At 29.9% G+C, this 70729-nt stretch overlaps 4 protein-coding genes across 5 annotated transcripts; all 4 read left to right on the forward strand.

The window, feature by feature from the left end:
- Positions 1-3402: 3402 nt before the first annotated feature.
- Positions 3403-11967, forward strand: LOC132719587 (cell death abnormality protein 1-like; the record flags this gene model as incomplete). Its single annotated transcript, XM_060703366.1, has 6 exons — positions 3403-3534; positions 5680-5811; positions 8859-8978; positions 9260-9394; positions 9680-9764; positions 10131-11967. Coding segments are annotated over 5 exons (590 nt in total), but the record flags the coding sequence as incomplete, so codon positions are not given.
- A 6843-nt stretch (positions 11968-18810) lies between these two features.
- LOC132719580 (cell death abnormality protein 1-like) lies at positions 18811-25799 on the forward strand. 2 transcript variants are annotated; one of them, XM_060703361.1, is made up of 9 exons: positions 18839-18880; positions 19866-19935; positions 21419-21541; positions 22503-22622; positions 23575-23694; positions 24294-24413; positions 24773-24913; positions 25183-25270; positions 25425-25799. In XM_060703361.1, the coding sequence occupies exons 1-8, from the start codon at positions 18854-18856 to the stop codon at positions 25254-25256; spliced, it is 795 nt and encodes a 264-aa protein (XP_060559344.1). In that variant the 5' UTR covers positions 18839-18853; the 3' UTR covers positions 25257-25270; positions 25425-25799. The 2 variants fall into 2 exon arrangements, with proteins under 2 accessions (XP_060559343.1, XP_060559344.1); XM_060703360.1 differs by lacking the exon at positions 25183-25270 and having other exon boundaries at positions 18811-18880.
- An 11282-nt stretch (positions 25800-37081) lies between these two features.
- LOC132719583 (cell death abnormality protein 1-like) lies at positions 37082-44311 on the forward strand. The gene is made up of 7 exons (XM_060703362.1): positions 37082-37108; positions 40028-40097; positions 40284-40415; positions 40911-41036; positions 42082-42222; positions 42588-42674; positions 43208-44311. Exons 1-6 carry the CDS (start codon positions 37106-37108, stop codon positions 42656-42658), a joined length of 543 nt encoding a protein of 180 aa, XP_060559345.1. The 5' UTR covers positions 37082-37105; the 3' UTR covers positions 42659-42674; positions 43208-44311.
- Positions 44312-51901: 7590 nt separating this feature from the next.
- LOC132719584 (integrin beta-like protein 1) lies at positions 51902-57725 on the forward strand. Its single transcript, XM_060703363.1, has 7 exons — positions 51902-51981; positions 54276-54334; positions 54879-55007; positions 55610-55729; positions 55890-56024; positions 56572-56644; positions 56905-57725. Coding segments are annotated over exons 1-7 (519 nt in total). The 5' UTR covers positions 51902-51979; the 3' UTR covers positions 56906-57725.
- Positions 57726-70729: the final 13004 nt, after the last annotated feature.

Consider the following 70729-nt stretch of genomic DNA (forward strand, 5'->3'; position numbering starts at 1 on the left):
TTTTTAAGCGTTTTTTTCATCCTTTTTTCATTAATAATTTTCTGTCAATTTTTTGATTCTGTGATGATTTGTAACTTTTGATAAAAAATATATCTACATAATAAAATTTAGAATAAATACAATGCTTTATGTTAACAAATACAGATGTTTAAAGTTTGAGATACAAATAATTATGTTGATATTTTTATTTATCAGGGAAATAAGCCTCAGCTGGTAAAAAACTGTTAAGCAATACACTACCATTTTGGCCTTATTTATCTATATTCATATTAATAAAATGCCTAAATATATTTTTGTGTTTCCTTTTGAATATTTATATAAAATTCGATGTTTATTTCTTTTTTGGCTTACCACCCCTGTTCGGCTGATAAGAGTGCCCCCGCCGGGTTTAGATGCTGAAGTGGGGATTTTGGGGGTAAATGCCCCTTGTTTAAAAAAAACACAAACCACGGGACGGAACTTTTTGGCCCCCAAAGGTAAAATTTCCTTTTCCTTTTCCCTTCTTTGGTTTTTAAATAAAAAGCCATGCAGGGAAAGTTGAAAATAAAAATTATATATGCCCGGGAATTTTTTCAACGAAAAAAGCCTTTGATAATTTCTTTTGATATTTTATTTTGTTTTGAAAGGTTTTTTCATCCGTTTTTAAAGGGGTGGAAAACCATTTTGGAAAAATAGATATAAAATAAAAATTGGGCTTGCAAACTTCTTTTGGGGGTTTTTTAAAAAATATCAGTCCATTACTTTTCCTAAGATTTAATATTTTAGTTCCATTCGCGAGTGAATCTCCACTGTAATATTCCTTTACAATAACTTGTGAAGTAAAATTGATCTACTATCAAAATCTATATATTGATACTATCTACAACACATATAATCAGATCTTACAAGAAGAAAAATATACCAAGGTAATAAAACTACGAACTTACCGTCTTGTGCAAATTTAGAGACCAATTTTAATTTTCAACCCATATCAATACATGTATTATCTTATTAACGTTTTTCTTCCTCATTGCGAAGAAAGCAGGCTTTGCAGTATGGACATATTATTATAATTCAAATTCTTCAGTGTGTCAATAAATATTGAATAATAAAAGTATAGACGTTCATGAAATGTTTATACATCATGAAATCAAGACGTTATTTTGAATCTCAATCGTACAGGTGTATTGCTTTACAATCGTTTTTGCAGCATTGAATGATCCAAAAAACATTGTGCCATCATTTATTGAAGAGTTAGAATAGAATAAAGTAAAAATGCCTATTTTATAATAAATATGGATTTAAAAGACGAACATTAAAACAATGATACAATCACAATTGGCACAAAATAAGTATTTGCAAAAACATCAAATAACGTAAAAAAATCATCACAAAAGGTAAAGTTTTGGGACGGACCAGTTGAATTGATTTTATACATTTCCGTAATGCCAAAAAGTCGTGATTGCTTGATATCTAAAGTCATTCTTCCTTATAAAAAACTTTGAAGGTAGCAATCGCATTAAATTTACATCACCATTATCTAAAATCACTCTAGATTGGAGTTTATTTTCATGTTTTTACACAATCATGTTTAATTGGGTACCGGGACCTTGTTTATTACCAAATTTCCTTTTACATTTAACATTCCTTTATTAAACCAAATATTTCACCAAAACCTTCATTTTAATCACCGCAAACATTGTATACATTCATATCAGCTAATTATCAAAATTTCTTCTCTGTATTCCTCTCACTAATTGTGCTCTATTTTGTTATCTTTATCAAATTTTTATATTTCACTTTTTAAAGCCTTTCTTTCCTCCTTTCTCTTAATAATTTCTGTTTATTTATGTTTCTGTGATAATTGGTAATTTTAAAACTATATATATCTACATTATATTTTAAAAAAAAATACAACGATTTGTTATAACAAATACAGAATTTAAATTTAAGTTGAAATATCATTTTGATGATAATTGTATCAAGGAGATAAGCTTAAGCTAAATGCTTGTTTTTTGCCTTACTTTATATATTCACATATACTTAATGCCTAATACCATTTTGTGTTTCCTTTGTATATTGATATTGTGAGGTTAGGTGATTTTTAAATTACATAAGCTTCTTACTTAGTTAACAAAATGATAAAGGTAATTAAGTATTACTAGCACCATGGATAATTACCATAATTATTGTTACATTTTTACTTACATTTATTGAGGTCAATATCACATGTGTACATGTATAATTTAAGAAATCATAACACGAGAGGTGATATTTACATAAATACTTATTGTCATGCCTATTGTTAGAAAAATACCTGTTTCTACTAAGCACATCAATAATTTTATTCATCTTCACTTCTTTGTTATGAAATACGAGTTTATGTTATAAAATTTCTCAATTTTCTAGTCCATGTCCGCCATTTTGTTATACTTCCGGTTTAGTTCTATTTATAATCTCAACTCGAGGTCAGATTCATATAAATGATTTCTGAGGCAAAGTTGATTAATAGATTAACTGTTATGTATTATTTATTGATTTAAATTGTATATTTGTTCTTATAATGAAATATTATGACATATATATTTTCTATTGTAACCTCGAACCACCTAATTTGCATACCAAAATATGTTCGTACTCATTTGCATACCCAAAGCTAATACCAGCGTTCGTATACCAAAAAAATCACTTTGCCTCTGTCCTTACAGTAGAGTAGACGTACAAATTTTGTCTCATTCAAACCTTTCATAAATTCTAATAAAAGTTTCATTCATAACTAAATTTCATCTTGAAAAGGTATCTTGTAATAAGTTATTTTAAACTTGTTACCGGAAGTTCAGTATCGGTAACGATTTTGTTTACAAACTGTCAAATTTCTGACTTAGTCTTTTTGGGCACATTATTCGGTATTTCGTATATTTGACGGCACTTTAAGTTATAGATAATCGATCTGACCTCGAGCTATTATAGTTTTTCACATTTATGCCATTTATTTATGCTGAAATCGTTACAGTATTTATACATTCATGCATTTGGTCTGAATCCAAGCCACGGTTATTTGTTAAGGCCCATTACAAAAATAAATCATAATTTAAACCGAAAGGAATGGCTTTGTCCTGAATTTTAGTTAGTTTTCCATGTGTAATTTTTAATTGGCCGCTACCAGGCTTGTTGTTTACGCTACCAGTAAACTGTTTAATTACTTATTTACGTTAATACTGATTAACTTTAGCAATTTATTTGAATAATTGCTGATGTAGTACCCTTGCACATTGAAGTAAAAAGTACCCATTAAAACAACCTGACTATAAATTCTGAGCAAACTTGGTTAAGAGAGAAAAACAGGTGATAGTCGAGAGAAAAGTCATACACACGATACAGGGGCGCTACAATATATACATCAGACATTGATTCTACTTTAAGGTCTTAATGACGGGTGTTCAGCTGATAACGAGTGCACAGACGTTGAAAATGCTGAATGTGGTACTGGCGGTAAATGCACTTGTAAAGATACACACAAACCACATGCCACAGACGGAACTTGTGAACCTAAAGGTAAGTTTCCTTTTCCTTTCCATTCTATTTGGTGTTTTAGTAGGAGCCATGCAGGAATGTTGAATAGATAAAATATGATATATGCAGGAATTTTCTCAACGAAAATAGCCTTTGATAATTTCATTTCGATATTTTATTGTATGTGAAAAGATACCATCATTCGTTTTAAAGGAGACACAGGCAAAATGTTCATGTCTTCTTTTAGATTTTTTTATTCATTATCCTGTAAATGGCCTCAAAGTTATTACATTAGGCATTCAAAAGAACAAAACTTTTCTCCTTATAAGGAATGAAATAGTGGTTACCTAACTTGATCCACGTGGGTCTGTCTGGTTAGAGCGTTACGATCTCACAATAGTTGTCACAGTTAACTCTGTAAACGTTAAAGAATATCTGAAATGTTATTGAATGACTTCTAAAACAGCAGGTGTCAAGTGCTGTGTGGCAGCTGTAAAAAGTTGCCCCGTACTTCACTTCAAAGTTGTTATATTTTTCTGGTCCTTTGGGATCATTGATGCCAGCACTATTAAGTGTTGAGAATTGAGTACCGTTCAAGCCGGTGCTAGGGGGCGTGTGGAATGTTCATTATTCCTCATGTACAGACTCAATCAAACCGAGTCTGCAATTCTCTTGTTATTTTGTTGTGATGAATGCTTCCGAGGGATCACTTTGTTTCCAGATTTTTTCTAAAAGACTTGTTTTAACCGTACAATATCCCAAATATCTGTAATTGTAACGAAACTTCCAAATCACATTACCTGTTTTAAATCTACTCTACGATTTTGTCGGTGTCTAAATTTATTCAACATATATTGATGTATTTACGCTTCAAACCCAAAATATATAGATTATATACAGAAATTCATCCTGGGACTTTAAAAAGTGCCATTTTATGGTGATTTGAGCATATAAGATGATTTTGATATTTTTGTCATTAATTTGCCTAAGTACCCGTTTAAGGGATTGAAAACCGTTTCCAAAAGTAGATATAAAATGGAAACTTGTCTTCCAACTTCATTCTTGGTTTACGAAACTATGCACTCCATACTTCCTAAGACCATATGTTAGTGCCAAACCCGGGTGAATTTCCACTGTAGTATTCCTCAACAATAAAATTTGAAATAAAATTGATCTACTACCAAAATTGTATATTGAACCCATCTACAACACACATTTTCAGATCTAACAATAATAAGAACATGAATGAAAAATATACTATGTTCATAAAATAATGAATTTAAAAATATAAATACATGTATTATCTTATTTACGTCTTTCTTCCTCATTGAGAAGAAAACAGGCTTTGCAGTACGGACATATTATTATAATTAAAATTCTTAGTGTGTCAATAAATATGAATAATAAAGTAAAGACGTTCATGAAATGTTAATACATCATGAAATCAAGACGTCATTTTGAATCTCAACCGTACAGTGTATTGCTTTACAGTCGTTTGTTGCGGCATTGTATTATCCGAAACAAATGTTTCACTTTTTATTCAAGAGTAAGAATAGAAAAAAATGCCATTTTCAAAATAAATGTGAAATCAAGAAAGGCAAATAAAACAATAATTGTGACAACATTTGACACTAAGAATATGCAAGAACATTATATAACGTAAAAATCATCACAAATGTGTGTTTTGCACAAGTTTATTTTGGTTTCTTTCATTTCGTCATGTCATATTCGTGCTTGCTTGAATGATATCTTAAGGCATTCTTCCTTATAGAAACTTTGAAGGCAGCATTTACTTAAATTTATATCACCATTATTTAAAATTGCTCTGATAAGTATTTTCATGCTTTTACACAAACATTAAAATGGTACCGACCTGTTTATTACATTATTCATAATCATAAACATGACATTAATATCACCATTTAGTTCGTCAAACTGTTTTGTTATCTTCATTAATTTCTATTTTTCACTCTTTGAAGCGTTTCTTTCCTTCTTTCTCATAATAACTTTATTATTTGTTTTTCTATGATAATTGGTAACCTCAAAACTAAATAGATCTACATAATAAAATCTTAAAAACATAATGATTTATGTGAACAAGTACGAATGTTTTAAATATGAGTTTAAATATCATTGATGGTTCTATCAAGTAGATAAGACTCAGTTAGGCATTGTTACTATTTTAAGGTCTTAATGACGGGTGTTCAGCTGATAGCGAGTGCGCCACCGTTGAAAATGCTGAATGTGGTACTGGCGGCAAATGCACTTGTAAAGATACACACAAACCACATGCCACAGACGGAACTTGTGAACCTAAAGGTACGTTTCGTTTTCTTTTTCTATTTTTCGCTAAATTTAACAAGTGTATATGTTCCTATACATTATATTCACATCGAATATGTAATTTTAATGTTTAAGCAATGAATGTCCGGCTGACACAAATTGTATGGCGTCGCTTATTCTATATGTGGTTCTGGATTTTAATAGTAGTGTACTTGTAAATGCACTCCTAAATCACATGAAACAGAAGAAACTTCCATTCTTCTTTTTTCTTCTTATTTACTTTATAATGACACAACGTATTACTTTTTATCGTAAATCAAACAGCAATGTCTCGGACTTTAAAAGTTCAAAGCAACCATGATTGTTCAATTTGTTGACATCACCGAATTTAGCTGAAACACTACTGGCGGGGGAAGGGGGACATATTTCCTTCAACACGCTATTTCAAAAAAGACATTTTGACTTCATCGACAATACATACACCACAATTACATCCATCTATTGCTAGTTTGTTAACTTACACATTTTAAAAAACAATATGGCATTCGCGGCAGAGTTTCTCAGAATTGACTTTAAGATAAAACTTTATTATCCTGTTTAAAATGACGAATTTCGAAAGATTTGAAAAAATAAATGACAAAAAAAGACAATTTATTAAGCTTAAATCCTGCTACATGAGTATACGTATGTTTTCTTAGCTCAATAAGAAGACAAACATTAATTCAAGAGTCAAAAGTCTGTTCCTCGCGGGCAATGGAAAAAATCTATATGTGTTTGGTCATTGCGGTAAACTTTATATACATATAGTTAACGTTTTTTTATTGCTAAAATACTATGTGAACTTATTGATTTGTGTTTTATTACGTTTTGACCTTGACCTTTTTACTATTTCATATGCTCATCTATTTGTTATACATACTTTATGCGCATTGGTATACCGCCCGGATGTATTATAGTGAAATAAACTCTTAAACTCTTGTTTAAGCCAAATGAATATTTAACAACAGTAACAAAAATAGAAACAACAACAACACTACGACAACTATCAGACAAGTTATTTCCTCTTATAGAAATTGGGCAATTTAGAATTAATTTGAATTCTCTATTTCTATATACAGAATCCATATTTACAAAAATACCGATTTTCGTATTTTAGTTATATATGTATACGGCTTTGTTATAAATCAAAGGGCTGCAGCTCTATGGTATTTTCTGATTTTTGCAATCTAAATCATACTGACTATCTGTATGTACTTTCCTGTATAAGTTTATTTTTATATACTATAATTCATCTTACACAGCGACAGCGTTTTGATTTTCTTCTATAACAGTTTGAGATTGATACATATGGAATGTTGCATGAAAAAAAAAATAGAATAACCTCGACTAGGATTTGAACCATAGGCCTCTCACACCCTCAACGAGACCGCTTACCTCTGCACCACGGCGAAGTTATACATATATACCTTGAATAAAAACGAATACATTATGTAATTCTAAATTGAGAATTTCCATTTCGTGTTTGTAATCCTTATTAATTTCGAGGTATTTTGTTCACGATAAACCTGTTGTTTAACACTGATGAAAATAATATAGCGAAAATCTTCTCGCCAAAACAGTCCGACATGTATATATTCCACTACCCGACAGTCAGATTTATTTGTGTACTACGCTCTGGAGTATTCGGTAATCGACATAGCTAAAAATAGCATTTTCATTGATTAAAATGATATTCATGATAATCCGAAGCTTTACGGAAATAGTCGAACATTTTTCATTGGGTAAAAAAGATATTCATCCGCGAAATTTGTGATTGTAACCTCATATTTCTGTTGACTAATCTAAACTTTTAATGCACTGTAATTCGTTAAATGCCTTCATTAAAAATTATTCTTTCTTTTAAATTGCTGGTTCTTAAGCAGTTTTGAGTGAGAACTACTTTGCGTTGTTAGGACTGTGAGGAAATTTTGTGTTAGACCGTGGATGTTAGCTATGTATTTACTGATCTTACGATCAGAAAATACAAAAATCGTTATTTTAGTGGAATATGGACTTCGTACAAAAGTCTCTGTATGTCACGTGTGTACGGATCACCGTATATTAGTCTTATACAGAGTATTTTACCCGTACATTAATGATAAACAGAGCTTCATAAACTTCCTTATATTGCTCACAGCTGAATACTCTTCCAAAATGAAGTTCTGCATTAGACGTAGACTCTTATACCTTAAGAAGTTGTATGTTCATGTCTTAAAAGAACGTAATCTGTGTACATAGTGTCTTAAACAGAAGTACGATAATCGAACATTTAAAGCTTTAAAATATATACAGAATTATGTTATCATAAATATAATCAAAATAGTGTTAACTTAAGGTAAACTGCATAATATTGCGAAAGTATTGATAGTGGATCAAAGATGAATAGGTTAAAAAAAATATTTTAATTTTAAATCAAACGAATTCCAAACTTCTGATACAATGTACTTTATTTCACAAATGTAATAATTTAGTCCTGTTTATGAATTTGTTTATGTTTTGATACATTCGAAATATTGAAAAATGAATTATTCTGTGCAATAGTAAAATATAACTTGTTTCTAGAATTTCTTTACTTAGCATTTCTTTTTACCGTACTTAAACTTGCAAATTAAACACGGCGAGGGTCCCCCTAACGCTTTGTATGTTGTACACAATTCTCAAAGCATGGTGTTTTCAGATGAAATTATCTAATTTACACCTATTTGTTTTATTTTAGTAAACAAAAGACAAGTTGTTATCATTTGAATATTATTTTATATTAATTTTCTTGCTAATTAGATCAGCTTAAATAATCATAACACGTTTATGCAGACACTGTAATTCTAACATAACACCTTTTACTTATAAATTTTAAAAAAACTTCTACGTTAGGCGCTTCATTGAAATTTCAGTGCATATTGTGTATCTCTGAATTTAATCTAAATTTTGTACTTGCGCTACAAAAAAATGGCAAAATCAATGCCAAATTACCTAACTTATACGTGTACTGTACATTAAAATACCAGGTAATATTATTTATCTGAATGGAATATATCCTTTTTCAGTTGTAGGAAGTACTTGTAGCGGAAGTGAGGCATGTCCCGGTGACGAGAATACAATATGTAACAATAATAAATGTGAATGTAAAGAGGACTTTGCAGAAAAGAATGACGTTTGCACATTGAGTAATATCATATAACACAGTTGATTTATAAAACTTTAAGTTTATAAAGCTTATAGCAATAACCTTATATCCTTAACTAAAACAGGTCATTTTAACATCTTGATATTTGATTTTAAAATGTACTTTTTAATACAAACTATATATCTATTTGTCTTTTCAGAATTTGTCTCTATCTATAAGTAATGCTTTATTTGCAAAGTCAGTAAACGTAACACATAGCATACATCTTATCTAATTGTTAGTTTTCCAGAATTTGTATCTTGAAATAATGTGCTATTTCAGCTGTCAGTGGAAAAGATTGCTCAGATACATCAAAATGTGAAATTGACAATGCTGTCTGTGACACAGAAACTAGTAAATGTAAATGCGACGCTGACTTCACGATGAACGTTGACAAATGTGACCCGAAGAATGCTGGTAAACTATTTTACATTTAAACATGTGAAATCAATTTCGGAACACATTATGAGGAAACTGATTAATATCGTTAAATCTAGAATACATGACAAATAATTTGCGTTTCAAAATATTGAAAAATATTCTGTCTGGTTAAGAACTGATTGATATACCCCTACATAACTTCAGTTACATAATTGGACACATCAAATAATTAACAGCACCTTTAACATGCCAATCAAGAACATTTTATTGATTTCATTATGATATCAGAAACAATTCGTTGTATTCTTATTTATATTTTAGCTGCGATGACTGGGTTCGGAGCAATTGTGTTTTTGCTGTCGGTTCTATCAGCATGTCTTATGATGTTCTAAAGGACAAGGATTTTGTAAGTGTAGTCTTATTATATTATCATCAGTGCCTAATTATTTATGAGTTCATTTAGCATAACCAAAGCAGAAATAAATTCATTAGCTATGAATGTAAATATGAATCTGTACTCGATTTTTTATGTTATAATAAGGTACATCTCGCAGTTGTCTTTCTTTCCCTTTAATACTTATAACCACCATAAGTATCTTAACCCCGTTACGACAGTGTTTTACGAAATGCACTTCATTTCATAATTCCAGTTCTGTAGCCCCTTTATTCTCGCAAGTACGTACAAATAAAGAAATACACACATGCGAGAGAATGCTCGTGCAAATATCTAGAGGTTAATCACATTAATATCAAATATTTATATCCATTTCAGGTTGGTTTCAAATGGATTTGTATCCGTCACGTCCAGCGTTTGCTTTAATTTGCTCGTGTGAAATCTATAATTCAAGAATTCATTTATTTTCCTTAATTAAAAAGCATCATACAATTTCTATGTTTCATAATTCATTGTTACTTTATTATTAATATCAACTTAAATAGAGAGACATTTACTTTCGATTTTGCTTAAGTCTGTGTTATGGGGCGTGGACAGTCGTTCGCAGTACTGTCCATGAATAGCCTCAATCTAACCGAGCCTGCAATATATTTTTGATTTCGGTGTTCTGGACTTTCTTTAGGGATTCTATTTCTCTCTATTTTACCCATATATATTTTCTATGAAATTTATTCATTGGTAATGACGATCCTTACAACACACAACAGAAAGGCTTAAAAATGCGTTTTTTATTTTCAAATGAGGAATTTTAAAGATTAAAGCTGCATTAAATAAATATCATAAGAAAAGAAATAGCAACATTCCTTAAATGTGCTTCATATCGACTCATGCCTTTAGTTTGGTGCCCAGACCACCAAAATGGTATTTTAAGCCTAAAATTCGCAACCTCATTGTGGAAAAATCGGACGTACAATTTTTGTATGCGTGAGAAACTCGCCTTTGAGTCATCCGTACATCAATAGAAAAAGAACAAACACTTTAGGTAGCAGTCCGAATTTAACGGAAAATTTCTGCATTATATTACGGATGTTTTCATACAAATTCAATTTTTTATGTGATAATTACTTTCTTGTTAACGACAGAGCTAATGCACCGTGAAACTCAAACGGTAAAATTTTATTTGCACAAGGATATCTCATATTTGCTGTGATTTGCATGGTTACAATTGATTTACCACTGTGACGTAGCGCATACACAAGCTAATTAGACTAGTCTTTATTTGTATGTTAAAATATACGACCTTTAGTGTTACCGTGGGGTTTTCCTTTTAAAATCATAACTTATGAACAACTTTAACGAGATTAACAACAACAGCAACAAACAGAAACACATAATTTTAGCACATTATAACAATATTGTTAAGATGGTAGTTCACATTTTGAATCATTATATGTATTCATTGTTTTCTTTGATATTTGTATCTTTTTAAACAGTTTCTCATTTTCTGTTCATCTGTGTTTCAAAATATTCAGATTAAGAAGTAAATTTTACAACTGTTTAGTTCTTAAATGAGGGTTAATGTTTACTATATGAAAATATTTTGGTTGATCGTTCTACTTTTATTTCATTAAAAGTGGTATGTTGAAATCGAAAAGGTAATTAGTCGGTATAGAGTATTATCCGGGAAGAATTTATTATAAAAAGTTAATGAGTGTTTTGATTAATTGTATCCTCGTTTGAAATAAAATTATTCATACACGTTTGTTTAATGCACACACTTATCAAATAGAATTGTATCATTGTGTGTAAACTTGAAGCTAAACTTGTGGACTTATTTAAGACAGTTTAATGACTAGTCACAACGAGAATATATGAGATTGGAGATATCATCAGTATATGACTTCACACATGTTACATTACCGTTTAATATTCCCGATGAACGCCATGTGATTATGGATAAACGTTTCTGCTCATTTAAGAATCTATATAAGTACACATTGTGACATTTTAGAATATCGTGTATTCAATAAGATCTTAAATACAGAAACATAAACACAAAATCCCTTGTTTCTTTAAAATGTTGTACTTCAAAACTTTTAGCCATTTTTAATGAAAAGTTATTTGGTATTATTATTTATAATCTGCTAAAAATGATTTATCTGTTATGATAGTATTTTTTTAAAAAAGTATTCCTATAATAAACAGTTGTAACATATACAGTGTATTTTGTTTTATTTTACGAGTTATTTGGAACCAGAAATACGTTATTTCAAATATTGTTGTCACTCAAGAAACACACTTATTATACAACAATTTTCCTTGTCAACATCAAAAGTGAATTTTGTGTCAGTCAGTTACATAGTTTTGACTAAACATCAAAAGAATTAATTCGCCACGGCAAAAGGACGATAAGAGCCAGTTATTAAGATAGGAAAGATATATAACAACCCAAGTTTTTAGATTAAAAACTATTTACTATGGTTTTGGCAGAATTTTGTCCAATGGCTAGATATGTATTCCGGATAATCGGAAATACATATAGTATAATGATTACAATATAACTAAAAGCTCCGGACAATCGGAAGTGAATTTTACTAAAGCCCATATGGCTGATTACACTCCGGACAGTCGGAAGTGAATTTTTATATTTTGAAAAAGAGACAACGTGCTGGCAAATGCCATGCCTTAAACATATATTGTAATGATATAATGACTGACTGATACATATATAATGTCATATACAAGATTGTTGATTTCACTCCGGACACTCGGAAGAGAAATAACAAATAACAGAAACTAACTTAATATTTACTAAATAATAATGTCTGTAAGCACTTGTCTCAAATGTCAACAGTCACATTGTAAATCCAGCCATGACGTTTTATTTCAATGAAATACATTCATGATGAAAGTTCTTCATAGATACATCTGAAAATATAAATTAGGAAAGCACAACCAAAGGCAGAAAATCATTAGGGAGGGACAGGGTGGGTTTTGATCGTTTAAATTAAACATTATGATGTGGAAAATACTCTAACAAATACGAAACAGCTTTTACCTTTCAAAAGACTTCAAAAAGGGAGGGAAACTAGTATAACCCAATGAACATTATAATAAAACATGATTATCTCCCCTCTAATAAAAAGCATTATTAAAATACAAGAATTCGCATAATGCCAAATTATTAAGATAGGAAAGATGTATAACAACCCAAGTTTTTAGATTAAAAACTATTTACTATGGTTTTGGCAGAATTTTGTCCAATGGCTGGATATGTATTCCGGATAATCGGAAATACATATAGTATAATGATTACAATATGACTAAAAGCCCATATGGCTGATTACACTCCGGACAGTCGGAAGTGAATTTTTATATTTTGAAAAAGAGACAACGTGCTGGCAAATGCCAAGACGCGAGTAAAGCAAGATGCACAAGTGTCCCGCCATAAAGAAACTTATGCAAAGCGGAAAAAGGACGTTGTCAAATAAAAACCATGGACAAAATCTTTTAAAAATATTAGCAGAGTATACTATGGGAAATATCTCTTGGAAGATGTGGCAAAGGTATAAATTGCACCCTGTAATGTGTTGAGCATAATATCAACACCTAGGTCTGTCAGGTGGGTACTATCCCTAAATAATTCTGGGGAAGACTCTTTTATTTGGGGATATTGTAGATAATTACTAAATGAAATATGTAGTTCTTGATCTTTTTTTTTTTTGAGCTACTTAAAAGAAGTTGAGAAAGTTCAATAAATTCTCCATTCCAAATTTTCTGTTTTAAATTATCTGAAACATGGAGAGAAATATCAGAAGAAACAGAATTAAAGTTACCGTATGTGTGTGGTTCAAATAATGGCTGAGGTTCCAAGGGTGCTGAGGCTGCATTTTGTTGCTCTATAGGTTAGTTGAGGCTGGCAGTTGTTCCGGAAGGTTGCTCAATGCGTAGATGTGATTTTGTGGTTGCAGGGCACCGGGAAAACTGCATAATTTTTTATTCCCGTTTGAGCTCCTGTTGAAAATCAATTTTACTTGTGGGAATAAATTGTTGTTGCTGGGGGGTAGAATTTGCTGTGGAAATAGTCGAAACAGATGGTTGTTTTAAAAATGAAACTCTTTTTTTTAAATTCTTTTGGTTGGGGTTTCTTTTTTTGGGGGTTTACGGGGGGGTATTTGTGCTTGTTGTAAGCTGCCCAAATGTCATGTAAGTTTGCCCTGTGCTGGGGGTTTCGGGGTTGGGGAAGGGGTTGAAACTTTCCCTTTAGGGGAGTTTGGGAAAAACGGGTCTGGTTTCTCATATGATCAACCTGTTGCCTAAGATTTCCACGACGACGTGAGGGCACCTCTTCCACGTGGGCATATTGACAGATATGAAATCAAAATAAATGTTATGATTAACTAACAAGGTTCAATAAATGTTATAAAAACCTCCAATTTTTATGTGCAGCACAACGCATAACACATTTATAAATCTGAATAGAAGCCCATTTGGCATACAATATTATTAATGGACCTCATTAATGTTGAAGTCAAAATTTTAAATACATATTAATTTACTTTTAAAAGTAACTATATTAATCATACAGAATTTATTGATTATTATAATTGATGCCCATTTGGCATAAAACATTTTTGTTTTGTGATTTTAGAATATATCTTGAAATACGAAAATTTATACTGTTTACTCCAAAATATAAAGATTCATACAAATAATATATTTTAGATCTATATATATAAATATCTATATATAAATAAAATGATAAAAAAACCCCATTTGGGATTTATTAACAAATTTTGACTGCACGCACATGTGGCGTATTGGCAAGTCAAAAAGTTAAAGAATAAAATTATAACTCCTTAAGTCAGACGTATCATACAAATATATGTTGAACAAAAAACCCATTTGGCATGATAAAAAGGCCCATTTGGCAAACAAATTATTATTATTATTATTTTGCACGCCCATATGGCGAATGGTAAGGCAAAACATAAGAACATATATTTATAATTCCGGGAAATCGAAAAATATATGCAAATATATGCATACAAAAACCCATTTGGCATACTGTAAAGGCCCATTTGGCAAAACATTTTTTGACTGCGCGCCCATATGGCGTATTGGTAAGTCAAACATTAGGGCTTATATATTTATAACTCCGGAAATCGAAAGTATTCATGCAAATAAAATGTATAACAAAAGCCCCATGTGGCATAATATAAGGCCCATTTGGCACAAAAAAATGATTTTTTTGACTGCGCGCCCATATGGCGTATTGGCAAGTCAAACATAAGTGCATATATTTTATAACTCCGGAAATCGGAAGTATCATACAAATATATGCAACAAAAAATTAAATAAATAATAATAAAAACATGCAATTTATAATTTATACTAACATTCGGTGTTAAATATAAGTCATATCAATTATTTAAAGTCATATCCGCGGATATGACTCATATCCGGTATTAAGACATATTCGTCTTCAGTGCATCAAACTACATGCAATTTCATTTAGGCCTATCCCATATTCAGGTGTGCGAATTGCATAATTAATCATTCCATGATAAATTTTAATTTTCCAGTGCATTACCTTCTATCGGCTAAAGCATATTGGTGTTATATTACTTTTTTTTTTTTTTTTTTTTTTTTTTTTTTTTTTTTTGGCAGCCATTTTTTTCCATTTTGGAACATGTGCTCTAACGATGAAAAATAAAGATTAAATTTTCAGCATTTTCACATGCAAATAAACTATTTCAATAGCATGTCAATATGAATAGTATATTCGTATAACATAATTACACAAACTTACAACATTTTGATCGTTTGAATTAAACATTATGATGTGAAAATACTCTAACAAATACGAAACAGCTTTTACCTTTCAAAAGACTTCAAAAAGGGAGGAAACTAGTATAACCCAATGAACACTATAATAACACATGATTATCTCCCCTCTAATAAAAAGCATTATTAAAATACAAGATTTCGCATAATGCCAATTATAATAACAAGTTCAGCTAGAAAGAGACAAATAAAAAAGGATCATAATTATGAAACGGTAAGTTAAAAATGACATTAAAAAGAAACAAAAATGTACAGACAAAGGTTAATATATGGTCTTGCATTTCGTAGGAAAAAGGGCAAAAACTCATGTGTGAATTATCAAAGTATATTGCAGCGCTTTTGAAATTACACTTTATAAACACTGGAGAATGGAAACAAAAACACTTAAAAACATTGTTTTGCATTTAATTTTGCATTTTACTAAGATAATCTAGTCAAAAAGATTAGTAATTTGCTTCACATAAACAAACTTATAAAAGTGTGCGCATAGTAGCCTAAAGGAACTCCACTGATGTCCAAAAAGCCTTAAAGCATAAAATTTTAATGCATACTAAGATAAGCTTGGGCACTTAAAACAGAAAGATGCGCAACAGATTATTATCGAAATAACCTCACAAATAAATTGAAGTTCATATTTTTGTTTTACTTTTGGTTCGATTCGAGTGCAAAATATTTTAACACCATTTTTCAATTTTAGGTCCCTTTTCACAATCAGACAACTTAAAAAAGGAGTGAGGAAATGTTCTAAAATTATGCTCACATGGTACTGGTCTAGACCTACATCAAATGGTATATCAATCTCACAAAATATATTACTCAATACCGTACTGTCAAAACCCTCTGTGGAGTCCCTTCAAATATTAAAGCTCCAATAGCAAGCCGGCTTCTGTTCCTCCCCAACACACATTACTATCAAGATTAACTTTTACGGACCTATATACTACTCTTTATATCATCTGCCTATTCTACATTTACATTTATTTACATGAAATTTAATTCTTAACGTCAAAAACACAGTTATCTATACACTATGGAAAAGAATAAACCTGGAAAGATTGGTATTCACTTTAATAAAACAGATTATTATAAAAAATGATAACTATATAAGCATATTAAAAAATAAAACATTGGGTTCTTCAGTTTTTTCAGTATCATAGGTCATTTTGTATCACGTTGGCAGATTTTTTTTATTTTAAGACGTGCTTTGACCTTTACTTAATACAATGTAACTACAAATGATAAGGGCATGATAAACAATAGTATACCAAATCAGTTGACGATTTCAAATTTAATAAAAATCGATTTGAACAGTTTAAGCTGCCTTTTAAAAATCAAAACTCGCAGAAAGGTTTTATCTGATTAATTGAAAGTATTAGCCAAATCTCTGACCAAAGTCAAGAACTGTCTAGAGAATTGATAAAGCATGACATTTTCAACGATTCTCTCATGTTATCTCAGAATTAACTACTGTTTTAGTAACATTCCAATACTTGCAGTGTCTTTGTTTTGCGACGGGTGGTTCATGTGAAGTATTAAGCAGGTATGTCTTCAGTTTCTAGAGCTTTAGGATTTGCACTATTTATATAATATAAAAAGTATTGTACCTATCATTTAAGAAATTGCGATTGGCTATTTCTACATTGGGAAAAGTACCACGGTGTATGATTATTATTGATTTATATACATTAATCCTAACATCATGCAGCAGAGACTTTAGAATCGAATTTAACGTCCTGAGGGTAATCAATGAACATTGTAAATACTACTGGCAAAAATATATTCACAGATAAATTATGCTTAGATTTAATATTTGAAAATACATATAATTGCTATAGTTGCTTTAAAAACTCTCTTTTACATGTAAAATAAACAACTTTTTAATACAAACAGAGAAGATATGTTACTCTTCAAATCTTAACACTATAGGTGAACAGAATATAACTACATTAATAAGTCTCTTTAAAGAAACTGATCAACCAGTATTAATACAGCTTTGAAAACAAAACTTGTTTATTCTCTTATTTAAATAAGGCAAAGTCAGTCAAAATTTTCCTAGATTTCAGTTAATTTCTGCAATAAGATAATACACGAAGTTGAGCATAGTATATATTTAACGTTGCAACTCATTTAGTTTTGTTACTTAACTGTGATTTTGTATTTGGTATCAAAAGTACGACTCAGCAAATATGAGATTTTGCTTTCGTATTTTTTCCATTGTTTTATTCATTTCGTCAAATAAATAAAGCTGAAATCTTAAAATATACACAGGAGGGTTCCGCCACTCAAATATCCACAAACTCAAATTAGTTTTGTGTGAATGATTATATATATTAAACTATATATATCCACCAGAATAAGATCTTTGTAAATATCTAGTTTGATTAATTTGTTTACCAAGCAATTATCATGTAACATCAAGATGGCAATTAATCTAGAGGTACTTGTATTTTGTTACTCTTACAGAGATACACAATAAAGAGAGTACTAAATCTCTAGCATGCATTGTTTTAACTTTACCAATTTAAATGTTAATAAAGAACCCTGGGTGATGGGAGTATTTCAAATAAATTATGTTTGTGGTACTACAGAACGAAGACAAATTCAGATAAAGAAATAAGTAATTGTTATGTTACTTTATACTCTGACATAACGGTTGCACTGTCATAAAGGTAACCGCTATCCGATTAATTAATTAATTAATCAATCGGATAACGGTTACCTTTATGCAAATGATTGAAGTTACGAGTGTACGTACATTATGTGCTTCAATTATTTGTTTTCCGATTAATGAAGAAAATGTTGACATTTAAAGAATAGAACTTGCAAAGGGCTCAGATAGCTTACTCCATTACTTAACTATTATTAGTTGGATTTTTATTAAAAAAAGTTTTAGGCAAAACTTTGTAAAATGATTAAATGTTGACATTTTGAGAATATGACTTGCAAACGGTTCAGATTGCTTATTTCATTACTTAACTAATAATATAAATTGGATTTTAACATTAAAAGAGTTTTAGCCAAATGTTTGTATAATATAAATGATAACACCTATTTTCTTTCAAATCGGTTTTAGTTCTGAGCTTGCGATTATTATTCAATGTTTGGTTATTACCCATTCATCAAAATGATACATAAATGGCCATCAAATAATTAGCGTTTTGTTCTAACCAAATGACGTTGTGCTGATCATGTGACCGTTTGTCCTTCACGTAGTATGACATAAATAGAGGTTGCTATGCTAGTTATCTTATATCATGTTTTGGTTTAGACATTCAAACATGGTAAGACTTTTTTTCTTTTACTTAAAATTCCGTTTTTGTTTTTTCTTACAGATTTGAAGTTCATAACTGTTAAAAATTGATTCTTTATTTTAAAATTGTTGTTTAAGGATTTTAATTATTGACTATTTCAGTAAGAAACGATATTTGCTGTTTGCTTTATTGTTTATTCGTGAGAAACATTTGCCCGTTTTAAAGCTATAGCACAAGTGTTTGATTTACTTTTGAAAGAATTTATAATCTCAACATTTATACAGATATTGTCATTCAATTATGTTTATCATTCTATCATATCGATTGTCATACTATTTAGTCTAGAGAAATTTTCGTGCTACTAACGGCCTTTATTGCATCTCCAAAACCTATCTGCGAGTCATGGCAATTTCAAAAGTAATACAAAATCAATTACAGAGTAGTAAATTAATTATGTGTTTAAATTTCCTTAATCCTACCGTTTTTATAGCATATAACTGTCATGTGATATTTGTAGCATAATAAAGTTCACTAAGTAAGACACATTATTGAAAATGCTTAAAATGTACACGATAAACATGAAGAAGCATTACTTAAGATAACATTGTAGAATGTTATATACATAAAGTTACATATTCATTATTACCATTTTCAAAATATTCCAATTATTAATATATTAATGATTTAATAGCGCCAATAAATAAATGAATGTTTTTTTCTTACATGATGCTACAAAAGCTTTATGTAACTTGTGCTATGACTATTCCCGAAAATATAAATTATGTAACTTAAAGTAATTATGTTCCCCCTAAACCTTTGTGGGAACTGAAAAGTAAAATATATTTTAAAGTCCAATGTTTTTAATAATTCTAAAAAATATGCAAAAATGTATAATTTCTATGAACATTAGGGATAATACATAATTAGATTTTGTTAGCATTTAGCAATAGGAATATTTTCAAATATTTCACATTAATTCTTGATTGTAGTATATTTTATCAATTATCTATTTCAGACATTAGGGAAAGCCTTGTTGGTTGGCGCCCTGTCCCTTTTTATTTACGTTTTCTATTGCGAGGCAAAAGGTAAAAGAAAAAAATGAAAATACTATTGAAGATCATTGTAAGTTTAATTAAGATAGTATACAAGCAAATGATAATTAAAGACTGAATAATTATTTATGAAGATATGAAGATGTTTATAACGAATGTTTGTAATTTTTGTTAACTTTGTACTTTTCTTGTTGACGAATATAGATAATATAATTAAAGGAATTAAAATACTGTTTAAAGTTAGTCCGTTTTAAAATGACAGCGCTAGCGGAACTAAACGAAGATCAATATGAACATGTCAGATTACTTTAGAACCACTCAAACACTTTTTATTTCTTAAGTTCTTAAGAAATAAATTTTCTCAATTATTAGTTTTGTGCACTGAAACAATAAATATCCAAACCATATAAACCTACTGTTCTTCAAACCCTTAAATATTCAGTTTAGATCAATTAATTGTATATTCATATAACCTTTGTATTATTTAATTTGCAATATCAAATAATAATCATAGGTTTTGTATATTTCATCATTATTTCATCATTTTATACTGAATAAATCGTGTTTGTAACTTAAGAAAAGAGACTGAAAATTAAACAACAATGAACCAATGTATTTATGCACTACCCGAAACGAAACAACACATTTTAAGGGGCGCCGTAGATAGGTGCAAACAAAATGCGACAGAATTGAAAATAGAATTGTTTTTGTTGGATTAATCGACAACAAAGATTGATTATTGTTTGTTAATTAATTAATGTACGTAATTTTGTCGCCTTCTGTAACCTCTTTTTGAATTGTATAATCATTGCTTTTCATAAATCTAGGAACGGTTTTTTTTCCATTATTATATTCTCCTTAACTAATAATTTTCCTTAAATATATCTTTTAAAATTTTACTCTGTCCCATTTCCTCAAAAGGTATTTACTTCTGACTTATAATATGTATGCTTTACATCAACCATATAATATTTGATATGGTGTAAAACTCTAGCACAATTATTTCCAAGATGATCTCCCTTACGTCTACGACCAGGATTAAAAAGGTCGAGCGTGCTATCACTTCTGTCAGCTCTTGTTAATAAAATGTCAAGGTTCCAAAAATGAATAATATAGGTTTCAAAGGTTTTTCATAATCGTGTTTTTGTATGAGAAATTGGTGGTGATGACGGAAAGTGAAATACTCAATAAAACTTATATGAAGACGTGAATGAATAGCGTGAGGGATTATCAGGGAAGGAACTTATATAAATCTCTGGTGGAGTGTGTAACGAAACTTTCGAAACAGGTCGCTTTTTCATCCAATGGTCAATCACAGATATCTTTACATATCGTAAGGAAACTTGTCACAACCGAATCAAACTTAAGTTAGGGACACAAATGACCGAAATCTCACTGCGCATTACGTTGCATGCAACTGGAACCGCCTTGACTGAATATGATAATTATAACTGCCACTTTTTGTTACTTACGATATAAATAATATTTGCCTTTCAAAAGCAATTTTACTTTTAAGTTTTCGGTACAACATGTACTTCTTCAAACGAGAAGACGGTTTGCACTTTAGAAAACATGGTGTGTGAAAGTGGTGCCTGTGCTTGCAAGGCCGGATACAACGGGGATGAAACTTGCAGCAAAAGTTGGTATCACTAGTGTTCATTATTTGACATCACTTTCGTGACCATAGTCTCATGTGTGAGATATTTTCTACCTTTATAACAAAAAAATGTGAATTGCCACCCAGACAAAACATTTGGAAACCGTTTGTAAATGTTGCACAATATTTTATCAAAAGAGAACTGTATCTCGCAATTCATTTTTAAACTCCCTTTTACCTCTTTTCTTGGAAAAAAAAGGTTTGTCTATAGAATGATGTGCTTAAGAAATGCACAGTCTTACGCTGTATTAACGTGCCGGTAATTATACGATTTTTTCTAAATCTGCTTAGCGCATTTAATATTATTTCTGTGATTGTACAAAACGTCATAGTAAAGTCTATTACTCTGATATCGTGAAAAATATGGTAAGATTAACATAAAAACACATTGTTTAAAACGTTAAGAAAATGTATATAACTTTAAAAAATTGTTTCTATCTTTTTGTACACTAACTGCTCAGTGAAAAAGTAAAATATTTCACGATTAAAGAAACACGTACATTGATAAATATTTAAATTAAGATACATTTTGTGTGATCTTACAATATCGATAACAATCAAAAGTAAAACGATATTTTAACGTTTGAATGTATATTTAATGTATAGTTATAATGTATAGTTTTAATACGTGGGTTTGAGAAAATATCATATTTTTTCCTTATATTAATAAATGCAATGGAAAAAAGATTTGAAAGATCGAAAACAAAGTCTATTACCCTATCCGTGTTGTTGAAACGAGATTAATTTATTTAAAAATTAAGAAACCCATTCGAATTTATTCCTCCATAGAAGGATTCATTACAAAAAGGATATATATCGTTTCAGAAAGTATTTTAAATTTCATTTCAAGCATGCTTATCTATAATTACAAACATAACCTTAAAAGAAGAAAAGCATGGGATTAAAAGTAGTATAGTTCAATGCCAATTTCAATAAATTTCAGTAATTGGAGGTAATTGTAAAACAAGCAACACATGCCCTGGTGATGCAAATGCTGTGTGCCAAAGTGGAAAATGTGCTTGCAAAGCAGGCCACGAAGAGAAGGAAAGCGTTTGTACAAAGAGTAAGTTATAATATACTATTATTTAGCAGTCTTCTGATTTTTGTTTTATGGTGTTTTTTTTTATTCACAAAAATCTGTATTTTCTAAAACTTGCAGATTTTAAGTTTGTGTTGGGTATTTTAATTTTGATAACAAATGTATAAAAATGTTTAGTGATTTGCAATGCACTTGCCCACTTTTAAAAACGTTTTAATAATACAAAACGTTTATGTGAGGTCATTATTTTATCTGAACAATAATAAGCCTGATTAACAACAAAATAAAATAAACAGTCAAAAAGTAGTAAAAAATATTCATTATTTTAACATAATTATATTTATAAATAAGGGCTTTAGTCCGATTATAAAAAAACTGAAGACAAAGACTAAGATTGACGGTGTGCATATGATACATAATATCTGCATTGCATATATTGGGGTCACATAATTGTCCCATTATAATGAAAAATAGATCTAAAGAAAATGATTTAAGCAGAAAATCTCCTCATACAGCGTCACGATCTGTCCATGCTCTCGGATAATGGACACTTTTAGGAATTTCTCCATAATATTTTAGTTACATTTCAATTTGTAGAATGAAAACGTGCGTGCAATTTTAAGCAATTTGTTTCAAACTACCACTTCCTACTTATAAAAATCACTGAACTCAATTTCTTTATTACAAATCATTTTTCATGATACCCATGGAAAAAGGGTCTGTCAATGTAACATCTTCAGACATCTTTTCATTAATCATGCCAACAAAATAGGAATAAATAAATAAATAAATAAATAAATAAATAAATAAATAAATAAATAAATAAATAAAAATAATCTATGAAGCGCCATTGATTATATTGACAATATATTTTGCTCTGTTTCAAGTATATGTCGCATGAACTACGGTATGCTGAGCTGCTACATGTACCGTCGGATTATTTTAATGTTTTTGGATAATATTGAATAAATTTCAGTAATTGGAGTTAATTGTAAAACAGGCAACACATGCCCTGGTGATGCAAATGCTGAGTGCAAAAATGGAAAATGTGCTTGCAAAGCAGGCCATATGGAGAAGGATAGCGTTTGTACAAAAGGTTAATTATAATATACTATTATTTAGCAATTGTCTGATTTTTGTTTTTTGTTTCACAATGATCTGTATTTTCTAAAACCTTGCAGATTTTTTTTGTGGTAATACTATTTCAATTTTGATAACAAATGGATACAAATGTATTGTGATTTGCAAAGCACTTGCACACTATGTCTTATAAAAACGTTTTAATAATACAAAAAATTGTGACGTCATATTTTTCTGTACAATAATACGCCTGATTAACAACAAAATAAAAAAACACAATCAAATATTAGAAAAAAAATCATTATTTCAACACATATTTATGTGAGATGGACGGTGTACATATGATACGTAATATCTGCTTGGCATATATTGGGGTCACATAATTGTCCCATTATAATGACAATAGATCTACAGAAAATGATTTAAGCAGAAATCTCCTCATACAGCGCCATGATCTGTTCATGCTCTCGGATAATGGACAGATTAAAGCGTCATTGATAATATTGACAGTATATTTTGCTCTGCTTCTAATATATTTCGTATGCACTATACTTAGTTGCTACATGTACCATCGGATTATTTCAATGTTATTGGATAACATTAACTGAATTTCAGTAATCGGAGGAAATTGCAATGCAGGCAGTACTTGTCCTGGTGATGCTAATGCAGTGTGTACAAGTGGCAAATGTGTTTGCAAATTGGGTTACGAAGAAAAGGATAGCGTTTGTACAAAAAGTCAGCATTTTTCTTTGAAAATCTTTCTGTTTATCATATAACATGTTAAATCATGCTTATGTTCTTTAATTTATTTTGATATTTAATACTTCGATAAAAAGTAAATGCGATCAATATTCAGTTACCAAGCACAAGCGAAAGTAATATTTTGAAACACGTCAATTTTATGCTGTGTTATTTTTCTTATTAAATGATAAACAATATTTCTTCTTTGACTACAAATATATTTCATATATAAGATGCAATGTTTAAAAGTCTATGTATATATGTATATAAGTTTAAACGTTTTATCATGGGCATTCTAAAAATATTGTTCTGCCAACTTTTACAAATTTATATATTTTCTGTTACTTTTTCAGCTGTAGCGGGAGTTAGTTGCTCATCAGATAAAACAGCATGTGGATCCATTGAAAATGCTGCCTGTGATACAAACACAAATAAATGTAAATGCAACCCTGATTACACGATGCATTTTGTCAAATGTGAACCAAAGAACTCTGGTGAATGTTGTTTTTACATAACATGTGTTTTAAATTTGTCGAAACTACCAGTTCAACATTGCAATTTATTTAGAATAATTCTTTTACTATGGTATTTCTATGACGTCTCGTCTCTTGTTAATAGAAAAAATTATATAAAATAATACAACGCAATGGCTTAACCTTAGTTAAAACCTTTTAAAAGAAAGTAAATAACAGTTTGCCTTGTTCGTTTGTAATTGATGTAATGTAATGTAACAAGCACTTCTATCACCTTTTTCACATTATAGCTACAATGATGGAAATCTGCACTATCTCACTAATGCTATCTGTGTTGACCACATGCCTTATTGTCTTGATCTAAAAGTATCAAAAATAGTAAGTTATGTCTTTTTACGATAGATTTTATTTGATCATTGAATAATGTTTTCACAGGTGCCTCTTTGTACATTATTTCCTAAATATTTTATCTTTATTGACATGATCTTATCCTGATTCCAGTAAGATTTGACTGTCATTTAATCTTTTTCAGACTGCCCTAACAGAAATCTTGGATCATTGTGTACAAGTGTCAACAAAGATAAAAACTGTATTTGTAAAAATATACAGTGACGTTATGATATGTCCAAGCTTTATATTCAATATAATGTTAGCCAAATTTCAGTTTTTTTAGGATACACTGTGTAGAAACTTCTTTCTATGATGGCAAAAGTATACAAGTTGAATTGTAAAACTTTTCAAAATCAAAAGTAAAAAAAATATTGTAATCACAATACCCATACAATTATATAGGCTTGTTGTAGATAAAACAGTCTTTCCATTTCTACACTGTGAATAAATTCCTCTTATCGCATTTCAGTATCAATGGTGTTTGACTTCGAATTTATATAAACGCTTGTTATTTGTACATATAATTGAGCCGCGCCATGACAAAACCAACATAATGGGGTTGCGACCAGCATGGGTCCATCCCAGCCTGCGCATCCGCGCAGTCTGATCAGGATCCATGCTGTTCGCTTAAAAACCCTATTACAATTAGAGAAACTGATAACGAACAGTATGGATCCTGATCAGACTGCGCGGATGCGCAGGCTGGTCTGGATCCATGCTGGTCGCAAACCCATTATGTTGGTTTTGTCATGACACGGCTCATATGTTTTTCATCAAAAACTTTATAACAAAATTTGAATTATCTTTCCCTTTTTCATTTTCAAGCAAATGCAATAAAATGTAGACTTTTGCTTTTGAAGAATAAATACAATGTTTTGAAAATTAATGTATTTTTCCAGTTTGATATCTAAAAAGTTTTTAAGCCAATAGGAAGATCTCAAAAATAATATTAATTGTTTCCGTATAATTGCACAGATTAAATTTCTCATATCCTCGGAGCCACTTTTAAATTAAATGAGCAACTTACGTTTTATATTATCAATGATATGTTTTGTTTCTTCAATGCTTCGTTAAAGTCAATGAATTATACTAATTATTTATGTCAAAGGTAAATCTCTCAAGCGTGTCTAATTTTCATATTAATTAATGCATTAGATGCCAAACGAACAAACTTATCCAGCATACGTTTACAATTGTCCTCATTACTGTACTTGTACTTTTCTGACGTAAATAAAATAAGAATAAAAATATTGATAAGGATGCAGCTTTTATTAATCTAATGCCATGTAAATTATATGAAATTTGACAAAATCGCTAGATTGTAGTTTTTTGATATAGAAGGTATCAATACCAAAACATATTCGACCGTCCAATGTAAAATGAAAATGTAGACATATCAGCCATATATAGATATCTATCAATTCAATACTGATTCTTATCAACCTAGATAAAAGTGTTACTATTTCACTTGAAGGATCGATAATTGTGCTTCTACATAATTTTAATTTTCTTACACATTTATTCCCCTTACTTTCACTGATGCAATTGTGTAGATAGTACACAAGTCTTTCTCTTTATCTTCTTTATCTTTATAGATACAAATTTTGTATGTAAAACATAAAACGCTTTGTAAAATATCTTATTGGCTTTACCAAAATTTAGTTAATGTTAATCACACTTTTAGAGATAAGACGAGTTAAATTATCCCTAACATGTAAATATTGTAAGAATTTGTTGCCAGGAATATCTAAACAAAATGATACATAAACGAAAAATGCCAAATAAAGTAAAACAATTAAGTATTGTCCAATGACTAAATGGTTATATTTAAATAAAATATCTCATCCAACAAAACTGTAACAATGCACACAACGCATCTTGAGTAAATTTGAAATTGTTTTTCAGTTAAGCCATATTTTGCAGTTGCAACAAAGCTATTATACACTAGAAAACTATAAACTTAGTTCAAAAGATAAAGTTTTTTTTTATATCACCCTTAAGTTTTTTATATAAAAACAACTATAAACCTCTTTTTAAACTGTTTTGAGATTTTACCATGATTATGATTCATATTCACATTATTATATTATTCTCTTTGAAATGAGTATATAGATGCTGTCAATAAAAATTTATTTTATGCTTTCCAGTGTTTTATTGTAATATATCAGATGATTATATTCTGATAAACCATTAGTGAAATTTATAAAATATAATTTTCACTGTAGCCGGACTATATCTGAATGCGGATGAAAAGAAAATCATAACTAAATGGAATAACAGGCAGAAATAAATGCCGTCATGCGTAAATTTTGCTTCTTTAGGAAAAGAAAGTCGATGTCATCATACATCATGTTAAAAATGTAACAAAATTAGAGAAATTTAACAGACCTATATTTCAAAATTGATGATGTGACGTCATGATATGATGACGTCACAAAGGCGAATGCGTGACGTTACGCGGCAAAATCAGTAAAAAATACTTAAAATGACTTAAAAAGCATGAAATAAAAAGAAAATTTATTTTGTTTTACATATAAGATTGAAATATATTTCATTCGTGAACACCAGCTATCATATATTCACTCGTGGCTACGCCACTCGTGAAAATATTGCATCTGGTGTTCACTCAGTGAAATTATATTCTCAATCTTACATGCAAAACAAACAAATATCCTCTATATAATAGATATCCCCAGTTAAATGATATTTAACGCATTTTTAACTGATATGCTACAACATGTCAGTTTTGTTTTTTTAGAAACGGGCCAACGGTGTTGTAGACACATAATAAAACCATTTTTTTATCTTCATATTTTATTAAGACGTCTGTTTTAACAGACTTATAAAACTGTCGAGCGTATTTTTTCAAATACATCAAATCACTTTGTAAGTAAATAAAAGATGAAATATGATTTTGATTTTCAACCAAAAACACTTTATATTTTATAGTTTTTAAGGAACTTTATGTTAATGGACAGAATATCTGCGTTTTAGTGCCCAAAGTTTTTGTTCTTTTATGTCAATATAACTCATTTTTGTGCACTTAAGTGATATAAATCAGTTCAATAGCTCATTTGCCGTACAAATTGCGTATGATAAATCAATTCGATGACATTTGAAAAAGTAACAATATAAATTTTAAAATGCCTGTTAATAATTTGTTTCATCGTTAAGCGTTAATTTTTGAAAGGAGCAAGCAACAAAAAGTAGTGTATAAGCGAAAATTTTTCAGTTCGAATTAAACTTTTGCGAATGGCTTACCAAATAGCAAACAATTGAAGCAATGTACCAAAAGATCTTGAGAAAATTCAAAACCTAGTTTATTTTCTGTTTTGAAATTATGGCTTTTCGACGCTTACAATGCAATGGCACGAATTCGTCAAATTAAAGTTTTTGTGATAACCGCCGTATGAACACGTCAAGTATTCAAAAATCAACTATGGTCTAAGACTTTTCTTAGTCTGGTCTTTGAATTGCTTATTGTTCGACCAAAGCCTACGAACATTCAAAGAATAACAGTGTCATTTCAATAATCTTTTATTTAATGTTGTCGAATTATTTTTGTTTTCCAAAACTTTTCTTGAAAACGTATCAGCACTAAGCTTTATAATTTAATTGTTTTGTTACTTCAAGAAACATCTTTTTTTGCACATAGTTTTTTAATGAAAACATTAAGCATTTAAGACAACAATGAATCAATCATTAAACTACTTGTGATTTCTTTATGTTCTATTATAAATTTCAGACTTGAATTGAGAATTTAGAACGTTTGAGACGAAAATGACATTGCTTACCGGTTTGGTAGAAAAAGCAACATTAACAAACATTTTGTAATAATTAGATTTGCAACTGCATAAAATTCTTAAGGTGTGATTTAAAAGTCACTTTAAATAATGCAACGTACAACAACGCTCGTTTTAAACTTAAACAAAAAAAAGATAAACATTTTAACATTTTGATTTTAAGAAATGCTGAATTTTAAAATTTAGTTCTGTCAAATGTATAAATTTATGTTTTTGATTATTGCTTTTCTAAAAATAAACATGGACTATAATTGTAAAGTGTAATCATTAACCAAAATGCATTATTTCTGTCTGTTTATAAGGTATATATTTGGTGATGCATATGGTCGATTCCACGCTAGTATCTTCAAATTTAGTACATTTAATTATAACACTTCAACATATGTCTGCAACACTTTAAGAACCTTGACAAATACTTCTGATTTTTAAACGATTCGGTCAAACGACATTATCTCTGTAAATTGCTTGTATTCTTGAAGTAAATAAAACATGATAAATCACGTTATAAAGCAAACAGTATGTAAAATCAACCCATGAGCAATAAAGGCCTACGCAATTACGTTTTTATTTCTAAACGTCTGATGGAAACAGTGATTGTTTGTTTAAATTAGACAACTGTGGATGACAATGTACTAATAAATAAAAATAAAACTTATACATTTCTTCAGTTACAGTACCATAGAACGATAACAGTATGTTCTGAAGTCCCGCTATCTTTATCTTGTTAATTGGATTATTTTAAATGTCTTGATAATGTGGCGGTTATCAAACATGTACTAGACTTATAACATGCCTTAGCCGGTGATTGTTTACGAAACACGAACACACATGCAACGAGGCAAGTCTTCAAAATGCTGCTTTATTTAAAGTGTTACGATTGAATGCACACCTAACTTCATAATTATAGTACAACTTATAACAACTGCGATCATGACTCAGTGGTTGACAGTCATTTTACTGATTTTAAGATGGGAGCTCTAAGATGGGAACAAGACACTAGTGCTTACCCTTCATTTTCCCTTCACAGTCAGTGGCATACTAGTAGTTATATATTTACGCATATCTTATACTGGTAAATAACTTATGTGTTTCAAAATTATTAATAATAAAAGCTTTAAAAACGTATGACCTATATAAATCTTTAGTTGTTGGTTAGATAAGGATATCGCATCAAATATTACTGTTACCCTAACTAAATAGGGGTTACTTACTGACGGTAAGCAATACCTTTCCAATATCTAAAATTATGGGATTAAACCGTAGGTGTCACTGTGGTCTCGGCCGTTGACCTCAAAATCAATAAAATATATTATAATTCGACACATACATTGCCTATTGAACATGGACCTTGTCTATACTTATTAGTATTTATTAGGGGCGTTCCTGGACGAGCGTTCAAACCAAAAGTACCTCACCGTTGTGGTACGAATTCAACAAGGAACTTTGGATTCTTTCATTTTAAGACGACTATAGACGCTATATGACATATTTTGTGTTGATGCGACGCATGGCTTATTTCTTCACAAGTTATTGTTTTGACAAGGATTAAATTCACTTTTGAACAAATTATCTTAAAATCCATAGGGTCATTAAATGCAAATTCCTACCAAGTAATGTATAGGCTTGTTTTTCGCAAGAAAAAATAGGACACGATTGTTTTATTAGGTGTCACCTTGACTTCTAACCTAGAGATCTTCAAATCTATAGGTGCCATCTATATGTCTTCATAAATATACATGATCTAAGGAGTATTCCTTCTGGTGATTTAAACAGGAAATTGCTAACAGGACGTACGTACAGACAGAAGGGCGAACAACCACAATACAATATGCTCAAATATTTTGCAATTTTGCCCATGAGCTTATCGCGATATTTTTCCCGGGTTAGGACAAAAAACACTGAGAAATTAAAAAAAGTCACAAAACGTCATCGAGATCATAAATTGACAAATTTCGGCAAAGGCAATTGATATTTGTTGTCGGTTGCCTTGTTAAAACTGTAATTAATAAGAAAAACACTTAAAGATTGCTATAATAAATAACATTTAATTAAATGAGCGGCATCGCTGCATGTTATCTCTTTGTATACGGTTTTATTTGACCTCGTGTATATCACAAAAAGTTAATGCAACTATAATAATTCAAATAATCTTACAACTGGATGAGTAAGCAAACACATGCTTATGTCAATCCAATCATTTTTTGAAATACTACAAAGTCGACAAATAGTTTTCATTTTATTCTTGTTACAAAATGGATAAATTGATGGATAGAAAATTGTGAAGACCTGACACGTGTAACACGATCGGGCAATACTCAAATTATTCAGAAGGAACAAACTATAAGAACCAATAAATAGATACACAAATAAAAAGGAGTAAATGGTGAATACTTTGTTTCAAGGCAATAAAACATTATGCATGTCTTAAACAGTTAAATAAGAAAACATTAGTATTTAACTATTTATATTTTTGGTATGGTTGTGCCGGTTATATCAGCCACATCTTAAATGAAATTCAGAATCAAAATATCTTTTGCATTGATTTATTGTTGCGGTTACCTGTGTTCCTGTAATACTAAGCCCAAGGAAGAGAGCTGATTATAATATAAATTAATGGTTCCTTATTCAGTTGTTTCTAAATTTTTCAATTGAATAATTTGATGCCCAAATGAATACACTTATATGCATAGAAAAGAGGTAAGGTACAAAAAAAATTGCGAAGATTACTCAAATAATGAGTAGTTGGTGAATAGACCGTAAATATTTTAAAACAAAGACGTCATGCAGCTCTTTTATGACCCTTGCAAACGCAAACGAGATTAAGCAAAGCAATTTTATTTTGATTCAAGGTATGGTTTCGCCGGTAATATCAGCTACACCGCTAATGAATTCAGGCCCAAGTAAAATATTTTGTATTTTATTGTTACAGTAGTGGTTCCTCGCTGTAGAAACAAAAAGCAACTTATTCAATGGTTTATAAATTTTCTGATATAAAGGATGATTTAATAGATTTATCGAATGCCCAAAACAAACAGATCTAATCAGCATTAAGTTTTAACATTTGTGGTTAAGTTTTGTTGTATAATAAAAATATTTAAGAGATGTTCATATATAAATTAATTTGTATAACAGATTGTTTTTTGTTTTCTTTTTTCTTTATTGTTACTAAACTACGACTTTGAAGGACAAGTGAATGATTCTTGGCAGTACTGAGATACGGACACAAATTATTAACAGGTGTGTTTAAGTCTTGTTTATTTATTGTTATCCTAACGAACTTGACTCTAGCTCGTTACTAGTAAAACTGCTTGACAATGGTCTTTAGAGGTAAAAGAAATAACAGTATCTCTTTCTCGATAAACCACAAAAAGCAAACAACTGGTGCCTCGGATTACTCGAGTTTGTTCATAAAAGAAACTGTAAGGAGCAACATCTCCCACGTACCATCGATTATAGCGGTATTAACTTAATACATCACAATTAACTATGAGTAACAGTTAATCTCATACCATCATGTCCTTGATAAGTCGCTTTTGCTATTGATACTATGAACAGAAATGTCCCTTATACCCTGTGATTAAATGTTACACCGAGTTGAAATACCACTTCATAAATTAAATTGCTATTGTTACGTAAAACTCCAACACACACTTTAACATTAGCGCCGGGAAACAATACTTTGTTACACAGTGGAGTTTTGTTGTATTTATCTATTTGTAATCCGGCGGTCTTGAATAAGATACCCAAGTAAGCAAGGTTTTATTTACATCTATAGCTTCTGCCACATATTTTAAATGTTCGTAATTCTAAAAAAAAGTATTTCCTTATAAGAAAAAAAAAAACGCTTCATTATTGTATTGCATACATTTTTGCTACTAAATAACGCTTAGTCGATATGAATGATGAAACATTTCAACATAATTCATATTTATAAGTTAGTTCTGAAATACGTCAATTAAACAACAAAACCTTACAGGCATCCTGTGTAAACAAATAAATTAAATGATCTTTTGTATCTCTTCGTATGAAATCAAACCTCCCAAGACGTTTACTAGTTGACTAACAAGCTTATAATAAATTTGTTAATTCAATATCTTCTATAGCCGAATGCAATAAAATAAATCAACATTGAGTGCAAAATATGGAACGCCGTGACTGTCTTAGGTTATCAATGGTTTGCTATCTTGTGAAACGATGATATTATTTTGTCATTTAAGCATATTATCATGTGCAATAAAATCATATCTTGTCTAAAGACAATGCTGACTTGTTAAAACAGCATGTTAACTTGTCAAATAATCATTATGACATGTGCAGACAACATGTTAACTTGTCAAAGTATCATGATGACTTGTGCAAACGACATGTTAACTTGTCAAAATATCATGATGACTTGTGCAAACGACATGTTAACTTGTCAAGATTTCATGATGACATGTGCAAACAGCATGTTAACTTGTCGAATTATCGTGATGACATGCTCATAATACCTTAACAAGTTAACATGTGTTTTGCACAAGTCATCACGATTCTTTGACAAATTAACATGTTGTCTGCACAAGTCATCATGATACATTGACAAGTTAACATGGCATTTGCACAAGTCATCATGATACATTGACAAGTTAACATGCTGTTCGCACATGTCATCATGAAATGTTGACAAGTTAACATGTCGCTTTCACAAGTCACCATGATACTTGGACAAGATAGCATGTTGTTTGCACATGTTATCACGATGATCTGACAGGTTAACATACTGTTTGCACATGTCATCATGAATTTTTGACAAGTTAGTATAGCATTTGCACAAGTCATAATTATACTTGGACAAGTTAACATGTCGTTTGCACAAGATATCATGATACTTGGACAAGTTAACATGCAGTATGCACAAGTCATAACGATAATTCGACAAGTTAACATGCTGTTTACACATGTCATCATGGAATTCTCACATGTTAGCATGGTATTTGCACAAGTCATCATGATACTTTGACAAGTTAACAGTACGTTTTGACATGTCAGTATGTCATTTGCACAAGTCATCACGATTCTTTGACAAGTTCACATGTTGTCTTCACAAGTCATCATGATTATTTGACATGTTAACATGCTGTTTGCACAAGTCATCATGATACTTTGACAAGTTAACATGCTGTTTGCACATGTCATCACGATAATTCGACAAGTTAACATGTCGTTTTCACAAGTCATCATTAAACTTTGACAAGTTAACATGGCATTTGCACAAGTCATCATGACACTTTGACAAGTTAACATGCTGTTTGCACATGTCATGACATTAATCCGACAAGTTAACATGTCGTTTGCACAAGTCATCATGATACTTTGACAAGTTAACAGTACGGTTTGACATGTCAGTATGATACAAGATAACATGTCATTTGCACAAGTCATCATGATACTTTGACAAGTTAACATGTCGTTTTCACAAGTCATCATTAAACTTTGACATGTTAACATGCTGTGTGCACAAGTCATCATGACACTTTGACAAGTTAACATGCCGTTTGCACATGTCATCACAATAATTCGGCAAGTTAACATGTCGTTTGCACAAGTCATCATTACATTTTGACAAGTTACCATGTCATTTGCACAAGTCATCATTATACTTTGACAAGTTAACATGTTGTTTGCACAAGTCATCACGATACTTTGACAAGTTAGCATGTTGTCTGCACATGTCATTACAATAATTTGACAAGTTAACATGCTGTTTGTACAAGTCAGCATGTTCTTTTGACAAGACGTGATGTAATTTGCACATGTTAACATGCTGAAACGACAAAATGATATTATCGTTTCACAAGATAGCAAAAACATTAATAACATAAGACAGTCACAGCGTTCCATAGCAAAACATATGATAAAATATTATATTGGTTTTCAAAGGTAATGAAATACTCAAATATGGAGTGGATTTTTTAGCTTCTGAAGAACTTTATGGTTTTTATTCATATTTACGCAAAACATACAACTTTTATATATTTTATTTCTAAGTGTTTATTTCATACAGTTAATATTTCCCATTGTTTGTTTGAATTATTTTGTATAAGTGTACTTGACGATAACTGAAAATACAAGAGTTGTAAATTTATGACGGATATTTCATATTTATTGCAGGTTTCAAGTACTGTGAATTTATAGAAAGTAAATATTATTACACAACGAAAATGTTGAATCCTGCCGGATAGTGCATGACATAACGCTAGTGTAAAGTATTTAAATATAAATATTTAATTAAAATTGCATAACATACATGCACCGAATACATTACTCTAGTCAGATGATAAATAGTAGATAGTCTACCCCATTTCTTGTTTTTCACCTGCACAATATCTTTAAACGTATCCTTTTTTTTTTTTTTTTTTTTTTTGCTTCTTCATTTTTGTGAATTACCCTTTATGAAATACCGGTATAGCAAGATGGAGGCATTATAAAATCACCAATGCAACCGACGTTAAGCAGTTAAGCATTATAAATAATTCATTATGTTTGGAATCGTAATATTAATAATTTTTCTTTCAAAGGATTTGCTACTATATATATATTAGAATTCTATGTAAGCAAGTCAGCCACAAAGTAAATGTCTTGACTTTATAAAAACGCGCCAAGTACCTCAAAGAGATAAATAAATGATAGCTTAGTCTCCCTGTACTGAAGAAAGTAAATAATAATAAAAAATCTGTATAACGATCTCGATGATAATGTTCATTTAATACAATTAAACATCGCCACATCTTTTAATTTATTTATCCTTTCTTACTAGTTCTTTCCTTAATATCAAAAGTTATTTACATGTTAGACTATGAAGTCAAATTTTAAGCGGTGAGGTTGTTTAAATTATGTTGACAATAAATGTATTCAAATCCACTTTCTTTGATTTGCAACTGTTTATGTATTTATTAAAAATTTCGATATGTTTAAAAAGACACTTTGGAAACGAATGCATAGTATCAAACATCTACAAATTCAATAAATCGTTACTGCAAGTAAAAAGTTAAAATGTAGCTAGAATTTTTTAATGCACATTTTGTTCACAACAAGAATATTTCAACCGGGAACTTAGAGAAAAAAAATAAAAAGATAAATAGTACATTCACTTAGAAGCTATACCTCGTCAAGCAATCGAACCAACAATATTTGAACTATTTTTCCAATGCTCTCCAGTTTGAGCCTACCCAGTAGAATGATATTTAGGGTCAAATATGAAACGACTAAAATCAGCATAAAGTACAAAATATGTAACTGTACATTTTATCAATCAAAGTTCAATTTAAACCCCTGCATGGTCAACTAGTATTAAAAATATTTTGGGGCCAGGACATACAGCTCATAACAGATTATAATTTCCTGAGTAACATTTTTGCAACTGCATAATAATTTTTTGTATATGTTAAAAGCGAAAACTGTCCACAACGAAATTGATAAAGGTGTATCCAGGTTATATATTTTAAGACAATTTATTAGTTTAATTCTTAATATTTTTAATGCTTTTATACGTTAATTTGATATTTAAGTGTTTTGTGCAGAATTAATGAATATATGTGACTTGTTCCAAATCCAATCAATTTTATTGTTCCTTGCTTGTCTATTGACAATCAAAGAAAATAAATTGTGCAGTGTACTTAACAACGAACCTATAAAAGTTGATGTTTTTTATCTTTTTGAAGCAATGTTTCGTGCTTATTTATCTATTTGATATGCATACATAGTTATAAAGATTTACTGAACCAAAACATCCTGTGTTAGTATGAAAAACACAAAAGTAACACAACTTATGGAAGCAACTTTTTAAGAACGTAACAATATTTCGAAAACGAAAAACTGATCAAATCTTCCTAATCTGTTTGTTCATGCGAATAACTGCAAACTGCTGAATATTTACGACGTTGGTCATGTGACTGTTTTGAACAGCCCCTGGTTACGTAACGTATAAATAAGGGTTAATTCTATCAGGTGTCATATTGAATCCATAGGCGGACAAGGCATCATGGTTAGTAACTTATTATATACTTCAAGGCGTTTTCTCTCTTTTAATGTTGATACTATAGGAATTTGTTTTTAAGCTAGTTTCTATATGTTTAACTTTTATTATATGACATGTTTCGTATTGAATTTTTCCATTTTTGATATATTAACTGAAATTAGCGCGTCATTCTTTTCTCGCAATGCATATTCATCAGTTGATTTTACTTGCTGGACAAGCATACTGCTGTCAAAATAGCATTATGTCCATAAGTAGCGTCAATATAAAAATATTTGTTTTTTGTTGTAATTTTTCTGACATATGCATTTCTTTATATATTTCAAATTATTTTTCTAAAATGAAATAATATTGTGACCAGATCTAGTTAACCTTTGCGAAAAACAATTCTTAAAATAACCATGAAAGTTGTTTCACTTAAAACAAGTCGAGGATAATGGCAGGAATTGAAATATATTTTTTAAGAGATATTTATAAATTTGATTAACAAATAACTTGCGATTATTCGCTTGAAGCCTCTTTTTTCAAGAATAATATTTTTATTGTGCAAAATGAACTTACATTTGCATAAACTCATACATACACCCAAACAGTTGATAGATATGTGTGAGAAGAGATTATCAAAATTCATGATTTACTCCTGATACACAACTTTAAACTTTGAGCGCTTTTGTTCAACAATTTATTTTTAATATTTAAACTCATTTGATCAGTTTATCAAATTGATTGACTTACTCTTGATACACATATCTTAAACCTTGAGCGTGTTAATTCTACAATTTATTTTTTAATATTTAAAGTCATTTGATCACACGTTCTTAATTTAATTTTACTTTTCTTTAAAATTTATCTATACTGCGAAAGTTCTATTGATGAAAATAATGTACATATGTCTAAATGCTGCAATACTACCGATCGTTGCTTTTTACAACTTATAAACATTAAGCATTACTCATCTGTTGATAAAGTAAAACACTCTTGTTATTTTACTATTCTGCAAAAATGGTATCTGTTTGAGTTTTCGTCATTCTCTACCTCTGGATTTCATCGGTGATACGCTTTTCTTGACAATTGATCTTTTTTTTATTATCACACTATAGATAATCTGACTCATTAAAACAGGACAACAGATGTATATGTACTTCTGATATCAAAAGAATAAACTGTCCCGAAACCTGATATCATGTAAACACACGTGGATATTTCCGGTTATTGACATTGCACAAAACAAGTAACTAAATAGCTTAAAGATATATAGAGGATATTTGTTTGTTTGTGTGTAAGATGAAATTTTATTTCATCGAGTGGGCTTTAAAAACAGTATTCTCACGAGATTTGCTTTTTCTTTAAACAGTCTGACATTGTCAGAATTGTCAGCCAAAATAAAATTGAGGTACCACATGGGGAAAATCTTAAAAAAGTAGTTTCGTCATTGAAAAGTGTTATTATATTTTGATAATTTTCACTGTGAAATCAAATGTAATTTTCACGAATAAATCAGTAATCCTCTGAAAAGCATAAAATAAACTATGCTCATCCTTGAGTAAAATATTTAATCACAGAAATTTATTGAAATCTATGAAATTCTTACTGATTATGTCTGATTTGAAAAATAAATAAACTATGTGTGGAAATTTTGTCCCCCTTTACAAGTCAAGTTGTTCTTTTTTTTTTTAAAAAAAACTACCAATATATATATTCATCTCAGGACCTCCTACAGTTTGTAAAATTAAAAGAATCATATCTACTTTGTGTGAAGTCAAGACATGTTTATTGTATATTTAAAAAGAGACTGTGTAACAATTACCAATATTTTCTAATATACTTAGACGACAACATAAAATAGGGATTGCTATCCATGTTAGTCTATATCTTGTTTTGAATGAATGCTATCAAATATGGTTAGACTGTTTTGATTTGTTTTTCCAATATTGAATGATATATTTCTGTTGTTTAAAACAATATTTATACGGCCATTGTAGACTCGATTTATTTCGTTCAAACTTGAAGGTCATAGCAGTAACAGATGACAATAATAAAAGCAACTGTTTAATAATTTTTTTATCTCCACATTTGATAAAATAATACTGTCAATATTTGTTTTTTTTTATTTCATTGATATGCATTGATTGTATATCGAGTAAATTTGTCTTAAACGAAATAGCTTGAATTCAAATAACCATATGTTATCAACCTTTTCGTGTGTGTGTGTATATATATAAAGTCGGTTGACAAACAGTTTAAAATGTTACAGAAAAAATACTTGGTTGTTCATTAGGGAAACGTTTTAAATGTCCCAAATTGAAAAGCATGCTCATTTTTATTAACATTGTACCTGTGAAACAGAAAGAGATTTTTCTTTAAAAAAAATACGATGTAAGACTTTTTTAATATTTCCATTTTTACAATATATTCAAGTTTATGTTAATTCATCTATTAAAAGAATGATAATTTTATAAAGACTGTTGTTCAAATGTTTAATTGTAAATGATACAACATTGTTTTCATATTGTTGTGGTAACAGAGAACAAAGGAAAGTTAATAAGCAACTCATTATAACATTTTTAACGTTTATATAGAGATGTGTTTATATTGACATTCTGGAGTGATATATTTTTAATTTTTCTTCAAATTAAAATAATAAAGAATTGAAAGATTGTATAACAGTCTACTCCACTTAAAACGAGATCGGTTTTAACGAGGTTCCGCTTACAACGTACATTTTACTGTGTCCTGGCCTTTTTCCTTCTATTTTCCTTTCATTTTTTATCGTTTATAACGAGATCGGTTTTAGCGAGATATCGGTTACAGCGTACATAATTTCGTCGTCCCATGCGTATTTTTCAGAATTTTAACGAAGTCACTTCGTTTCAGTTATTTACTTATTTATTTATTCACTTGTATGTTTGTTTGTTTGTTTGTTTACAGACGCTAGAAAAAGTATTGTTGATGGGCTTTTTGCTACTGGGTATTTCAATTTTCGCTGGTGAGGCAAAAGGTAACATACATAAAATGAAAGACCATCACTTTTATAAAAACGATCTGTAAATTTATGCTTGAAAGTGAATTTAATTCTAGCGAATTACAAATGTTTGAAATCTCATTAATTTCATTTATTAAGATAAAATGTTAGTATGTAAATAACATTGAATAAACTTATTACACATTCAGTGCTATGTTCTAGGTTTGGACGAAACCTGTACACCTCAAACAGGTGGTGCAGCAGATGAATGTGCGGTCACCAATTCGGAGTGTAAAACTGACAAATGTGTATGCAAAGACGGATTTATAAAAGAAAACTCAGCATGCCCAAAGGGTTAATTCTATTTTTTTTTATGACGAACCAAATTATGAATTTAGGAGTATATCTAATTGAATCTCTCCTTTAAGCATATTCTACAAGCATAATATCTAAATAAAATCATCAATTAAAACTTATCATAGCTATATCTTGTTATGAAACATAACCTGCATGAGAAGAAAGATACCATTTAAAACAGGATAACCCTGTTAAATTTAAGACTCTGTATAATAACAAGGCAATGATCCATGCATGTATGGTCCATTAACGTTAAAAAGGGGAAACAAAACCGCTAAGATGAAACTTTATGTCATTCCATGAACAGCGGCTTATTGTTCTCAAGTAAAAGAGTGATAGTGCCCAAAATAGAAAAGAATGATCCTAGTTAGATATAACAAGTTTTATCATAACAACGAGCCTTAAATATCATCTACGTACGATGAACGTCAATTACTTGAAAATATTTTTTAACTAAAATGTTTACTTCATTTTGTTATACTTACTTTTTAGCATTAGACCAAACGTGTACGGATACAAACGAATGTGTCACTAATTCGAAGTGTGATGGAGAAGATGGATCTAAAACATGCACTTGTAACGACGGCTTCTTCATAAAAGAGGGGTTATGCTCAAAGGGTAAGTTTACGTTTTACAATGAATAAAGAAAAAAAATCATTGTATTAGCCAACCCTTAGACAATATTAAAACAAAACAATATAGTATTGCATTTTTACATGAACAAAAACGTGGAAAATTAAAAATAATTCACACTTTTAATTTGAATATAAAAAAGATATGATAAAAACAAGAATTTAAATTAAATATCATGGCAAAAAATTAAAATTATATTTAAATCAAGGTAACGTGGAACAAATGCAACAATAATCCAATCTACATAATGCTACTTAAGTAGTTTCCGTAAACAAAACTGCCATTTAAATAATATGATATAGAATAGAAATATATATAAATTGTGTGCAAAAACCGTTCATAACTAATGAATTGTCATTGTACATACATAGTTTTGCATTTTTAAACGTCTTAAACAATAATCCAAATTTTATACCATTTGATTGATATCCTAGTAACATAAATCGTAGTATTTACATCGCTGCAATTAAACAAAATAGAATTTAGAAATGAAACTGCAAACTGCATTTTACCTGAACGCCACAACAAATAAATCCAATTTTCTGTAAGCTAAGTAGCTTTTGGTGTGGGTTTCACTCTTAAAAATTGTACACATGTTCGCGTAAATCTTCATAGAAATATTGTATTTGTAATTAAATAATTTTATAATAAAAAAAAATGAAAGAAGGGCATTCAAAAATGACCGAATGAATGGGTATATTTCCTTAAGAGCGAGTGATGTATGTATAAATCATCCTTTTACTGTTAAAACTATACTTAACATAGAGTCATATTCAGTGTACCTTCTATATAAACCAAAGTTTAATAACAGAAACATCGTATGTTAACCCCTTTTTGAGAATCGACTATTATACTATGGAAACAACGTTTATTTACCTTTGTTTTAAATTCATAGACAAGTTTCATTCCATATAGCTTTATAGCCTATTAAATGAATTTATAAATTTGAATAATGAATATTTGTTCTCTAGATAATGATTATAACTCAATGTATTCTTACTCATTTGATCTTTAAATCATGATGTTTCAGATGTTGATGGAATTGATTGCGGAACAGAAACAACAGCATGTGACAATATAGGGAATGCAGTATGTGACACAGAGGCTGGTAAATGTAAATGTAAGCCTGATTACGTGATGAATGTTGCCAAATGTGATCCAAAAAATGCTGGTGGGTAATTTTATGAAAATTTAATATTTATATCAGTTATTTTTTCACAATACTGAAAACTATAGTTGGTTTATAGTATTTTACCGAGCATCTTTGTTTAAAGCTTAATTTACATATTGGTGTATTGTATTCTTTACTGCAAGGGTTTTTTTTTGTTCCGGCTAAAGAAGAAACGGTTGAATAGAAAATCATATGACTTCACTCTTACCTGTACAAAGTATGATGCAATACAATATAATACATGGTAAAGAATATTCAACAAATACACAATGTCTTTTTTTCAAATGGCTGACTGACACGATTAAAAAGTATTGCTATTATGTAAAGGAAAATAAAATGTATTTGGATTTTTATTCACATGTCAGCCTCAACCATTGGATTCGGCGCCATGTCACTAGCGTTGCTACTTTCGACAGCTTCTTTTGTGTTGTTCTAAAGAAATTTAAAAAATCGTAAGTAGTGTATGTGTGTATATATTTTTATTATTAATTTAAGCAAGTAAAGCAGAAAATAATTGCTATTTTCACAACAACTGCAAATTGATATATTCCTAATGTATTGTGTATATATTTAAAAATTCAAAAAAATCATCTTTTCCTCTGATTGTCGTAACTTATGCAATCTCTATCTTTTTAAATGAACAAAGTTAACACATTAATTTATTCGAAATTAAAAAAGACACACTGTCAGACAAAGATTATCTGAGCCGCGCCATGACAAAACCAACATAATGGGTTTGCGACCAGCATGGATCCAGACAAGCCTGCGTATCCGCGCAGTCTGATCAGGATCCATGCTGTTCGCTTACAAACCCTATAACAAGTAGAGAAACTGATAGCGAACAACATGGATCCTGACCGCGCAGGCTGGTCTGGATACATGCTGGTCGCAAACCCATTATGTTGGTTTTGTCATGGCGCGGCTCATTTCTTCTTCATTAAGCATATTGTATATCCAGTTAATAAGTCTTTTTTTTCTAATTCAGGTTATGTTTCCGGAAAATGTGCAGTGAATTATTCTGACCTTCTGTTTGTTTTTATGTATTCGTTTGTAAAAGACATTTTTTCTTTATTATTGCCGTACATGCACTTGATTTACTTCGAACTATAATATGGTTTCAGGATATTTTAATTGGTATTATGAATTCATTAAGTTCATAGTTATACACTTTACATCACAATCCCTATCTATCGATGTTGCTTATTACATTTATATGCAAATACACTATGGATTTCAAGAATTCATATACAAATAATGGAAACAATATCTGCATACAAGTTATTCACAACTGCAAATGATTCCACAATAGACTTTATAGAGTGTTGATGTTTAAAGTTATTTTCTTTTGAATACTTCTTTATATTTGTTATATAATTTATTATGTTGTCTTTATCCTTCTATATTTTGTTGATTTGTTTGCTAGGAGTGAAGTGTTGAATCTTACCACTGTTAATTTTAAGTGAGGATAAACGTTTACTATATGAATATATTTTTGGTTAATCATGCTGCTTTATTTCATACAGAGTTAAGTATGTAAAAACCAAAATGGTTACTAATCGGTACTGAGTATCATCCAGAATCGCGTGATGTGCGTATAGAATGTTTCGATAAAGCTCGCAAAGTTACCTTTCTACATACACATATCAAAATATTAACTTGTATTGTTTAATATAGTTTTGTTAACATAACAAGGTTTGTGTGTAACTTGACATAAAAGACACTTTTTTGAGGAAAAACAAAGTTATTTTTAAAAGAATAAATAAGGTAGGTTGGCCTTTCAGTATCATAAACATATGACCTAATAAGTGTTTACGTCACTGGATGATATTCCTGACGAACGCCATGTGATTATGGCTAAACGTAAGTGCTCATTTAAAATATATATAATACATAAGAATAAAATAGAATTAACATCTAACATCAAGATGTTTTAAACTGATTAACTTGAGTGCGTTCATGCCGTTGAATGAAGACACTATAGCATAAATACACTTTTTCTATTAAATTCTTTGTTAATGATGATATAATTTTAAAAAGAAAATGTACATGCATAATATTTCTATAATAATAAACGGTTGCAACTTGAAAAGTGTTTATCTTTAATGAACTTTGAAGTAACCTAAAGGCGTATTTCCAAATAATGTTGTCATTCAGGTATATAAATATGCTAGTTCATATAACTATGCTAGTTATACCGCATGCATAGGTACAATTTTGCTGACTTTCTCAAATGAATTCTATTCCAATGAACATACTAAAATATAATACCATATTTCGAAACTCTTATTATGGTGGCGGTGTGCTGGTGTTGGTGTTGGTGGTGATGTTGATGATGATGATGCTAATGATGATGATGGCGGTGGTGATGATGGTGATGATAAGTTAAATGTAATAATGATGCCCATTATTACGAAATCACTTTTAGTATAAATGAAGAGTAATGATCAAACATCATAAAATTGGCAGCCGCAAAGAAGAAGATGAACTCTTGTTTGGTGGATCAGAAGATATAGAAAAGAAAATTAAAAAAAGATCACACAATGATCAGTTTTACAAAGTAATCGTGTGTCTGAAAACAGTCAGTTAAATAAATCAAGCTTAAAACGTTTGCAAATCTTACAAATACACATGGTTTCCATATTTACAAATACGTATTTGTTTTATGTGAATGATCAAACTTGACCTATACACTAGAATAAGATCTATATAAATATCTTGTTTGATGAATTTGTTTACCAAGCAGTAATCGTGCAACATCAATATGGTAATAAATCTAGAGGTACTTGTATTTTGTTGCGCTTACAGGAATACACAAGACGGTAAGTACTTTCAATCTCTAGCATGCATTGTTTTAATAAATTTAAAAGAGGTAATATGTATTGGAGGATTTCTTATCAATAATGAATTTCGCATTACAGATATCAAAGTACCCTTGCAATAAAAATTTAATTCAAATATAGTTTGTAAATGTTTTGTTTGTTTGACAATCTAAATGCCTATTTTTAAATTTAGAAAATCATCGAAATCCCTATAAGAACGGACACAAAGGGGAAAGTTGAAAATCAAGTCCACCATAAAAGTTAAGCAGCTGGCAAGTATAATAATAATAATACCAAAAGAGATAAGATTAAGATTGCAATTTATTATTTAATTTAAATAAACAGTGATAAATTATTGCATTGCTTATAAATTATTGACAATGACCGCGGATATCGCTAAATAATGTAATTGCTTTTTTACGAGAATTTGCATTATTTATAGTAAGTATTTACAAACAATTAAAATGATTTGTAATAGTAATGAATTAAATTGATTGCTTTGTTGATTGTTTTGTTTAAAAAAGACAATCCAGTGGCTTTTGTTTAAACTTTAAAACAAAATCGAAATCCCTACAAAACGTGGCACAAGTGGAAAATTGGAAATTCAAACCCAGCATGAAAGTTAAAGCACTGATAATAATGATAATATTATAATAAGCGCTAATTTAAAACAGACAATCCAATAACTCGTGTTTTTAATTCATTTGCACCATAATTAACTACATTGTTTATACATAAATTAGAAATATGTCCACATGGCACTGATGCTAAACACTTTATTTGCCTTCCCGAGTCTGTGTCATACTAGTAGTTACATCTGTCTTATTGATAACGTGTTTCATTTATACGTAATTTGTATAAAAAGCATTTCATTAATAATTAGGTTGAAAAACATATCACTTCTATATAAGTCTAGTTTATGATTAGATAAGGAATTCATATTAAATGTCGCAGTAAGACTAACTTAATTACCGCAATTACATATGGGTAATGTACTTACCATAGCCTATAATCTTTCCAATTAAAAAAAGTATATTCATTCTAAAGTTATAACATTTAACAGAATTTGTCACTGTGACATAGACCTTCAACTTAATGACATACAATTCAATAGATTATGCGTTATCAATTAATACAGACATTGTCTATAGATCATGGGCAATTCCCATACTAAGTAGCATTAATCAGAAGTCAACTTGTCGTTGACTTCAAATCATTTGCAATTCATCGCTGTGATTAGAATCAAAGAGTTTTGAATTATTTCTTTTGCGACGCTATCAAAGCCGGTAGTCACTATATGACAACTTCTTTGTTGATGCGACGTAGACCTTAACAAATAAAAGAAATATTGTTTGTTTTTTTGTTGTTTTTTTATTTCAAGTAATTGTTTGGACAAAAATTATATTCACTGTGACCTTGACCTTTCAACTAACTATTTTGAAATCCATAGGGTCATTAACTGCAATGTGCAACATTCCTACCAAGTAATTTTAGGGTTTTTTTTTTTTTGTCTCGACACGGCTGTTTTATTAGGTGCCACCATGACTCGACCTAGAGACCTTAAAATCAATATATATATATATATATATATATATATATATATATATATATATATATATATATATATATATATATATATATATATATATATTCAGCAAAATTACTACCAAGATACATGATTTCAGACTTATTCCTTCTGAAGCTTTTGATAGGAAAATAATAACAAAACTAAAGTGTGGACAGACGGACCATCGCATATCTTTCCACATTTTCCTGACCTTTTATCAGAATAGTTTTTCATAAATTAGTATTTAAAAGAAAATTTTAAAAGAAAATCTACAAAATAAAAAGTAAGTATAAATCACAATGTCACTAAATGTCAATAACAGCTGAAATCTGCCATTTTTAAAACTCTTTTAAGACAAATTTAGACTATGGAATAATTAATACCACGTTTGTTACGAAGATTCGTAAAAAAATAATTTACCTCTAACTTATCTCATCGAGGGCATATACTCCGGATAATAAATCGACAAATCTCGATAAAGGAATTTTAATTATGGTGTCCGCGTTGCCTTGTTATAAATTAGAAAACACTCATAGATTGCTATAATAATGAGGGAAATCGCTGCATGTTATCTCTCTGTATCCGATTTTATTTGACCCAGTGTTAATCACAAACAGTTAATACAATAATAATAATTCAAATAACCTTACTAACGGATGAAAGAGCAAACAATACATTGTCAATCTTTATTTGAAAAAAACTGCTGTTCATGTTTACAGTGTCGTTTCATTCTCGATGTAATCACATCAAAATGGATATATTAACGGATTAAAAAATACCAAATATTTATTACAAGATCGGGTAAACCTCGTGCAAATAAGGAGGAAATAACGTCCTAATTAATGATAAAATAAATTATGTCATTGATATTTTGAACGATGATAAGATTCACAATTCTATTAAATAATGAACAGTTGGTCACTGGCTTGTTTTACGGCAAAGACATTATGGAGCTAACTTATTACCATTGCAAACGGTTGCGAAGCTATAGTTTTTATATTGCGCCTGTAATATCAGCTATATATCTTATGAAGTCAGACCCAAATATAATCCTTTCAAATCTTATTTAATGGTCCGCTCGATGAAATGAGAGGATAATGATACACAAAAAGAAACAAAATCAATCTTTTCTAAACTTACCGATATTTATCGTAATCCAAAATCAAGCATACTAGTTATTCATCGTCCGTGGTCGAGTGCTTCAAACCAATTATTATTTCATGAATTTAATTGTTAGACTTAGGTTAAGGAGTCCTATACAATAGTGTTTGGAACTCAGGACTTGAGGCAGGAATATGCAATATGTATATCCAACTTCTGTAATGTATTTCAAAAGTCGGTAGTACTAGAAATTTTCCGATAAGATTAAAATTATTTTTTAAACCAAGAAGGAATTTTTTATACTCTCAATACGAAATAATAGACATGAATTTGCCACTTTAATTCTTGTTTTGTTAAATATATTTTGAAGCCATCCTTTTACATGTTTAATTTAGTACGATAGTTGTCAGACTAAAACATCTGCTCAAACTATAAAAAAATGTAATTTTGTTAAATGGACTGTGTAGTGCTTCATATCGGAATGTATTAGCAGTTCATCTTATTAAGTTACATTTAGGACGATCAGAATTGCGTTGTGCTTCATATCGGAATGTATTATCAGTTTATGTTATTAAGTAACATTTAGGACGATGAGAATTTTGACAAAGGTCGCTTGCTATTTAGAATTCGTTACGTTGATATCAATTGTCAATCAAAACGTCAAACACATGCCCCCTGTGACGACCGTGAACACTGCGTGATCGTAAGAGGTGATTCAACGGGTTTGAATTACTGGAGTCTTAAAAATTATTACCCCCTACGCATTCGATGTTAAGAACGGACTACTTACTACAATTTTTTTGTATCTCCCCTGTAGATATCAAACCTCCCAAGACGTTTATTAGTTTATTAACAAGGTAATGCAATTGCAAACTTTATTTCTTTTATTACTAAGGGAATAAATCAACATTTATTGCAAATCATATATCAATAATTAAAAGATAATAAATTGTTTTTCATGAGTAAAGCAATGAATAAATACATGTTTGTTCATAGCATAACTGTGTTATTATGTACATACTCGTATTAGTGTTTATTTACTAAAATCTTAACAATTAAGAACCCCATATCCTTATTTTTTATTTCACTTTCAAGCTTTTATATCCTTTATATCATATTAAATTTTGAAAAGAGCAATTGCTAGACGCTATGGTGGTAATAAAGTTTGATGTGCCACTGCTTATGAATGACAATACACATCTTTATATTATTTGCAAGGCACTTAAAAACAAATGCGAACTACAAGAACACTCTTCAGATTCAGAAAACTACAATTTGATAAAGGTATCAACATTTTAACTGTAAACTTTTAAACAAGTAGGATAAAGTCTGCTTATTTGTCCGTTTGATTGTCTTTTGAATAGATTTAATACAGTTGATGATTAAAGTTAGCTTATTTTTTATTGTAGGGAGGACACACTTAAGCAATGAAATGTAAATCTTTAATGAACGTCCAACTCGTCAAATATAAAAATGTTGCATGTAAAATAGTAGTAAAGACAAGCTTTCAGTCACATCATATAACACCAACTTAAAGACATTTTCTACAGTTTTATGAAAAATTAATCCTTTCATAGAATTTTCTATTTTTTTTGTATGATGAGTAAAATTTAATAACGAATTTAAAAAGAAAAAGAAAAATATATGTTGACGTGTTTTTTTTTTCTTGTAAAATGGCAGTTTCCATGGTAACCGAATATCTAAAAACTGTCAAAATAGCGCAACTGTGTTATAACGAATAGAAAGTGTATAAGATAGCTTAAAACACACAACGAGCATTGTTTTATACAAATATAACCTTATCTAATGATTCTGTATGAAACAAATGATAATCTGAACATATTTCTTTAAAAAATGAGTTTTCCATGTTCCTTAACCGAACAAAAAATGAGAAAAATAAACATGAATTCTGAGAATAACTAAAGATATTGAAAAAAGTATTTCATAGGATTTTCTATTTTTTTTGTATGTTGTGTAAAATTTAATGACAAATTCAAAACGAAAAAGAAAAATATATGTTGGCGTGTTGGATTTTTTGGAAAATGGCAGTTTCCATGGTAACTGTTTATCTCAAAATTATCAAAATAGCCAAACTATGTTATAATAATGTATAAAACAGCTTATTACACACACATACACATAATTTTATACAAAGCTTGCTTTATCTTAGGGTTCTGTATAAAACAAACGATAATTGAACATATTTCTTTAAAAACTGAATATTTCATGCTTTTTAACTAAACAAAAAAGAGAAAAATAAACATGACAATTCTGTAAAAAATTAAAGCTATCAAGAAATTTCTTTCATAATATTTTCTACATTATTGATATATCAAGTAACTTTTGATGGTGGATTCGAAAATAGAAATAAAATATGTATGTGGACGTGTTAGTTTTTTGTAAACGGGCAGTTTCCATGGTTACCGCATATGCCAACTGTCAAAACTACCACGCTTTCTTAAGAAATATCAGTGTTATACTAAATGTATTGTCAAATATACAACAAAAACATGTTGTAATAAAAATTTCTTTTTCTTTTGATGTTATATTAAGTAAATGATACTGAATATCTTTTTAAAGCATATCTAGGGCCATATTATTTTTTTCACTCGACTAACATACCCGAACAGTAAGCAAGTATTCAGAAATTTACAAAGAAAAGAATGAAATTCTGAACATTTCTTACATGTTAATTTTGTTTTTTATTCAACACTTTTAAAATATATCATTTTAAACTTCTTTGCCCAGTTGTCTGCCAGTAATTAATCAAGTCGCGACGCACTTTCGTCACTATACCACAAGTGGGTGGGGTAACGCGCGCAGAATTATCATCAATGCTGTCGGACTAATGCTTGGAGAAATCCTTTATATGATGTTGTCTAAACGACCTTTTATTCTTTTGAACCTATATCTCCTCTTGAACATTTAGAAATATCAATTCTGTATTATTTACTCATTATTTGCTTATAGCAGAAATTTAAAACACTTATCCGAATACTATTCAACTTGACCTTCATTTGAAGAGTAATTGTCCGTGATTATCTTTCTTGGAAGCGCATAACGATGCGCACAGAAAACTACCGAAAACGTCTTTAAGTAGACTAAAACATTTAAGTATGAAAATGGTGAAATTCAGAATTTAATAGTTTCCGCAGATATCAGCCATTTCAAATGAAGGGATGTAGATTTTGGGAATTTTGCTTTTATCACTTTAAATATAATGCTTTTTAAGTCCTGAATATTTTGCAAGTAATATTTATGCATTTCGGAAAGTGCATCTTAGTTTCACTATAACATATAATCTGTTTATTAGGTATATTGTTATATTATACGATATAACAACTTCGAATCTGTACATATGCATGTACCGTTTTTATGTTTTATTTGTGTGTCTAATCGTGGGGCATGCGTACATTGAATTTCGCTTCTAACTGTTCATCTTTGATTTTAAATTCTAACTGAAAAGTAGATGGTCGCTTTTCTCAATTTTGTTTCATTATACATATCTGAGTAGTTTTGTCCTGGAATACATATTTACGCCTACATATTTACCAATAAAAGTTATAACTAACAAAATTGTTTTAATTTTTGTATTCGTATCTTTAGTATTGTTGTAAAATCTAAAAGGCATTTATCAACTTGATTGGTAAATACACATGTAATAAACAAACCAATAAGATGTTTATATTTTAGAATAATTCACATGTGCTCATTTGAGAATAAAACAATCAAAGACGATATGAATTTTACATCATTTGATGCATACTATATCTTGTTCATATATATGTTGTGCGCGAAATTCATATCGTTCGCTCACTCCGTTTTATCCAACATAATTATTTCCATTGTGCAAAATACCTAGAAAATAAAGGCCTTCATAAAACTGTAACCCAAATATGACTAAATGTTGCTCAGGATATTGAGAATCAATTTGATTTGCATTTTTATTATTTTTTTATATTTTCTTTTAAAGTGTCCTGTGAAAGATTTTCAAATTGTATGTTTTATAGACTTTTAGACGTCAGTGGAACTCTTTTGAAGAGTGTTCAAACTTCAAAAAAGTTTCAACCATCGCATTTATGTTTGTTTAAATAGACACCCAAAGATAAATAGAGGTAGTTGCAAAACAAAACTTCAACAACATTCTCCAATGCTTATTTACAACAAGGGTCATGTGACTATTTTGCACAGCCCCCAGATGACATCACGCATAAATACGGGTAACCACACTCGGATATTATATTGAACCAGCAGAGTACGGGATATAATCATGGTAGGTCATATTTTGTATTCTATACATACAACTCAACTTTATTATGTCAATATTAGAATTATTATGATAAGTTTTGAAAATAAAGTACTCACATCTTCTGTATCTGTATCTTTTGATATATCTTGTCTTATGTTGATGCCTACAGTGGCAGGCTTTAAGATGTTGTTTCTGAAATAATCAAACAAAGAGCAAATAAAACACTCGACAGCGTATTTTTGACAATGTATGCAATTTAAAACATATGTAACAAACGAAATAATAAAACAACTTTATTGGTAACAATAAATATATAAACAATGCACATGCTTATACTATTTGTGTACAGTCAAAACGTTAAAATTGATTTTACTAATTTAGCAGATATTTGAAAAACGTATAAACACGTATAACGTTTTCATCTGACAAACTTATCTGAGTATGTTGTCATGAGTAATTTGATATCAGGAAATGTTAGGGAATTAGTTTAAATGTATGAATTTACTTAACTTACATTTTACATATAAATTCATAGGTATTTATTGTAAATTGAAATTTATTGCCATCGTGCTAATTTTTTTCAAAGCGCCTTCTGACGTTTCTGACACAATATGTGTGATGTTAACGTTTCCTTAATTTGTACATGACTAAATGCGTGGAGAATAATCGCCAATATTAAAAGATGACCAGCGCTTTCAAAATGAAGAAATATTGTGCTTTGTTATACTTTAAAAATATAATGATATCAACAATACAACATTTATGTTAAAATGCACTGTTTATTTAGATAACATGGAAATAATATTCTTTCATAAAACTCAATTTGGATATTTATGTCGTGATAGTTGTATTCACTATAACGGTATTAACACTGTTATCATATTGTATAAGTAAATACTTAGCCATCCTCGGTAGCCCATGCGTACCCGTTACAGATACACTATACGTATTTGCGAGATGAATGTTGTTCAGTAAAATCAGTACACGTGTCATGCTAAAACTATATGAATATCCAAAATAAACCGAAAATATTCGACTGAAGATACATTTATGTACACAAATTACGTGAACCTTAGATTATTATTTTAGTTTTTATCCGTACTAGTTTAGCGCGGAGGAAGGTAGTCTAGTACTGGTGTAACTCTCCAGGAACGATGGTTAGGAAACTACCCGCCTATATGACTGAAATACAGTTGGAATGGGCGTAAAATGAAACAAACAAACAAACAAACAATTTATCCGTACTAACTATGTTGCCTTAGTGTCCTTCCTCTTTGCTATGCCAGGGCTTTATGTATCCTATTTTTTGGAAAATTTTACTTAAATAAATCAAGGCCTTGTGACTGCAAACATACCAATATGAATTTGTTACTCAAGCAATGCATATAGAAATTGGGAAGCAATTATGTGATGTATTTCATTTCTAGTTCTGTTATGTGAAAAGTTTGTTAAATATTACACATTTTAAGATCCTGTAACACATTTTTTATAGTTTTATTTCATACATATGATGCTCAAAGTAAGATTTGTCAATATTGTAAGTTCCAATAAGCATTATTTGTAAAAATATTACCGAATTTACCATTTCATGTAAATAACGGGTGGCAATTAGAAATTTTATTTCTATAAATTCAAAGTCAAATTTTACAATAAGAAATGAATGCATATGATTTATTGATTTAAAAGTGAAAAGTGAAAAACAAAAATTAAAAGAGTGCAAATATTCATATATATTTATATATACTTTCATATAATGTTTTAACATAACAGAGTTTAACCTGCGATACACTTCATGTATGTTCGACATCCTCTACGCTTTTATCTAACGATTTCAATAGAAGATCTATTTTATATATAAGCTTTGTACAACATGGACCAATACAGGAAAGTTTGGAAACAAGCATTACAACTATTAATCTAACATGCATTGGTAATATCTTTATTGTGTTGCTTATTCACTGATATTTGGAGATGGGGGCCTACATTTGAGTGATTTTATATTACATTATCTTACAGTCAATATAGTATCATTTATTTTTTTCTTCTTGTTATTCTTCTTCTTCATAAACACGTACAATAAACAAATTGGTCTTGAAGTAAGGTCTATAACAACAATCAATGTCATCATCTTCGGTAGCACAGGCTATTTACGGTATTTAATGTCGTATATTTGGAATATGTACCGTGGGTTACGACAATGAATTTTGTATTTTGTGTGCAAGTGTTCATGTTTCGCATTAGAAATTTATGGTATCCAATGATAACGATATGTTTTGTCTGCTTTAAACTTTATTTTAGTTTTCCTAAATTTATTTCGGAAATATTATTTCGTCACAATTACACTTGGAATGGTGTTTGTACACTATTCAAAAGCGGGTACGTTACATTCTGATTTTATAATACACGAATAAACTATGATAATAAATGCTCTTATATATTCAACAAATAAAGTAGACATCATCAGTTTATTTTAGAGACAGCATGATAAAAAAGATAATAATAATAATAATTATAATAATAAAAATAATAATAATAATAATTATTATTATTATTATTATTATTATTATTATTATAAATAATATTTATAATAATAATAATAATAATAATAATAATTATTATTATTATTATTATTATTATAAATAATAATTATACTAATAATAATAATAATAATTATTATTATTATTATTATTATTATTATTATTATTATTATAAAATATATAAAGATAGATGTATGACACTTGGATATATTAATATGTCTATAATAATAAACAATATCAACGAAAACCAACAATATGATCGATATTTGCACTTTTCTTAAAGTATGTAAAGGCAGAAACTGTTTTATTTTGTATGATTGTATATGTATTATATTGTTAAATGCATGGCAGTTAAAGATAAGGGAATTTTAATTTTATTCAAGCTTTGCCTACCGGATGTGATGCTGATGGTGTGGATTGTCCGGAACATTCTACGTGTGGTACTGACAAAAACTGTGCTTGTAACGACGGCTTTAAGCTAAATTCAAACCAAGATGGATGTGAGGCAAAAGGTCGTGTTTTTTATAATGAATTTTCTCGGTGTAACTGAATAAGGACAAGTTCCAAAAGAAAACTATTTGATGTTTTTTTATTACTATTATTTATTTCTATTTATCTCAAAATGATAAAGGGTTTCATGACGGTATATAAATAATATTGCAAAAGAAATAAAAGTAAAACTGGCAATGTGATAACCTTCCTATTATTTAATTTTACAAAAACCAAGCACTTTCTATAATGTAGAAATTGAGCATGGCATTTTTTGCGATAGTCTAGTGACTGTTCAAAGGTTTGAAATATCCGCTATCACCACAACAGTCATTATATATCTTATCATACCTAAAATTAACAGTATTATGTGCCCCAGGCCCAGGGTGGTATAAGAATTGTCTCTACGGTGGTGATATTCATAATAATTACATGTATATTATATTGATTAATAGTTTTGCATTGGAACTTGAAGATGTGTTAAGATTAAATAACTTAAAATATCACATGGATGCACATGTAACAAAATGTTAGATATAAACTTATGAACACTTCATGATAGATTTTGATTGTAACAAATTGAATACAAATATGTAAAGGATGTAAAAAATTCCATTATTCACAGTTATAAATGATATCTGCGATGACGACAAAGGTTGCACGGGGTTGTCAAATACAGCATGCACAGGTGGTAAATGTGTATGTAGTGACGGCTATGCAGAAAAAAATTCTGTGTGTACTAAAAGTAAATATATAATCAATTATTTTATATCAAAATTGAATTTTAACACTTGTAATTTCTAAATATATTTATAAAAAAGACTTTTCATATTTTAATGACACTTCTTAATAATAGTGAATTAATGGAAATGTATTTTCCACCATAACACTTTTTCTTTTTCAAGCCGTTAGCGGAACAACATGTACCGCAGCTGGAACAGAATGTAAAGGCATTGATAACTCACATTGTGACACTGACAAATGTAAATGTAATGATGGCTATGTGATGAATGTTGAAGTGTGTACCGCAGAAAATGCAGGTTAGTTTCTATGTAATTATTGTTAAACTGTGTACCGCAGAAAGTGCAGGTAAGTACTCTGTATTGAATATTGAAGTGTGTACCGCAAAAAATGCAGGTAAGTGCTTTGTAAAGAATGTTAAGTGTATACTGCAGGTCACACAAATTTGTTAAGTTAAATTCTAGTCATGATATTCGTCATTTTCACGAGCAAATGAAAAAGAACGAAATAATTGTACACAAATATCCTTTATATATTTTGTTACCTCTAACTGTTTCCTATTCACTTACTTTGTGTTTCACGATAATGTTGTTTAGTGTGATGTGAATTTAGAGATGCATCTTGCTCATCTTTTAAATTCTTGCAGAAATTAAATGAAACGTAGAAAAATCGATTTAAAAAAACTATATTTACTATACTTGATCAAGTATATTTTTGCCTTCTTTTTAAAGAATGCCAGTTGCTCATTTGTGGGCAGTTATCTTTAAATGACACTTTGGATTCATATTATATTTACCTATAATGTGTAGAGTTTAAATTTTTAATTATTATTAATTATTGTTTCAGCTACACATGTTCAGTTAGGAGTTCTGACATTATATCTCAGTTTTGTTTTGGCCATGGCGCAGAAACTTTTCTGGTAAATGCATGTTTTGTTATAATTATTTGATTTTTTTATCAATTTCTTCAAAATGAAATTGTTATCGATATATCTAACTATTTGTAACATACTATCATACTATTCTTTTGTTTAATATTAAAGGTATAAAGTCGAATACTGTACAAGAAGTATTAAATGTATTTACCTATGATTAAGATATACAGGAGATTTATCTAAAGATTGAATTACAGTAAATACCCACATTCACAAAGGTGCATGTTTTTATTTTTTTTTTTCAGATTGAGAATCGGGAATGGAGCTTCATCTTTATGCGATTGACACCTTTTCTCTATAATATATTCCTCTCTATAAAAGTGTGATATGGCCATATGTGGCCAAGAAACTACTAAACTGTTTTGTTTCGTTTTCTTTTTTCAAAAAAGTGTTGAAATATTCAAAATAAAGTAACGACTGTTTAATTCTTGTTTTACATTATATGGTTTTTAATTCTTGTTTGAAATTATATGGTAATATATATGAACAAGTTTTGCTTTTTAATTAGCAAAACATAATTTTTCGTATATTGTAAATTATGTTTAACGTTATCTTAGCGAAATGGGCTATTAATCGGTAAAAAAGTATTAAACATTGATTACTCAACTGTATAATTTAAATTTGTTGGCTTGAAGATAAACGTAACATGTACACAAGTAAACACAATTTACCTACAGTTTCAACAGCGGTTTTTGCATTGTAGTAGAATGGACATAAAATTGTGTAACTAAAAGTTAAATGCATTTAGATTTACTTTAGTTTAGTATTATCACGAAGTTCCTTTGAAAAGAAAACAAGAAAATGTTAACAAAATATAATTACCGACGAACGCCAAATGACTATATACTACCATATGTTTCATTCGAGAATTTAATTATCTGAAAATGCAGGATAACCAATTAATATACATGTAAACACATTTACAACTCGAAATGAAGCATTTTTGAATTATATTGACAATATTCCAATAATATAAAGACATCTGATAAATATAGAAAATTGAATTCTATATTTATAAAAATGTATAAGAAAGACTTGTGAACTAAATAAACAGTTGTTATTTAAAGCGTTGTGATTTTATTTCTTCCAGTGCGTATTTATTTTGTCAATAATTTATATATCCTCTCCTTTTTATAAGTCAATTAAAACTTTTGACCAAACACCTGTACTAGGTGAATATTTAACTAGAGAAAATAAGAATCCCTAAAGAAAGCCCAACACGTCAAAATTGAAAATGTTGCAGGCTCGGTTTGATTGAGCCTGTTCATGGACGGTATTGTAAAGTGCAAATTACCGTCCACGCCCTTAGCACCGTCTTAAGCAGAATTCAACATTTGAACAGATGTGTTCATACGGCAGTTATCATGGAACCTTCAATGTGACACTAGTGTCATTCCATGAAAAGTGGCGTATGGCCCTCAAGAAAATAAAATAGATGCTCGGTTGACTAAAATGATCTATTTCTGAGTAAAAACGACAAAAAATATTTTGTTCCGTTTAACATAAACAAGAGGGCCATGGTGGCCCTAGATCGCTCACCTGACCCATCAAACTCATCCAAACAATTACCTAGACAAGCATTCTGACCAAGTCTCATGACAGGTGAGTCAAAAATGTGACCACTACAGTGTTAACAAGGATTATCCATATTTGAGCAGTGTGACCTAGTTTTTTTACCCAGGTGACCAATGTTCAAACTTGACCTATAAATCATCAAAACAAACTTTCAGACCAATTTCCAGGATACTTGGATCAAAACAGTAGCAGCTAGAGTGTTAACAAGATTTTTCTATTTTTAGCTCCGGTGACCTAGTTTCACATGCGATTTCGAACTCATCCGAGCAATTACATAGACAAGCATCCTGACCAAGTTTGATGATAATTGAGAAGAAAATGTTACCACTAGAATATTAACAAGGTTTTTCCATATTTGGACGGTGTGACCTAGTTTTTCATCCAAGATGACCTATGTTCGAACTTAACTTAGAAATCATCAAAAACAAATTTTCAGACCAATTTACAGGATATTTGGATCACAACAGTAGCCACTAGAGTGTTAACAAGATTTTTCTATTTTTAGCTCCTGTGACCTAGCAAAAATGTGACCGCTGGAGTGTTAACAAGGTTTTTCTATTTTAAGCTCCGGTGACCAAAGTTTTCATCCGAAATGACCCATGTTCGAACTCCTCCGAGCTATAACCTAGACAAGCATGCATCCTGACCAAGTTTGATGATGATTGATGCAAAAATGTGACTACTAGATTTCAGGTTATGAATATGTTTTTTTCGAGTTCGAATCTCTAATTGTGCACATTTTTTAAGTATGGTTTTTACTTTCAGAATATTTTTTAAATTGTGTCACGTAACTTTTCTTTATCTCTTTCATGATGTTTTCACAATCTAAAGTTAAACTTTTGACGGCCAAGCAAAATCGAATGTATTTGATTTTTATAACTGTCATTGAACAAATTAAACAGTATTTTCAATTTTATTCTGTTTTAAGCTCTAAATTCCAGTCGCCACATTTTTAACAATTCTGGCTCATTTGTATTTACTGTATAGATGTTCCTCCACTCAAAATCACGACTGTGTTGTCTTTAGCGAATGTGTGTGTAACTAAATGTTTTCGAATGAAATTTTCGGGGATCTAAAATACAGTTCGTTGTAAAAAAAAACAACTATAAACAAACATAAAAATAAAGAAAGAATTGCCTTTTATACAGGACTCGAACCTGGGTCTCTACACTCATAGAGCGAACACTCTACCACTTCGCCATTATACTTTACGCAATAAAAAAGAGTGATTGATTAGGTGGTAAAATATTTAAGAGATAAATAGTACACTTTTATATAAGAATTATCGACACCCCTATTTGTCAATATTGTTGTAAACAGATAATGAAAGGAATAGCGAATTCGAGCTGTAACTTATTTTGTAAATAAAATATATTTACGTGATGAAGAAGTTCTATTAGAATGGCTACTACCTAGCATTTTTCTTTCATTATATTACTACTTATTTTCTTGAAAACAATAAAAAACATATAACCAATTGGGCGTGAGGGATGTTGCATTTATTCATTATCCCTTACGTATAAAACCGAATCTGCATGTTTCAGCTGTAACATTGCATATATTTCACTCCAGTGTTGTCATATATTTTTTGGTCTTTCGGGATCATTGATACCAACACTATTAAGTGTGCTAGAGGGCGTGAAGGGTGTTGCATTTATTCATTATCCCTTATGCACAGACTCAATCAAACCGAGTATGCAATTTTCATGTAATTTTGTTGTGAATATTGCTTCCGAGAGATCACTTTGTTTTCAGAGTGTTATGATAGCGTAATTTAAGCTGTCACATTCATTGCTTTCAGCGCTTTGACCTATTTTGAAGTGTTAAGATCAGTTTCTCTTATCATTAAATAAAATTCAATGACAAGTTTCTGATGGAATTTAAACGTTTTATTATGTAAAATAGTCCGCTTATTCGCTTTAAATGTCTGTAATCGAGAGATTGGTACGTATGCTTGCGATACCATAGCGGGCTCTTTTCGGAATTCAGTCTCGTTTTAAGAAAACCCTACAAAGATATCAACAATATGATATACCAAAGAATTCCAGGGATTCTTAAAATAACAGCAAAGTTAAAACGTTATCTCACCAATCTTACTTAAATTTGAGGAATATTCTATTGACGACGATATAAAACAAGTCACGTAGCTTTGGTAGCAAAGTAGAGGTGGTTATATTTTACAATACATTTTTTTGCCATTGAAGTAATATAATACGAGGGTTGTTCAAAAAAGTAATAGGACTGCAGCTCTACTGTTCACGATTTTCAAATTTACGTACACAACTTTTAACATGAGACAAATATCGGAACATGTTCTCTATATAAAGTGAAAAAAATCAAAACAAAATGTAAACAAATGAATTTTCTGTGAAATTTTTCAAATGACAAGGGGTACGAAACGCGGCGCACGCTAACCAATACAAATAATTGACGTTCATTGACGTCGTTAAATTTAAATCGAAATTGTAATAAGCGTCATTCTTCTGAAAGTAGTCTCCCTAGTCTCTAGGTTGTATGAGTCATGTAACTTTTTACTTTGCCTCATATGTGGAGATGAAGCAAGAAAAAAAGCGATCACATTCTCGTTCCACTGTTTCAAAAAAAAAAAATAAATAAATGCCAGATAGCCCCGCCCTTTCTCCGGGGTTTCTCGTTGTTTTTAAGTAACCGTGGAACTCAATAGGACTGAAAATGTTAAAGCCAAAGCAATTTAATTTTATTAATTTACTCATTGTCTTGTACGTTTAAAACAATATGATTATATACAGAACAATAAAGATATTTCTCAATAGAAAAGTATCATTTTTCAAAACTTAGCAAAGTCCTATCGTTTATTAAAAACAAGTACTAATTTTTTACCGTTAACCCTTTACATTAATTTATTATTATTAACGTATATCTAGTTAAAATACAATAAATGTGATTTATAACAAATGTTCTTTTTAATCCTTTGGTTTAAAACTGAATGGAGTATATAGGGTCTTTCTAAAAACATTTTTTATTTATCCAAAAGCGGGCGCTATTTGGTGCAGGGAGCACTTGGGTCTCACGACCAAAACCCCAAGGGGGATCACGAGTTCGATTCCCCGCACTTCAACTAAAAACAAAATTTTTCACCGAGGACTGACTAAACCAATCATAGAAATTATTAGCTAAAAGAATAGAAACGTAAACCAATAACAGAAGTAAAACGACCAGAACTGAATTCAAAAGACTTAAAGGAAAGAGGAAAAACAGTTGTCATGATGGAACGCAGCAAAAGACATAAGAAAAAGACCACGGGGGGCAGATAACAAAAATACTTAATGGAGAAACAATGCAACAAGGGCAATCAAATGGCATAAACGACACAAACGAAAAAAACCCAAATAAAAGAGACTTTAAAAAAAAGGCATCAACGTACAACAAAGGAACACTGAAAATTGAGGCAGGAAAAGAAAATCGAATTGCAAGAAAGAATAAGTGGCATACGCCAAAAACGGAATATGTTAACAATTTACAGACAGCAAAGTACTTACAGAAAACACAACAATCCTTTAGCGGAGTAAATTGGTGAACGGAAAACCCAAAAACAAGTACATGAAATTGGGAAAGACACTTTACGGAACAGACAAGGAGAAACCCTAGAACATCAAATAAGGGGGAACAGACAATTAAAACCCTAAAAGGACAGGCCAAAACAATTTGAAAAGGACAATAAGAGACACATTAATCAATAGACAACGGGACAAATAATCGGGAAAAAGGAACCCGAAAAAACGGTTGCGAATTCGCATCAACTAATAATGTTCAAATTTTCAAAGTAAAATGAGTATACTTACAAACGTTCTTGGGTGTTTGCTTGTATAAACTTCATGTCCCAGACTGACACAAACAAAAAACGCCACTTTTAGTAAGTACTTTTAAGGGGAGACTTATGTGTTCCTTACCCGATTAACACGGGAAATTTTAGCAACCCAAATTGACCATCAAATAACATGTTCAAGTTTTCAGTATGAGTATACTCATCTCTTATAAATGTAGAATAGTCGAGAAACGGTTGAATAATACGATATGAGGGGTGCGAATATATTCAAGATAAGAACATAAATAAAACATGTTGTTGCAATTTGCCCGAGTTGGAGTGAAAAAGCATTACAACGCTTTTTTTATTTAAGGGTCATTTTGAATATAATAAATTATCATAACTGGAAAACTTCTACCTAAAAAGTTTGCACACAAATATTATTGCTGGCCTAACATCCAATGGTACACAATTTTCGTTGAAAATATTTCCAGTCCAGTCATTTCAAAACAAACTCAGTGGTGTTCCTTAAATGTATCGTATTATTGCATTCTTTAAGTTTAAAATGAAATAATTTGCTTTGTCATGCGGTTGAATGCAGAAATTTTATTGCTTAATTATAGGCTTTAACACCTGATAATGAATACTAAATCTGCCAAGATACTTCTGTAGACTTGTATTAATTTGTTCTAGTCTTAACAAGATTTAATGTTTGTAAGTGAAGTATTTGATTTTATCATTGAAACAGATGGATTATTTCAAATAATCACGTATCCTATGGCATATTTATATAACAAGGATCTATTCTATCAATTGAGGTGCGAAGATTAATGATTTATGTCTTAAGTGAATAAATAACTCTTATTCTTTTGCAATCATTTGTTCACAATTTGCTCAATACCCATTCGGTACTTGTTGCCATATGGCTGTATATGAAGAATTAGGGGCATCAACGTTGGATATTTAAACAAGATTTAATACTTGTCAAACCTACTTTAAAGCGACAACGGACACTTTCCGTGGTATTACCATAAATGTCATTTAAACCAACTTATTTCAGTAATAATAGTTATTCATTTAAATTTTATGCATTAAATGTCTTTGATCTTCTTAAAAAATATCATATTTGAAAAAAGTGCCATTGTAAATTATTGATTTTGATAAAAAAAATCTATAATTTTTTAATCGTCATATCAAAGTCATTTTTTATTTTTTTGTCATCAAACTCTTGGAATATAAACATGATTATAATATCTGGGGAACAGTGTCTCAAATTTTTTCTATCTTTCTCAAAACAAATACGTCAAACAATTTATGCGACTTTTTACACCATACATATTACGTAATTAAAGATAATTAAGTAGCTGATTGAGCAAACAAAATTCCATGACACGGTTCCCTCCGTAATTGAATTTCCTTTCATCTTGCTTTAAACCGCATGTAAATTGCTTGTTTATTAAAAAAGTTATGCCGATTCAAAGTTAGTCCCACGCGCATCAAACGAAGTGTCATAAATCGGCTGTCCTCTCTCAGATCCCTACGTTTTCCGTACAATTATTGCATAACACGCAAATATCACACCAAAGGGGGTGACACGATGCGGTAACACATACTCTAACAACTTTTATGACCCAGTGACATCTGAGCAATTAAAAGCAGCTGATAAATATCATTTTATAGCAGAATTTCTTCAAATCTTAACGTGATTTACTGTCCGTCTGGTATCTGTCGCACATGTCACGTGACTATCGGTAAAATTTGAGGCACTCAGTGGGATAAAATGGAACGTATTTAACGTTCGTACTGCTATCGAGTAATTATATTGTTTCACTTTTGGTGTTATTATTATCTAGCATCATCATCATTATTATTATAATATTATATCAGTGTCACTTTGCCATGAAATTCCGTTAAAATATAAATTGAAATAACAAAAAACTGCTCCTGCCAGACTTTTAAAATCCGTGCATGGTACGTCGTACAAATAAGAACGAGATATTATATATTTTTGTCCGTTCAGTTCATATAAATGCTAGACATAATTTAATAGAAATAAAAGGTATTTCTCGATCAATATGATCTGACGTTTTGATTTTATTATTTCCGAATTTTATCTATGCACGGCATACATAGATCAGTATTTTCTTCTGGACAATACAATAAATTTGTGTTCGATTACTAGTGAACAATATATTCAAACCATTCACTGAAAATATATTTTCATATCATTTTCATTGACTCATAAAGAATAAATCATCCGAAGAAAAAATATTTTAAAAATTTGTGAGTGACACCTGACCACCTGTCATAATATTATATAGGCGTTCACATAAAAGTGTTGTCTGTTTCTTTTGACATTGTTAGTAAAAAAGAGGTTGCATGCAAAGCAAGCTCTTGAATCTGTACTTAAGTTCATAAACTCAATATAATGTCTATCAGATTACTTGCGTGATAAATAAATTTCGCACATTATGGATAAAGGCAGCTACATTGTTTTAACCATCCCCATGATCGTGCGACTTACCGCTATGCTAAATTATTTGTTACATTTGGTCGACAGATTTTCTTAATTATAAAAATGGTACTTAAATGATAGACGATACAATGGTTTTAAATATTCATAAAGTTTGTACAGTATTTTTATTATTCATGTATTCGAGTACAATATCGACTATTAACAAATAAACCGGTCATGGATATATGGAACTACCGATTTCCCTCATTGGTGCCTCAATAGGGGGCGGCGCGTTATCGATAATTGACAGGTTACGCGCATAGCAGATAAAAATGGTATAGGTATCGTTTTAAAACATTTAAAAACATAGTTTCGAAACTAACTGCTTCCAAAATTAAATCACGAATGTTGATAAATCTACTTAGCTAAAAATCTCATTTTAGGTATTTTTAGTGATAATTGACTCCGTTGTCACCTTAAATTTTTAAATCAACGATAATTTATATATTTCTATACGAAACATTTTGCACTTCATATCTTTGTAGCAAATTCTAAAATTCAAAGCATTTAGTTGCATTTCCATTAACTGTAATTGCATATGTGTCGCTCATTATGCAATAAAAGTCGCTTTCCTTACACCATGTACATGCTTTTATCTAAATATTCTCGTTCATATTCTTTTGTTCATCATGAAATTGTCGAGTTCACTTAAAGTATTATTGAGAGCTGTTGTTTAAGGTGATTCATGCCCCCAACTATAACTTTGATACTAATAAAGCGTAATACAAGTATTCTGAATGCCAACCTACTACGCAACTTATTTTCACCTAGAATAATTGTTGACCTGAAATACCCCATGATCACAGAAATATGGCAACCATAAAAAACAAAGTCACAAGGAATGTGTTAAAATCTTTTTTACTTTCTTTCAAAGTATAGTGCAAGAATGTGGTAAATGGTTATCAAATTAAAACAAAAAACGAGTTAAGCTATTACATTGTACAAAGGCAGTGACGGGAGCACTGAACAGATATTACATTAGGTAAGCAAATGTCAATATGACACATTTTATGGTTTACATTTGAATGCAAACTTGACCGGTTAGTATTATATTCGGTTCTTACTTAATTGGAAGATGCAACAAAATAGTTAAACATAATTGGAATGTTATCATATCTAGACTTTAATTCTTTATTATTCTAACACTCCTCGTGATTGTGTCACTATAGACAAAGAAGGAAAAAAACGGTGTTAAACTGCCAATAAACACTGGTTAGGGACTACTTGTTTATGCGGCCGTTATGTTTTCTCCCTCGATTATATATAGTTTACAAAGCATTTTAAAGCATTTTTATTTGTATTTTCAGTTCTTATAATGTTATCTTTTCATGCAATACCGAAATAATATCTCGCATACACTAACGGCACATATTTGATCAGATATTTCGATAAAACGGCGCCAATCCTTAAGCAGCGTAATGACGTCATCCTAAGTATACAACTCATTCATTAACGCTGATGTCATTTCATACATTCAAGAATGATATATGGGGCACTGCTGTTAAACATTCTAAGACGTAGGTTTTTATTGTTGAAAACTTGATAAAAACACGTGTTTTCTTATTATTTCTTCTGTTTAATAATTTCTATATCTTAGCAACAGTAAGGTGCGAAAATCGAACAGTGTTATACAAAAACCGGCACCAAAAGATATTTACGCTTATAATAAAAAATATCATTAGTGCTCTTAATAATTTAATCGTGTTAGAATCGAAATAATATCGGTCTGAGCGGTGTTTATAGGCTGTCTTACACCTGTTTTGTCGTTTTGATGCGAAAAAATTACCCCCCCCCCCCCGGGACTACGGCCTTCGTGGTCAATTCATACGCATCAAAACTCCAAACCGGTGTTAAATAGCCTGTAAACACCGCTTAGACCGATATTATTTCTTAAATAGATGGGTTTCAAGCGGGTATCTTCAGAAAAAATATTGTAGACACACATCTATACCAATGTGGACTGCCAGAAACTAATCATCATTTTTCTTTGAATGCAAACGATACATTACTATCAGAGGCAGCCATTTCTAAAACTTTTTAAATTTCTTAAAATAATTACAACACTAAATTAACGGCGAAAACAAAATTAAGTGACGACAAACAACATCATATATTTAGGCAATTAATAATTCCGAGATAGCAAAAGATTTTATAGTCTATCAAACTACGGGTTTTCCCGTTTTCTTTTCGAAAAAGATCTTCCCCTTTTCCAATATTTATTACGTTATGTTTTTTCTATCTCAAGTTATAAAAGTTTAAAACTGAATAAATTTATTAACGCGACAATTATTGCATTATATCAATTAAGTCCCTATTTCTACTCCTTTCAGATAAAACACCTACTATGTGTTATTTTTTTATTCATAGGTCGTTAACTTGCTTTTTTTCATTTTCATCTTTCTTCAATCTGCTAGTGTTAATAATTGTTTTCTCTTAACTAATATTTCAAACATTTTCAAAACCCGACTTATTTATAGTAATTAATCCTATGTTAGGAAAAGGCCTTTAAAGCATTTTATGCTTTCGAATCTGATCCTTTTTCAGCATTGTATTGTGTTATTCTTTATTGTATGATGATGTTGTTTGTGCAAAGTGTTCGAAATAAAATATGTTTAAACCAAACGGTTATCAATTTTTACCTCTTTAAATAGTTATTATTCGGACAATGCTTCTTTGCACGATTGGAGATGGGCAAGGGTCAAACCTTTGTTATCAAATACTTGTCCGAAGCAAAAATTAAAATATATATAGATTTAATGATGTTATGCATGTACCAGTGTACAAAAATATGAACATAGCATAACCTTTTGAATGAGAGAAATTATCTGGAAAATAAGTGGTGAAAACAGTTTCCCACTCCACATGAGTTGAGCTACCATTCCGAAATCATAAAACGTTTGGGTCCTTTTCAAACTTTGTTTTTACACGCCCGCTAGCATTCAGACAATAATGTAAAAAAAAATAAGTTCATAAATCCTACAAATATTAGGTACACTTTATAACAATTATCATCTCCGTTTTGATGCATTGTGATATATGGCTTTTTAAATTACACGAAATTATATCTTTACTAAATATCATCTCTAATGAATACATTTCTGTGTCTGTTTTCTTTATTCATCTTATTATATTTATATGCGTTTTCTTTATTCAACTTATTATGTTTACATGTTTATGCAATCTGAATAAAAAGACACGTTTTGGTTAAGTTACATTCGTTCCCTAGTTCAAACCACTTTTATAAGTAAATGTTTTAAAGTAGTGCCTTAAAGACAACTTGGATTAAACAAAGTACAACGGTTCATTTTTTTTTTAATTTTACTTTTATTTCTTTCTTTATAAATTTATTTAATTTATTTTATTTTTATTTAATATTTTTTTTTGTTGTTGTTGTTTTTGGTTTTTCGAGCAATATGTCTATAGAATTTATTAGTTTGGTTTATTGTCGCAACTATTTTATATTTGAGATAGAAATTCATGGACAACAATATAATTTTGAAACAAATGTGATAGCAATCATGAAAAATAATACTTATCATTTGTTGTTTTAATAAAAAAGAAATATAAATTACTCAAAACTCTAGATAAGGTGTAAAATAAACAAGGGTATTTAAGAAACGTTCACACTACTTGAAAGTGATTCTCAATCCCTGCTTGAATCATCTTGCCTACAATTGTTGAAACACAATTCATCGCCATTTGTCATATAAGATGGTGTTACCATTCCCGGTAACGGACAGGTTCAATGAAACTAAATGGACAGTTTTCAAAGTTCCCATTTAAATAGTTTCGGATCTCAAGCAAAATAAAAGAAAGGTGCTCAATTTAAATACAGGCCGGGTTGTTAAAATAACACAATAGTGTCATACATGGCTGATTCGAGCAAACACGGTTATTAAAAGAGGATCTTCACGTATAAGATGATCAAAACACAAATAATATATTAAGCTTTCTTTTTACTTGTTATGAGGAGTATACTCCTTAATATGATCGCTGCGTCGACATCATAACTGTTATTGTCGTGCAAGATTTTAATGTAGTCCATAACTGAAAAACATAATAAAAAATATCAACATAAAACTTGTCATGACAAGGAATAGATGTACAACAAGGGACGTTGTTCTGAAAGCTTGATCTTTAAGTTACGTTCTAGAAAGTAGATGTTGATACAAAATAACGTTAAAAGCTGTCGAAGATATTTTACTTATTATAAACATTCTTGTTAATGGGAGCAAGACACAGCTTAAGTACAAATGTTATAACTACGTGATCAGTAATCACAGAGTTAAGCCCATTATTTCACATGGAAAACAGTCATATATTTTTTATTTTAATAAATACCAATATCTTGAACATTCACACTGTTATCAATCTTATTGAGAAGTTAGGTGCATAAATGATATAATACTATAACAATAATGGTTTTAATTTGCATCTATTGTTGCTCTTAACAGACAAGCGTAAACACTGTATGTTGTGCTCCTGTCTTAAAGAAACTTTATTTGTTAGATACACGATAACCGCTTGAAAAATGTGTATGTATCTATACTATTTTACTTTCTTGGTCTAATAGAATGTTATGAAAATCATGAATTTGACAATTTGGAAATACTTGCTTCCTCCTTTCACTTCATTCGAATCCTTAAGATGTGGTTGTTTTTTAACAGCTATCTCTGTCACGTAAAACATTTTGTTTTACTGCTACCATACATTATTTTAAGCATGTAGTAACAAACATCCCTGACCCGTCTAATGCTAATTTTTCATATAAGTGAATACAATACGAATTTCACCACAACATTGTTTTTTGTTAACAAAAGAGCACATGTCAGGGATCTCAAATGGTATAATACCTTCCCTCTGCTTAAACAATAAACAAAAACATTTAAAAAAGAACATGTATTACTGTTCAGTTTGGGTAATGTAAATAACCCTTTAAAATGCAGATGTTTGCAAAAATAAACTAGTTAAAACCTGTAAAGCATTATATGGTTATTTACAACATTGGTCATGTGACCAATTTGCACAGCCCTAGATGACACAGAGCATAAATATGGGCAGCCGCGCTCATTTGTCATATCAGTCTAGAAGCGGTGGGGATATAATCATGGTAAGTAATATTCATTACCTTTTTGTGACTTATAATTACTTTATGGTTATTCTTTTTTTTTTCATTTTTTTATTCAGAGCTAGATTTTTATTTTCTGTATATTACTTGTGCAATATTTTTTTTTCTTTCTGTGGATGGTTTGTTGTTGTCAAAATTCTATTTTCATACACATTTTTAGAAATATATGAGAGTACATTTTTAAATCTCTTTACATTTTAATATGATATTATATTAAGATATTATACACAGTTTAAGACAGTGTGTATATTTTACTCACAGCAAACAAAATTCATCAAATTCAAAGATAAACTAAATTTTGTATCAGCAGAAGAGATACAAACCTTTTTTGTTGGTAAATTCTCATTGCGTAAAATATAAATACATTTAAATTTTAATGTGATATACTTAAAATGAAACTGTATATATGTCTGTAATTCGTATGGCTCGAATTTGATACAATTCATTGTTCCATCGATCACAGTTTGATATGGTGCGTCACTGTCTGAAATTGCGTAAAATATCTTCATATTACATTCCATGTCTTTTTTAGAAAATGCTGAACAAGGTCAGGTTTATTTACATTAGTTTTAAATAGTAAATTAAATAACCTGACATATACGAATCATTTTATGAGAACATAAGTTTTGATAAATGAGGATGATAAAAAATTGTCAATTTAGGATACATGTAAATAATATTTTAGACTTATAAACGTATTCCATAACAATGTATAATAGCTCATTGTAAATGTTAAAAGAATATCTTTAAACGTTAAATGTAAATTGAATAGTTTCTTGTATAAATAAACTATTATTTATTCAGATCATTGTGAATCAATCTAACAACGCCTTGGATCATGCATAGCATGTATTTCTTCTTTGTTTTAAAGGCACATTATGCCTCAGTCTTTTTTATATTTTTAGCCAGTAATATATTTTCTATTATAAGTAAACATTTTCAAATTAAAATTGTTGGCAAATCACAATCAATGCATTCTGAGGGATCATACCTTAAATTCTAATGTGCAGCGTGACGAAATGATTTTGAATGCAGATCTATTTGTCAAGTAGTAGTTTTACTTCCATA

The sequence above is a fragment of the Ruditapes philippinarum genome, unplaced genomic scaffold (genome assembly GCF_026571515.1).
Source record: "Ruditapes philippinarum isolate M1 unplaced genomic scaffold, ASM2657151v2 ctg2773_1_1_1_1, whole genome shotgun sequence".
NCBI lineage: Eukaryota > Metazoa > Mollusca > Bivalvia > Venerida > Veneridae > Ruditapes > Ruditapes philippinarum.

What these genes read in the sequence shown, in the direction of transcription:
- LOC132719580 (XM_060703360.1), top strand. Translation starts at nt 18,854, where the DNA reads ATGTTTTGGTTTAGACATTCAAACATG. An exon ending in GGATGAAACTTGCAGCAAAA is followed by an intron (nt 21,542 to 22,502) that starts GTTGGTATCACT and finishes AATAAATTTCAG; the next exon opens with TAATTGGAGGTAATTGTAAA. An exon ending in ATGTGAACCAAAGAACTCTG is followed by an intron (nt 24,914 to 25,424) that starts GTGAATGTTGTT and finishes AATCTTTTTCAG; the next exon opens with ACTGCCCTAACAGAAATCTT.
- LOC132719584 (XM_060703363.1), top strand. An exon ending in AGATGGATGTGAGGCAAAAG is followed by an intron (nt 55,008 to 55,609) that starts GTCGTGTTTTTT and finishes CATTATTCACAG; the next exon opens with TTATAAATGATATCTGCGAT. An exon ending in AAATTCTGTGTGTACTAAAA is followed by an intron (nt 55,730 to 55,889) that starts GTAAATATATAA and finishes TTCTTTTTCAAG; the next exon opens with CCGTTAGCGGAACAACATGT.
- LOC132719583 (XM_060703362.1), top strand. An exon ending in TTTCGCTGGTGAGGCAAAAG is followed by an intron (nt 40,098 to 40,283) that starts GTAACATACATA and finishes GCTATGTTCTAG; the next exon opens with GTTTGGACGAAACCTGTACA. An exon ending in ATGTGATCCAAAAAATGCTG is followed by an intron (nt 42,223 to 42,587) that starts GTGGGTAATTTT and finishes TTCACATGTCAG; the next exon opens with CCTCAACCATTGGATTCGGC.